The sequence below is a fragment of the Gordionus sp. m RMFG-2023 genome, chromosome 3 (assembly GCF_954871325.1).
Source record: "Gordionus sp. m RMFG-2023 chromosome 3, tfGorSpeb1-WG-v2, whole genome shotgun sequence".
Lineage (NCBI taxonomy): Eukaryota > Metazoa > Nematomorpha > Gordioida > Chordodea > Parachordodidae > Gordionus > Gordionus sp. m RMFG-2023.
Window position 1 is genome coordinate 15,986,825 of NC_088777.1, and position 60,948 is coordinate 16,047,772.

At 25.8% G+C, this 60,948-nt stretch overlaps 5 protein-coding genes across 13 annotated transcripts in view; 3 read left to right on the top strand and 2 right to left on the bottom strand.

Annotated features, from left to right (window-relative positions):
• The window catches only part of LOC135926275 (U6 snRNA-associated Sm-like protein LSm1), a 23,434-nt gene extending 21,913 nt beyond the window's left edge, over positions 1-1,521 (bottom strand). For both annotated transcript variants that reach the window (XR_010571825.1, XM_065462081.1), the window contains exons 1-3: positions 1,386-1,521; positions 1,275-1,343; positions 1,113-1,228 (exon numbers count right to left, since the gene is read on the bottom strand). Coding sequence is in view for 1 of the 2 variants with exons in the window: in XM_065462081.1 (XP_065318153.1) it covers positions 1,113-1,228; positions 1,275-1,343; positions 1,386-1,470 (270 nt within the window). In the remaining variant the exon portion in view is untranslated. The remainder of the gene's footprint in view (positions 1-1,112; positions 1,229-1,274; positions 1,344-1,385) is intronic.
• Positions 1,522-12,124: 10,603 nt separating this feature from the next.
• LOC135926759 (retinal homeobox protein Rx-like) lies at positions 12,125-13,042 on the top strand. Its single transcript, XM_065462691.1, has 2 exons — positions 12,125-12,245; positions 12,351-13,042. Exons 1-2 carry the CDS (start codon positions 12,125-12,127, stop codon positions 13,040-13,042), a joined length of 813 nt encoding a protein of 270 aa, XP_065318763.1.
• Positions 13,043-21,457: 8,415 nt separating this feature from the next.
• On the top strand, positions 21,458-24,311 carry LOC135925786 (uncharacterized). 7 transcript variants are annotated; one of them, XM_065461261.1, is made up of 11 exons: positions 21,459-21,661; positions 21,704-21,751; positions 21,797-21,838; positions 21,893-21,919; positions 21,980-22,012; positions 22,061-22,093; positions 22,142-22,174; positions 22,223-22,255; positions 22,304-22,336; positions 22,438-22,470; positions 22,517-24,311. In XM_065461261.1, the coding sequence occupies exons 1-11, from the start codon at positions 21,532-21,534 to the stop codon at positions 22,951-22,953; spliced, it is 882 nt and encodes a 293-aa protein (XP_065317333.1). In that variant the 5' UTR covers positions 21,459-21,531; the 3' UTR covers positions 22,954-24,311. The 7 variants fall into 7 exon arrangements, with proteins under 7 accessions (XP_065317331.1, XP_065317332.1, XP_065317333.1 ...); XM_065461262.1 differs by having other exon boundaries at positions 21,896-21,919; XM_065461259.1 differs by having other exon boundaries at positions 21,458-21,661; positions 21,896-22,012.
• A 9,201-nt stretch (positions 24,312-33,512) lies between these two features.
• LOC135926760 (uncharacterized) lies at positions 33,513-36,212 on the top strand. Its single transcript, XM_065462692.1, has 7 exons — positions 33,513-33,587; positions 33,631-33,747; positions 33,790-33,936; positions 33,978-34,022; positions 34,065-34,175; positions 34,222-34,365; positions 35,489-36,212. Exons 1-7 carry the CDS (start codon positions 33,556-33,558, stop codon positions 36,210-36,212), a joined length of 1,320 nt encoding a protein of 439 aa, XP_065318764.1. The 5' UTR covers positions 33,513-33,555.
• Positions 36,213-36,318: 106 nt separating this feature from the next.
• LOC135926581 (ubiquinol-cytochrome-c reductase complex assembly factor 2-like) lies at positions 36,319-59,558 on the bottom strand. Of its 2 annotated transcripts, none has more exons than XM_065462509.1 (4): positions 59,479-59,558; positions 59,379-59,426; positions 49,779-50,035; positions 36,319-36,594 (listed from the first exon to the last, which is right to left on the bottom strand). In XM_065462509.1, exons 2-4 carry the CDS (start codon positions 59,402-59,404, stop codon positions 36,419-36,421), a joined length of 459 nt encoding a protein of 152 aa, XP_065318581.1. In that variant the 5' UTR covers positions 59,405-59,426; positions 59,479-59,558; the 3' UTR covers positions 36,319-36,418. The 2 variants fall into 2 exon arrangements, with proteins under 2 accessions (XP_065318581.1, XP_065318582.1); XM_065462510.1 differs by having other exon boundaries at positions 59,376-59,426; positions 59,479-59,543.
• Between the last annotated feature and the right edge of the window lie 1,390 nt (positions 59,559-60,948).

Below are 60,948 nucleotides of genomic sequence, written 5' to 3' on the forward strand. Positions count from 1 at the left end.
ACTTGGTCTAGGGTTTTTTTTAAACTTATATAAGATAAAAAAATCAAAATGAAATGGGCATCAATGGATTTTTTTAATATTTTCCAATATAGAATTTTAAGGGCTATAAAATGACATATAATTTGTGACATAACATATGTATTTTTATTTTAAATGAGATATAATAAAATCATGATTTATGTGATTTTTGACTTTGAAGATTATATATTTGAATTTGATTTAACTAGTGCCCTAAAAAAAATTTTCTCCTAAAATATACAACATAGATAACTATCATGCTAAGTTTTGTTAATATTAAAAATGGTTGTCTGAAAATATAGTTTTTTGGTCAATTTGATATGGAATAACACATATATTTTAAAAAAATTTATTCATATTTTCATACCAATATTTATTATATATAACAAATTAAAAAAATTTAGTCATATTTTCATACTAATATTTATTATATATAACAAATATTTTAAAAAAATTTCTTAAGTACCATAAAAAAGAAGTGAAAGTTATTTTCTAAAAATCAATAGCTACTTTCTCATCCAATAATCATATTACTTTTTTAAATAAGGGAATTAAAACAAAATGGATGAAACAACATGATTATATCTACCCAAATTTAGGCTGAATTGGATATATATCTCCTTAGATTTAAGCATCAAATAAATAAATGTATTGAAAGTATAAATAATCTAATTTCCAAGAAGATTGGTTGTAAGAAGATAATTACTTAAATGAATGCTTTTTTTAAAAAAAGAATGATATGAATATAGAAAAAATTATCAATATATTTATTTTTTTGAATCAAAAAATAATACTATAAACATATATGACTCCCTATTTTATAAATATATTTCTAAATGAACTTCCAACAATCCTCAAGCTAGTGTTGGGAGGTTGTTTAACCACAAAATATTTAAGGCAATTTTGTAAGATAATACACATATTGATTGAAGTATATAAATAATTTATCAGGCATATAAGAAATGTATCCAGTATGAAATTTGAAAATATTATTAATCCTTTTCTAGGCAAACTACTCAAGCACCTAAAATCTATAAAAACTATGCATATTTGGTACATCTCAACAACCCTAAATCTTAGTAAAAATATCATACCATTTCTGCTAAGAGAGTAACATTTTCACCCCTAACAATATATATTCCTTTATGGATTTCCCCATATTGTTTGCCAACATATATTCTCTCTATTGTTTGTTGTAAAACTAGATTTGCTATTTTAATAACAGATATATACTGTATATTTGTGATATCAAGTACCATATTGATCAACACTTCGGAGAAATCCAATTAATATTCTTCCATCTCTCAACCATACCATTAATTTCTCTATAAATATATATTTTATAAAATATATTGAATAATCATTACTATCTATATCATATACAAGATTAACCGTTCCAGGCAAAAAATTCAAAAAACCAGGATCTCGTGGGTTTAGGTCTGTTTGAACCATTTAACTTTTTAATTATATCTAATGCCTATTAAAAATTAAAATTATGTCACAAATGTGAAAGATGTCACAATTATTGAAAATCAATGCTATATTATTTTTATGAGCTAGGCTAAAAATAAGTAAAAAGTATATATATTAGGTTGTGGGGGGGGGGGGGGGTAAACTACGGCTGCCTATTTTCCCCTATTTTTGGCCTCCATTCCAATTTTGAAGAGCCCCATCCATCTACCCGTAAAAATATTTTGATATTTTAATTTAGAAATTTGTTTTTAATAATCTTAATGTTTTTTAACTTTATTTCAGCAAATTCATCCAAAAATCTAAAAAATATACGACTGATCAATAAATTACTTCCAAAAATATAAATATGAGATATAAAATTTCACCAAAAAGTTTCGTACGAAAATTATTTTTTCAATCATTTATTGTGTTTTATGATAAAATATATTTTATTATCCGATATAAAGTCAACAATTTTTTCTTCTTTACATATTTATTATAGCCAGTCGCGCCCTTTTATAGCTAGCCTCTACTTGGGGGGGGGGGCAGTTTGCTTCCAATTTTTTTTAAGGGGATAAGAGTTCGGCCTTTAAGGGGGATAGGTTAGTGATATTATAAGTTTTTGCGGCGTTATCTATTAAATTATCAAGTAAAATATCCTCGATTATATATACTTTTCTATCCTATTCATTTACATCGTCTTTACTCAAATAATATAATAATTCGTTTCGTTTTTCTGTTTAACAGTCGATTTGAATATTACTTCTTTTTTCTCAATTTTATTTCAAAGTAAATTTACATATTACAACACCCTTACACTTAGATTAGACCCCACATTCTGCGAAATACCAATATTCGTGCATGTATCCAATTACTGTTTTATTTCCTTTGCTCACTTACATCACCGATAGATTCTGTTTCTTGTCTTAGTCTGTTATTGATGAGCTCTTAGCACTGACAACTTGATTAACGCATGCTTTTAAACGATACACGATTGCTAGTCAACTATTATCGATACTACGTCGTAAATTCTCCTGATAAATTAATTTGGTCTTTTTCTTGTTTCTAACGTACTCTTGTAACTAATGGTCATTGCTTTATCTCGATCAACGATGTGCGATGTTTGATCTGCCATTTTTCACTTGTTTCTTAGATCATCGATTTTGTATCTTATACTAAAGTTTTGATAAGCAATTGGCGCTAATTTGTCAACGATTAACGATTGCATTCTGGTATTGACCACTTGTTCTACCTAATCGCTTGGCAATATATCAACTTCGTCTTAAGATCTCTTATACGATAAAGATTTCTTTTATTTTTTGATCTGAAATAAAAATTCGATCTTCACATGAGCTCGATTGAGGCATAAAATTTTTAATGACTAATAGCCGTTTCTCTTTATGAAGATTTTTGGTTAATCCACAACCTAATATTATATAAAACGATTACTTGTACCTATAACGATCTCTTGTGACGAATTCTTTTTAGATAAACGACTAATTCTATTCTTTTCCGAATTACGACCATTGATATTGATACCATTGTTTCATTGCTCTCATTATTTATCTTAGTGTAGATAGTCATTTCATACATCCCCTTCCCCCTTTATTTAGAATTTCTTTTCAGAGTTAATTACACTGAATTGTTGTAATTGCCCTGGCACCTCTACTCTCCAACATCATTGTCAAATTATGAAAAGTTTATTATACTGAATATGCCCATAGAACATAATGTTTCGGTAATAAATGTTGTAGTTGAGAATTAAAGAGAATACAAATAATTAGTATAAATTAATTAACTACTAATACTTTATTAATTTATATAATTTGTAATTACATAATCATAACTAAAATAAAATAATATAAGAAAAATTATAAGTTCGCAAAATAATAATATTTATCAAGTAATATATCCTATTCATTTACATCGTCTTTACTCAAATAATATAATAATTCGTTTCGTTTTTCTGTTTAACAGTCGATTTTAATATTACTTCTTTTTCCTCGATTTTATTTCAAAGTAAATTTACATATTACAATAAATTTGTATTATAAACCTAAATAATCTGGTGTAAATTATTTAAAAATCACAATTGGATATCCAAATCGATATAAGTAAGTCAGACACTTATGATATTAATGAAATGGAAGGTACCCTGGAAGAAAATGTTCTTTATAACAATAATACAAATTTTCCATTTCCAAAATTGGAAAATATTTTCAAATTAATGTAAAAACAAAAGGTGGCTACAAATTTATTTATTCAAACTGTAAAAAAATATATCCTTAAATAAATCTAGTAGCTATAACCTCAAAAACATCTAAAGGAAATTGTTTTTTAAATTCTAATAGTATTTTTATTTTGCAAGAACGTTCATGCCAACGGTTTTATAGATATAGAAAATAATCTTAATAATTTTGGATTCAAAAAGACCAATTCAATTCAAGTTAAAAGGATTAATAATATTACACATGACAATATTCCTCAGAAACTGGCTGATAAAGTTATTGTCGATTTTATAATTGATATAGCAGCCAATGTCATTTGCTGATAATTCATCATTTATCAAACAATTTTTTGTCGCCAGACACTAATGATTGAGATAGCAATAAAGGATGCCCTAGTTAGAACCATAAAAACTACACTTCCATTGATAATTTTTTTTGAAATAAAGGATACCAATCTAACAGAAAATCCAATCTAAAAATGCAAATGAGTATTTTTGATAATTTTCCATATATTAAAAATATGTATATAAAATTAAATATTGCCCTGCGCTAAAGTGCTAGTGTTGAGAAATTATTTAGTAAGGCCTTAACTTTCTGATCGTCGCTATAGACTTGGAGATGATAGTATAGAAATGATTTTATTACTAAAATGCAAAAAAATAAATAAAAAATTAATTACCATAAATAGTTATAAATTAGTCTTTTTACATATATTTTTTTATAATCAAAAATAACTATATTTAAATATTTATAAATAATGATTTTATGTATTATATAATATGCAATTACATTATAAACAAAAAATAAAACAAATTTATTTCTAAATTCTTTTTATAAAAAGTAGCATAAAAATAAGCAAAAGCTACCTTTAAAAAATAGCAGCTAATATCACGCTACTTTTTTTAATGGGTAACGATAGCGGTAGATCGCTACTTTTAAAAGTAGGGTTTAACAACTCTGGTGAAAATAAGGGTATTAGAAAGTTTAAAATCTCGTCTGATAACCCTATTAGATAGAGTAGCTCCTATTTAATGATAAATACAATTTATGAGATATTTACATTTTATCCAATTATTTTAAAAATATTTGATTATTAGGAACATGGATGTTATAGAAGATTACATTAAATTTAAAGATTACAACAAAAGAGCCTTCCAAAAAAATAATACACGCTTTGATTTGTATGGGCTCTTGGTTAAAGAATGGAATAGATCTACCGCATCTATCAAGTCCCCCTTAATTCTTTCCAATGCAGTTCTGCAAACTAAGATATTAACATTTATTTAAATTAAATATTTATATTATTTATTAAATTATTCATATTTGATTTTTTATGGTTAACATAATACTCTTATATTTAATAAAATGATTTAGCAAGAATAAATTAGGCAAAACGAAAATATTTTTAAAATAACAAAATATAAAAATATGGGTCCTAGATCGGTCTTTTTATTTAAGACCACGGTATGGATCGATTTCTTAAGGACAGTTGTCCGATCCGGGTATATCGGTCGGTCCGGACCAAAGATCGGTCGGTGATTTTCACTAATCTCAATGTGAGCCACTTTGCCCCCTCCCTATATATTTTTTTTGTATAGTTTTTTATAATTGACTTATTTTAAATGTTTGCATGGTTTTTTTTACATGCTATTTTAATATTGTTTTATATAATATGCTATGTATATTTCTAAAAATTTATAAAAAAATATAAATAAAAAAGAAATATTATAACTAAAATTTTTAACTTTCGATTTTAAAAATATTCCTAAACTTAATTCTAGATAAATTATTTTTCATGTTTTTAAAAAAAATTCCTATCGAAACTTTTGAATCAATGAAGAAATACGTGTAACTCAACCAGCTTCCTTTAAGGTTTTTTTAAATGTATAAGATAAAGATGTACGTTACTTTAATGTATAAACATTCAAGCTAATTATAACCACAAATTTAAAATGCTCACAAATAATCATTTTAAAGTTAATAAATTAAAAAATTTTAATTAATTCCAATAACAAATTCCAAATAATTTATAATTATGAGTTTGTACTTAGATTCGTTTTACATAATTTATAATCATTTTTAAATATAATAAATCAACACGTGTCGAATGCTTAAATATATACACTAATATCCTGAATTACCCCCTGCTGTTGTTAAAATATTGTAATAACTTTCACAAAAAATTTTTATTACTAATATATTTTGTAAAAATCTTGAAACTAAAGATCAATTTAATTTGATTCCAACTGTGATTATTTTTTATAAAGAAAATATTAGACAAAAAACCCCAAATATATGTATTTTAAAAAAAATAATTTATTCAATTTTTTTTTCTATGATCATACACTTATATATATTGCAAATTGCAATATGGTTATATTCCTTTATATAAGTATCCCAGTGTGAAACATACTTTTAAATCTCAAGAACTATCTATAGGTTGACAGATAAATGATTATGTAATTGATTTATGTATGTTACCGACAATGTTCGTAATCACCAGGCATATTGCCTTGATAAATTCAATACTTATAATATCTTAAAAAATTCTGTGAAATATATAGGGTAGGAATCCTTGTAGAGATATGCAAAGCCGGGGCGCGACCTATCCTAAAACCTCCAAATTTTTTAAGATAATTATAACGGGCCGAGCTGGGCAATAAATTAATGGACTGGGTAAATCGTACATAAAATATTTTTAGACCGGGCTGGACAATTTATGTATAAAAATTAGGCAGGGCCATGTTTCTGATTTAACGTAAAATTTTGATAGGCAACCTCGGGGATTGATATTTTAATATATATTTATGAATTTAAAGCTAATATTTTAAGTTTTGTTATAATAAGATTAGAAAACGAATATCACCTATGTCATGATTTTCATAATTTATTCAAGATTGGTAGAATAAACGCTAATACTTCCATATTATTATTTATCTTAAATTATAATTATTTTAATAGTATTTCATATAAAAAAATTTAATCTAACTCTGAAGTATATATAAAATCATTAAAATAATTGATGAACCAATTTCCTTCTGAAAACATCGGCAGATACTATTTTGAAGTTAGGCGTTAATGTTTATCAAGTATCGGCCTAGAAGTCTAACTCTATGCTAATTAGAGATCTGCATTGGGCGGGGTTTCAGTCCGCCCGCCCATGCCCGCCCATCTATGTGAACGGGCGGGTGGGCGGATAAGAAATTTTTAAGAACGAGCAGGCGAGCGGGTTAAATAAATTTTAAACTATGGGCGGGTGGGTAGGCGGGTTAAGAAATTTAAACATTTGGCGGGCAGGTTAAAAAAATTTAAAATCATTTAAGTAAATATCAATAAAAATTGTTCCTATGAACTTTTTTGGATATTAAAAATTAAAATGGCCTTTTTTGGTATCATAAAAACTTTTTTCTTAAAAGAAATAAACTTTTATATATTCAAAACTACTTTGGTGGAAATGACAAAAAATTAGCAAGAAAAATTTGGCAATTCCTGCAACTAGTGCTTCTTCTGAACGAGGATTTAGCATTAAAGGTTTTCAAAACAAAGAAGAACGTATTTGAATCCGGAAAATGTCGATTCATTATTATTTTTGCAATATTAATTACATATAATATCAATTTTATATTTATATTTTCATAAATAATTTATTTAATCAAATAAATTATCCATAATTTAAATTGAATATTTTTTAATGCTTAATATAGTAATTTCCTAAAAACTTTTTGTAGAGGTGTGATGAAATTTTTTTTTAATAGTTGCTTAAAAAATTGAAAGAATAGCCATAATTAAATTTTATAATAGCAGGCTTAGGTTAAAAAAATTTTTTTTTATAAATAATGGGTGGGCGGGTAAATGATTTTAGACTAAAGAGCGGGCGGGCTTATTTTTTTGAAAACTATGGACGAGCTGGGCGGGCGGATTAAATTTTTTTTAAAAATGGGTGGGCGGGCTTATGGTCCAAAACTCCCAATGCAGACCTCTAATGCAAATAGTAATGCGAACTTTGGTATATCGAATGTATCAATGTTATGTACCTACATACACTTCTTGAATAATGTAAGTGAAACCCGAGATACATGGCCATGATTTAAAAAAATGGTTAAGAGAGTATTAAACATGCTTATAAAGCTGAAATTTATAGTTTGGGATGAATCATAACAAACCAGTTAAATTTAAAATCTCATTCATTTATAAATTTGAAAAAACATTCTTTTATTTCAAACTTAAACAAAAATAATTGCCAAATATAAAAAATTCTTAAAATACCTTTCAAATTTATACTTAAACAAATTTTTATCTAAGTGATGGGATCAAGGTTTCGAGTATGATCAGCGAAGAGTGGATGAAAGTGATAACAGGTGACATGAAAAAAATGGGTTTTACAAATGGCGACGCCCAGGACCGTAAAAGTGGAGAAAAGGGGTCAAAATAAAAATTGACTTGCAAAAGGTAAACCTGAAAACCAACATAGAAGAAGAAGAAAGAGCTTAAATAAATTTTTATAACCAGATTTATTTATATATTAATTATCTTAAATTTATAAAATAGGATAAAAGCTCCAATCACTAAGTAAATGATAACCATCTTTTGTTTTAAACATTATTAGTATATTCTATCATAATTCAATATTAGTTATAATTAAAGTATAAATTTAGGTATTTATTTGCCGCATATATAGAAAATAAATAAGTCCTTATCATTATCACACTCATCATCGCCTAATCTTCAAACTTCTTACTCTAAGTCATCGATGGCTTATTTAAGAAACTCATTTGGGGATGAGAAAAGTCCTGAGCAAAAAAATAAATGTTGCAATTTCCAGTTTTAAATTAGCAAAAACTCTTTCATATTCCTTTCATTTTTAAAATCTGTTTAAATATAACTTTGAATTAATTTTTTTTCCCGACACGTAAAACATGTAAAACATTTGTACATGATTTTCTATGGTATATAAAGTGAATACATTTTTATGCTGGATCTAAACGCTTCTACACCACATTAGTCAATGATTGTGTTCACTCTATTAACCAATTGCCATTATAACCCCCCCCCCTCTATAAATCAAAATTAACAAAAAAATAAGAAATTCGAATTCGAGCTAGCAAAAAATGAAGGAAATTCGAATCCAAGTTTGTAAAAAAAATTAAATCAAAATTAATATAAAGAAAATCAAAATTCAAAATTATCAAGAAAAATGTAGAAGAGAATAATCAAAATTTTCTCACCCCCTACTCCCTCTTTTAGATTTAATTCCTCCCCACCCCCCATTTTATTCTAATGACGAAAGAGTCTTCACAATCACAACTCCCTACCCCTCTTCAATTTCAATTTCGTCTTACCCCCCCCCCTCGTAATAGAAGTGCCTTATAGGGTCATTCATTCATTTAAGCGTCTCCATTTAGGATGTTAGCTATATAAGTCCTCGACGAAAGTATTATTAATTTTAAGATTTTGCAATCAGCATTATATTGATCTATTAATTGCTCATTTATAAAATACATAATATATAGGTCGTGGTATTAATATTTTTATTATATGCAATAAAGAATATTAAAAAAATTTTATTTAACTAAGAGCTTAATTAAAACTGATTTTAGAGTAAGTACCTAAAGGGTGATACTGATTCCCATAACGACCTATTATTTACCAAAGGTGGCATCGGACAGTACTTAAGGGATGATCCGAGACCAACCACCCTAGCCAATTTAGTGCAGGTTCCGAATTAAATCATGGAGAAGACACTAATATTTTGAATGCGCTTAATATTTAATGGTCTATTCTTTACAAATATTTGTATAAATAACAGAGTTGATAAATTTTTTAAAATAAGTTTTACACCTTATTATATAAAAGAAGTTATAAAATGTCTCGGTGCCTTCTTTTTTTTTGCTTAAAACTTATACTTAGGGTTAAAATGTTTAAATCAATTAACAGACTTTTAAATTTAAGCGAGAAAATCTCATGAACCTTAAAAACAATTATATTTATTAAATATATTATTTTTACCTATTCAAAAATATATATACTTAGAACATATTTATACTTTATTATATCTAACAAAATATAATTAGTTTTTATCTGGTAAATTAACCCTTAAATATTTTGATCTATTTTTAATTTAAACAATTATTTTTTATACCTAAACCCACCTTTATATTCAATACCAATTTTTTTTATTAAATTTTTTTAAATCTGCCAATTTATTACCGACAAAACAAAAAAAATTTTATTTAATTTTGTCACCAATTACTTTAAATTCTTTGCTATTTAATTTTTTTTTAAATCATTTAGTTATTAATTTTTTTTAAAATTATTTAGTTACTATATTGTTATAAGATTTTAAAATGGTTAAATTCTCAAGTTAACTTCATTTACTCTATTATTAGATTTTTATCGCTAAATATTTCTCTATAAAAGATATAAAATTTAGTTTAAAAGGTTTAAAAGGCTGTAATAATTGCATCATTTAATCTTTTTTTTAAAGAATTATAATATAGTTTACTATATAATGTCTAAAAAAAATAGCTGGGTAATAATATTTTATGACTTCCATTTGCCATAATACGAGGATGGTTGTTAAAAAAAAGTGTCTTGCATAACTTAAATAACTATAAATTTAAAGATAACTGCTCTTAATTAAAGTTAAATTTCCTCCCATTAAGGATGACCATAATCGTGGAAATTATCATTTTTCAAGCTATAAGCTTGGTTTCTCATCAAAATTAGAAAAGTTTCAAAAATAAAATGAAACGTTTTAAAATTATGTTAGTGAAATCACTGCAAAAAACTTTCAATGATTCAGAAAAAAGTTTTAATCATGAAAATAAATAATACTCTATTTTACTTGGATAGAGAATTAGGTTATTTTGTTTATTTTTCATGATTTTTCTCTTTTTCTTTACTTTTAATATGACGTGGCTAAGAGAAGCCCCATCGGTGAGCTCTCATAGATACTTTCGACACTGGCATAAATAAATGTAACAAAAATTATGTAAGGAATATTTTCTGATTTATTTTTATCATATTAATTTTTGGAAGCTTAAAGCAAATATTATTTAAAAATTACTTCGATTGATATTTTCTTATGACTTAAACTTTTCATTTAATGTTAAAAGAAATGATTAATTTTTGGAGGGAAAACTATATATCTACTGTGATAATGATTTTTACCAATAAAACCCGAGTTTTAAATTTTCCGAGCTATATCTAATCTAATAATTATTAAAGAAAAATTCTTAATTGTTATTTTTATTTAATCTTTCCTAGGGTTCCTCTACAACATAGAGTATATTTTAAGCCTACCTAAACCCCTCCCTAATTAACTCTTTATTTAATCGGGTTTAGGCGTTTTATTTCGTGAGGGTTTAAATAGCAAGCTCGTTTTGTTATGCATACAGGTGACTAGAACCTGTCCAAAAAACATGGATGGTCCTTCATAATTATTTCCGTAAATTTTTTATTTCCCAATTTGATGGGTTTTATCTGAAAGAACCAATATATAACTCTATCATTTAAGGCTAGGTGGTTAATATCACCTAATATTTATAAAAATAAGTTAAAATATGATTAAAAATTTTCGAAAATATAAATATAAAACCTGTTTCAAGATAAATATTATGTCTTAATGGATGTGTGTCAAAACATTTATCAATATGCCTTAAAAAAATATATAAAATCTTTTTAAAAAAAAGCACTTATAAGTATCATAAAATTATTTTAAGTATCTTGCTGAGAAGGGATGTGATATAATTTTTAAAGGAGTATAAGATAATATATTAATTCATAAATATATAAAATATATATTTGAGACGCTTTTTTTATAGAAATAATATTAAATTATGCAATCAAAAATTATGAAAAATTGCTATAAATATTAAATGATGCATTTTAATTTGATACAATTATACTCTGTAAAGCCCCCCATAACATTTTAAATTAAATTAGATTTTTTTAAAAATGAGAATTTATATTAATAATTATAGGTAAACATATTGTAATATTTTTTTAAATACAATTTATATCTTTGTAAAGAAGATGAATATTTAATGAAACATGGTTATAATTTATATATGATATATAATATTAAATGATTAATATGTGTTATCATATTATTTCATAAGCTTTATCAAATTAAATAAATTGCTCTCTGCTATATATTTTTTTAGATTGTCGAGAAATAATTGAAAAAAAAATTGTTTGGATATTGAGAAACATACGATTTACACTAAATATGGCTACTATTTGTTCGATGTTAATTCATACTAATATTTTTATTATTATAATTTACTAATTATTGCAATAATATACTTGATCTTTTGAAGGCATTAAATGTCAAATTGGTGGATAGATTTTATTGTTAAAATATAATTATATACATTAAATTTTAAAGTTAAAAAAAACTTTTTTATAATTTACAATCTCAAATCATGTCCTCTTCCTTTTTGATTAAGAACATCCTATTGAATACAAACAGTGAAAAGCTATCTAAAGCAAATTCTTTATGCTCGGATGTGAAACCCTTAGCCAAAAGGAATATCCATAATTATGGTATAATTGATAATTTAAGGCTTTAAAACATATATGTATATACTATAGCTTCTTAAATCTATAGTCTTAAAGCGTATTAAATTTATTGGATATTTAAAATTCTAGATTCATATCAAGACGCCATCCAAAATGATGACTGTTTAAGCACGAACGACGACAATATTATGAGTAAGAATAGAGCATTTTATCTTGAAGCACATCCTTATTGCAATTACTTTAACATATATAAAACGAATCCAATAATTAAAAATGAAAGAGATCATAGTTATAATATAGATGAACACGATTTAGGGAGTTATGTATTAAACCGCAATCTATATAACACAGAAGTTATCCTTGAATCAAAAAACAAATCAAGTCAAAGAAATTTAGAATATGGAAAAACTCCTGATTTATATCACCCACTTTCGCCCAATGTAAATTTTAACAGCAATAAAACTAACAATTATGGTGTATTTTATTCATATTGTTTTCCTAATAACGACAAGAGTATAAACCAAAATTTAAGTGAAGCCATTGATTCAACAAATATTCAACAAAATTACATAGAACCCCATCAAAAAGGGATATCAGATGTTTGGATCGAAAATTTTTTGAAGAGCCGTAAAAGGAGAAAGATGAGAACAGCATTCACTTCTTACCAATTAAAAGAGTTAGAGTTACGCTTTCAAATTCAAAAATATTTATCACCTTTCGATAGAGACGAGCTATCAGGTAAGCTTAATCTACACCCCAATCAGATTATAACATGGTTTCAAAATAGAAGAGCCAAAAGTAAAAAGTATCTTAATCGTTAAATTAATAAGGCCTAAACTATGTTGCATTTTCGATGAAATCATTATGCAATATGATAATGTTTATAATTATTATAATATTAAATTATATGATAATTTTTCGATGATTATATAGATGTAAAATAAAAATATTTAACAATTTTGCAGATATACTAAATTAAAATATTTTAATTTATGCTTAAATATAAATAAGAATTTGAAATGAAAATAGACATGTACCTATAGGGAGGCTAGGATAAAAAAAAAGTTCAATAACAAAATGTTTGAAATATGTTTGGAAACACTGGGAATAAAAGGTTCAAGACAAATTGTTCGGCAACAAAATTGGGTATAAAATGCCTGAACAAAATATAAAATTCATATTATTGACCCATTAATATTTTTAACAAATTTTCTTTGAAAATATTTATAATTCATTCCGCATATAATTTTTTACAAATCGTCGAGCTTCTCTTATATTTAAAGTATAGAATGAGATTCGACATCAGCAAGTAGTGTTGATAAATGGCTCCAATTTTAGAAATTTTTGTGATGGCCCTATAAAGGTTAAACAAGATTTTTATGCGAAAACTGCCATTCCTCGATCGAGGGGTTGTTAGTCAAGCCCGTAACCAAGAATTTTTAATTGGGAGGGGGAACTATTTACAGGGGGAGGGCAACATTTTTTTTGAAACAAATAGTCAGACACTCATATAAAGTTTTTGGTATTTTTAATTGAAATAATTAATTAAAAACAATACAAGAAATTTTTATTTTTAAATTTTGACAAATGAATTAAAACTAAATTTTAGATTATTTTTTTCATAAGTCATTAGAACTAAATTTTGTTTTCGTTTATCTTTCATCTATTTTCTTGTGCATGATAATACCTCCTGAGTTTAGAGTCTAAAATCCAAAGAAGCTGTTGATATCCCAATGAAAATACCTGCTGTATAATTTTTTAAATGTAACATGATACTTTTTTATACATAGTGTTAATAATATTTACAAAATTATGACTTTTTAATACTTCAGCCGTTAACACTTAAATAGATTTTAAAAAAAGGATGTAACCTTTTGCGATTTTCATTTCATGATGTAATGTTTTCGTATAAGGACACATTGTGATTTTTTATACGCAAAAAAACATTAAAACAAGATACAGGGTTATTATTCATCATCATTAATTTTTCTAAAAGTGAACAAAATAATTATATATTTCATAATATTTTTCTTTTACAGAACTCCAATTAGAGTCCTTTATACAGTCAAATTTTAATTTGGTGTCAGTAAAAATTTTATGACGAGCTAGGCGTTTTACAAACATGGGAGGATTTTTATTAAATTTTTATATAAGATTTTTGCCTTGATCTTTATCAAGTCGAATGAATTATCACCTTTTATTTTAAAATGTATTAAATATGGAGTCAACACAATTTTTTGCATTGACTATATTTCATATTTACTGACTGAAGATACTTATTTAATCAGGACCGTAGTCAAGGGTGGGGCATTTGGCCTCCAAATCTGGCTCCCAGAAAAAATCCTTGGCCACCAAAAATGGCCCCCATAAATTTTTCCAGCCCCCCCCCCCCAAATTTAAAAAATATTTTTGTAATATATTGTTTTTATATTTTTAAAATCAATTTAAAATATTTATTCAAAAAACATGTCTAGTTTGTAAATTTCTTTCTATCCTATTTTATTTTATCCAATAATAAATCATCATTCATTCATATTCTATCATTTTCATGTGTGTTTGTGTATGACATTATATAGGAGATTAATCACGTTTAAATTGTACTTATCTCAATGATAATTATTTTATTTATTATGAATCAATCACAATATTATTACTATATTATTATAATAATCAGTTATTTAAAACAGCGGTGAATATTTTAGAATTATGAAGAAAATACTGAGATAAGCCAACAAATTAACTGCAATAAGGTTACGTTCAGGGATGCGAACCCGGCAAAATTTTTGACAGGGTTCGGGGTTGGTTTAAGGTTATAAAACGGTTCCATGTCAATTCAGCGAAACTTTTATCGCGAATCTACATTAGCGAATATTGTTCCGCGAAAACAATATCAAATATCGCGAATTTTTTATAGCGAAACTCTTATCGCGAAACCTTTAAAGCGAATACATTAGAGCGAAATTTTTATCGCGTATCAATAATCGCGAAAATTTTATAGCGAAGTCAATATCGCGAAACATAAATCGCGAAGATAATATATCGAAAACTATTTCGCGAAATATAACGCGGCCTATTATTATTTTATTATTTTTATTAAAATAATTTATATATTTATATTTAATGTTAAAATTTTATTTATCAACAAATAAACATATTATATAATATATATTTTTTATTTATATTATTATATTATGAAATGAAAAATGGATTTCTTTTATTTGATAGTTTTAGATTTTTTTTACGGTAAAATAAGTATTTTTAACATGTTAATTAAAATTTTAATTAAGATGCACCATATAAAAGTGACAATTATCATAATCGTTATTTTTAAAGTTTTTTAAATTTTTTTGACGTAAATCGGTTAAAATAAGTATTGTTAACATGTATTAATAAAACTTCAGTGAAGATGTACCCTAGATAAGTGACAATTGTCATAATCCTTATTTTCAAAGTTTTTTAAATTTTTTTGATGCAAATGGCTAAAAATATATATTGTAAACTTGTTAAATTAAAATTTCATGAAGATCTACAACAGAAAAGTGACAATTGTAATAATCGTTATTTTTAAACTTTTTTGACATAAAACTTAAGTGGAGATGTACCCAAGATAAGTGACAATTGTCATCATTTTTAAAGTTTTTTAAATTTTTTTGACGCAAATGGGCAAAAAAATAAATAGCTAACATGTTTAAATAAAACTTCAGTGAAGATGTACCCTAGATAAGTGACAATTGTCATAGTCGTTATTTTTAAAGTTTTTTGAATTTTTTTGAAGCAAATGGGCAAAAATAAAAAATGCTAACATGTTAAAATAAAATATCAATGAAGATGTACCATAGATAAGTGACAATTGTCATAATCGTTGTTTTTGAAGTTTTTTGAAATTTTTTGATACAAAAGGGTAAAAATATAGATTGTAAAAATGTCAAATTAAAATTTCATGAAGATGTACTATATAAAAGTGACAATTGTCATAATCGTTATTTTTAAAAGTTTTTAAATTTTTTTGAAGCAAATGGACTAAAATATAAATTGCTAACATGTTAAAATAATATTTCAGTGAAGATGTACCCTAGATAAGTGACAATAGTGATAATCGTTATTTTTAAAGTTTTTGAATTGTTTGACGCAATTGGACAAAAAAAGAAATATTCGGTGAGAAGGTTGAGATATTAGATTTATGGATTGTTATCTAAATATAGTAGCTTAATTGGCTTGGGACTGAATCACTTATATTGGTTAATGGTATAGTTTTGAGGGATTTTTATGGTGGGGCCTCAGTCCAAACAAAAAAACAAATCGATATTTTCATTCTCATAATCGTTGCTCCTTTTATCCTGCTTAAAATTTGATTAAAATATGCAAAATGATTATTAAAGATAGTTGAATTCTAAACTTTTAAGATATGGATTAAAAATCTTATTCCTTTAATTAATAAATTTTAATTCTACATTATAAAAATGTATAACCTTGCATTCACAGTTAGCAAATATTTTTGTATACTCGTGGCAAAATAGTGCTGAGTTTGAATTCAGGGTAGGATTTTTATAGAAAGATCTTAAAAACCATATGAATATTATTTAGTAATATGATACAATTAACACCCTATAAATTTAATGTTAAGATTTTATTATGGTTAAAATGAATTACAATCTATATTTTAACCCATTTACATCAAAGAACTTTAAAAATAACGATTATAAAATTGTCACTTTTCAATGGTATATCTTCATGAAATTTTAATTTAGCATGTTTACAATCTATATTTTAACCCATTGGCAACAAAAATATTCAAGAAAACCATATTAACAACGATTATGACAATTGTAACTTATCTATGGTACATCTTCACTTAAATTTTATTTTAACATGTAAGAAATTTATATTTTTGCCCATTTGCGTCTAAAAAATTCAAATAATTTTAAAAATAACGATTATGACAATTGTCACCTTTCTATGGTGCATCCTCATGAAATTTTAATTTAACATGTTTAAAATCTATATTTTTACCCATTTGCGTCAAAAAAATTCAAAAAGGTTTAAAAATAACGATTATGACAATTGTCACTTATATAGGGTACATCTTCACTGAAATTTTATTTAAACATGTTTACAATACTTATTTTAGCCCATTTACGTCAAAAAAATTCAAAAAGTTATAAAATAACGATTATGAATGACAATTGTAACTTTTCTATGGTACATCTTCATGAAATTTTAATTTAACATGTTTACAATCTATATTTTTACCCATTTGCGTCAAAAAAATTCAAAAAACTTTAAAAATAACGATTATGACAATTGTCACTTATCTAAGGTACATTTTTACCGAAATTTTATTTTAACATGTTAGCAATACTTATTTTAGCCCATTTACGTCAAAAAAATTTTAAAAAGTTATAAAATAACGATTATAACAATTGTCACTTTTTTATGGTACATCTTCATAAAATTCTATTTTAACATGTTTACAATCTATATTTTTACCATTTGCGTTAAAAAATACAAAAAACTTTAAAAATAACGATTTTGACAATTATCACTTATCTAAGGTACATTTTCACTGAAATTTTATTTTAACATGTTAGCAATACTTATTTTAGCCCATTTATGTCAAAAAAATTTAAAAAAGTTATAAAATAACGAATATCACAATTGTAACTTTTTTATGGTACATCTTCATGAAATTCTAATTTAACATTTTACAATCTATATTTTACCCATTTGCGTTAAAAAATGCAAAAAACTTTAAAATTAACGATTTTGACAATTATCACTTATCTAAGGTACATTTTCACTGAAATTTTATTTTAACATGTTAGCAATACTTATTTTAGCCCATTTACGTCAAAAAAAATTAAATAAGTTATAAAATAATGATTATGACAATTGTCACTTTTCTATGGTACATCTTCATGAAATTCTAATTTAACATGTTTGCAATCTATATTTTTACCCATTTGCGTTAAAAAAATATAAAAACCTTTAAAAATAACGATTTTGACAATTGTCAATCTAGAGTACATCTTCACTGAAGTTTTATTTAAATATGTTATCAATACTTATTTTGGCCCATTTACGTCAAAAAAAAGTTTAAAAAATAATGATTATGATAATTGTCACTTATCAAGGGTACATCTTCACTGAATTTTTATTAAAACAAGCTAGCAATATTTATTCTAACCCATTTTGGTAAAAAAAAATTCAAAAAACTTTAAAAATAACGATTATGACAATTGTCACTTTTCAATTGTACATCTTCATGAAATTTTAATTTAGCATGTTTAGTACAATCTATACTTTTACCCATTTACAACAAAAGAATTCAAAATAAACAACGATTATGACAATTGTAACTTATCTACATCTTCAGAAATTTTATTTAAACATGTTAGCAATACTTATTTTAGCCCATTTACGTCAAAAAAATTCAAAAAAGTTAACGATTAAGACAATTGTCACTTTTCTATGGTACATCTTAATGAAATTGAAAATTTAACATGTTTACAATCTATATTTTTACCCATTTACGTTAAAAAAAATTTAAAAATAATGATTATGATAATTGTCACTTATCTAGGGTACATCTTTACTGAAGTTTTATTTAAACATACTAGCAATACTTATTTTAACGCATTTTGGTCAAAAAAATTCAAAAAACTTTAAAAATAACGATTATAACAATTGTCACTTTTCAATGGTAGATCTTCATGAAATTTTAATTTAGCATGTTTACAATCTAAATGATATTTTTACCCTTTTGAGTTAAAAAATCTTAAAAATAACGAATATGACAATTGTCACATTAAAATATTATCCTTGAAAAAATCATAAAATAACATAAATAATTTAAATATAAATATTTTTAAAAAAATTATTTAGCCACCTCTTTTAATATACTTAAGAAATAGATAATTTTACAAAAATGATAAAAAAAACTATAAAAGATTTCACCAAAAAATTGTATATTTGTAATAAATTTCACAAAAGAATTCCTTAAAGAAGATATATTTACAAAAAAGATTCAAAAATTTTTTTGAACTTCAAGAAATATTTTTTATTTAAAATCTTGGGCGTGAAAATCACTAATAAATTGTAACAAAAATAATATTACACTAGTAGCATATCATTTTTTATTAAAAAACATCAAATAATAAATAATGTGTTTTTTTCTTTTAAATAAATGCATTCGCAATATATTTATTGTTTCGCGGTAATGCGCTCGCGATAATGACTTCGCGCAAACACATTCGCGATAAAATATTCGCTGTAAAGTGTTCGCGTAAAATGTTTCGCTAAAATGTATTCGCTCTAATAAATTCGCGGTTAAGGTTTCGCGGAAATAAATTCGCGAAATTGTCTTCGCTATAAATGTTTCGCGAAGATAAATTTGCAGAATTGGTTTCACGATTTTACCTTCGCTATAAAAACTTTTCGCGATAAACGCCATTCGCGATAAAAGTTTCGCGAAAAAGTGTTTCACGATAAAAGTTTTGCTGAATTGACCTGATATGTTATAAGACAATAGGGTTCAGGGAAATATTTTTAAACCCGGTGTAACGTGTGAAAGTGATCTGTGAGATTTCGAAATCTCACGCAATCACTTTCACATGGATGGGTTGTGAGATTTTGATGATAATGGCCCCCAATGTTTTTGAAGCGATAAATCTAAAGCAAGAATTTTCATGACATGAATTTAAATGATAATATAATATAGAGACAATAATGGTATAAAACCTAACTATTAAATTATAATCTATGTTTTAGAATAATATTTTAATAATGCTTTGCAAGATATATATATCGTTTCATTTTAAGAACTCATCTTTATTTTTTTAAGATCATTAAGTCGAATAATGAGAGCTGTAAAATCAAGGAACATCATTAAAGTTAAGGATATAAAATATAAAATAGAGACAATAATGGTATCACACCTAAATATTTAATTATAATCTATGTTTTAAAATAATATTTTAGTAATGCTTTGTAAAATATATTGTTCATTTCAAGAGCTCATCATTATTTTAACATCATTAAAGTTAACAATATAATAAAATTTCTCTTTTTGATATATATAAATTTAATTTAAAAGTAGATTATATAAAACAAATAAAATATTACAAGGTGTGGTGGGTAGTCTAGTTAGTAAGACTTACATTACCTATCCTCGTAGCGTACATTTTTTATAAATGTTTTTTTTTATCTATCTTATCTAAATAGTCGCCGCCTCTCTATAGTTTTAAATTTATATTTTTAGTCTGCATATCATACCAAATAGTGTGTGATAAGATATGCAGATTAGAGGTCTGTAATGGGCGGGTTTTTAGCGAAAAGATTTATTTAACCTGCCCTCGCTCTCACTTATAATTTTTTTTATATATATTTTGTTTTAAAATTATTTTATGGCTGGTTTGGCTCTTTATTTATTTTAATGTATTTTTAATTAAACATATAATATGGAATATTATGAAAAACTATTTACTGTTCTGCTCATTTTGCCTGAAAAATATCAAATTCTCCCAAATTTTTTAACCCTCTCGCCCAATGTTGAAAATATTTTTTTTAAAGTACGGGCGAAAAAACCACCCAATCCAGACCTCTAGTTCAAATTATTGATAGGAGGCTCCAATCAATATCATAATTAAAGTTTAGCAATATTTAGGTAGGGAAGAGATCCTTACTAACATGCTAATTTACACAACATGAAATTTATAAAATAACCAAATACTCCGATCCCATGATATTTCTTATACAAACATCTTCTCGATAGACATTAATTTAGACAAAGCTCATATATGACAGAAAATTTACTAGAGGCAAACCGCCTTTTCTACCCAACCCTCTAAAAATCACTGCAAAGAAACAGTAAGATAAATTCTTAGCCTAAATGGCTTAATCGTAATGCTTATTTTGTTTACCTAATATAATGTTTTAAAGATAATCCATCTCTATATTATTTTGTACTGAATTGGGTCACAAATATTAGATAAAACTTTATTTAGTATAAGAAAATAGACGAAGAACTTTATTGATATAAATATTTATACATAATTTTAAATTTAATAAAAACATCATGGAAAAATATAATTATTATCATATATTGCATATCAGAATGTAATTGAATATTATTTATAAACTACAACTTTCATAAAAAATATATACGTATCGTACCGCCTTTACTATTTTTCAGCCATAATTAGGGATTTTTTCGTAAGACTTTTTGCTAAATTTTGCTTAAGCTTAAAATTTGTATGCTCAATTTAACAAGCTGATTGCTCAATATATACTTTTACTTTATAAATATTACCTTATGATTCCGTCACATTTTAGAAAATATGATAGTTATAATACTACTATGTATTACAAATGCACCAGGCCATCATGTGCAGGGAAAGGGGTATTTAAAAATAATACCTTCCAAAAATCTAAACAGTGTACAGGTATATTTTTTGTTAATTTTATATAAAATAATTATATTATAGCTCCTGCCTGCTTAGAAATAACACAAGTTAAATCTATAGCCACACAAAGTAAAATATAATTCTAATTTTATAATATAAAAATTTATTTTATAGCTGATCCCATAAATGTAGATAGTATATCAGTAGCCACTCAAAGTAAAATATAATTCTAACTTTATTTTAAAATTTTATATGAAATATTTTCTCCAGCAGCATTTGAGACCATAACCAACCAAGGTAAATTATATAATATATTACTAATATGCTATCTTGTTAACCTGGAAATTGTATTCTTAGCATCAAATAATATGATCCCTCCAACTAACCAAAGTAAATTTAAAATATGTCATCTTGTTAACTTGGAAATTTTATTCTTAGCATCAAATAATATGATCCCTCCAACTAACCAAGGTAAATTTAAAATATGCCATCTTGTTAACTTGGAAATTTTATTCTTAGCATCAAATAATATGATCCCTCCAACTAACCAAAGTAAATTTAAAATATGCCATCTTGTTAACTTGGAAATTTTATTCTTAGCATCAAATAATATGATCCCTCCAACCAACCAAAGTAAATTTAAAATATGCCATCTTATTAACTTCGAAATTTTATTCTTAGCATCAAATAATATGATCCCTCCAACCAACCAAAGTAAATTTAAAATATCCCATCATCAAATAATATGATCCCTCCAATCAACCAAAGTAAATTTAAAATATGCCATCTTATTAACTTAGAAATTTTATTCTTAGCATCAAATAATATGATCCCTCCAACTAATCAAAGTAAATTTAAAATATGCTGCTAATTTTATCTAGAAATCTTTTATAGGCATTGAAGATTATTCGTATAAATTTATAAAATCTAAATTTAATAATAATTTAATCTATTCAAATAAATATTTATATCATCGCAATAGAGGATTTTTTTATAAATGTCGTTTACAAAGTTGTAAGGGAAGGGGTATATTAGGTACTCATTTTATGATGACTAAGCAACATAATCATGATAATGATGAAGTGTATTATGAACTTTTACTTACATTAAATGAATTAAAAAATCAAACAAAATTAAATAAATATTTAAGCTTACATAAAATATATAAAAAGGTTATGCGCGAAAGGAAATTAGATTCCTTTGCGATGCGACATCCTAAAACCTTACCAACATTTTTGTCGGTAAAAACAATTATGGCACGCGTTATTCAATCGACGCGGCCATTCTTACCTCGCACAAATGCTGATATAGCATTGCTTGAGGAACATTAAGTCACAATAACTAATAATAATTTTTTAATTTGTAATGATAATAATAAATTATTTATTTTTTCTACTCGTATACTTTTATCTCGCCTTTGTTTGGCAGATAAAATATATCTAGATGGCACGTTTAATGCCGCCCCTAAACTATTTAAACAATTTTACATTATAAATATTATTATAAATAATACATTAATTATCTGTGCGTATATTCTTTTACCAGATAAATATAAAAATACATATATTCGAATGTTTTATTTATTAAAAAATTATTGCTCATTAGGTTTAATTTTTTCGCCACCAAGTGCAACAATAGATTTTGAAAATGGCGTATTTTTAGCCCTAAAGGAAATTTTTCCAAGAATTATTGTAAAGGGTTGCTATTTCCATTTCTGTCAATGCATCGTAAGACGCATTCAGGAATATCGCCTGACCCAACTACACAGGCGAAATCCTTATATTCATAAATTTTTTCGTATTATAATGGCCATCCCATTTTTATTAGAAAGGGATGTGCCATCTATAATGATTGAGTTAACTAACCAAGCTCGATCTTTTCAATTAAGTTCTATTTTAGATTTTTTAAATTATTTTGAAAATACTTGGATTAACAGTAATGCCAAGTTCAAATATGAAATGTGGAACACATTTGATGTTAGAGGGGTGAGGACGAATAACCACGTTGAAGGATTTAATCGTGCTTTAAAGGAATACGTTCCTTATCCTCACCCTAATATTTATTTATTTATTGATATCATTAAAAATATAGAACAAGATATGGATCTTATGTTGATGCAATTAGATGATGGGCGAAAAGTTACCGAAAGAAGAAGAAAATATATCTTATTAGATTTTAAAATAAGAGAGATAATGATACTTTATTGTGGAAATTTATATAGTCCCATTGAATATTTGGATAAAATATCCAGATATTTATATTCTAAAAAATTTATTGGTGTTTAGCTCATTTTTTTATACTGGTGACTTTTTGCTTATCATCTAATCAATTTGTTTTATATTTTTTTTGAAATCATTAAAAAAATATCATTACTGTTGATCCAAGTTATTTTATTGTAGTTGGGTTTGGCTGAAATGGTATATGCCAATTTCAAAATCTATTTATGTTCCTCAACTATTGTTATATCATCATTTGTGGAGAGTTTTATATGGTAAAAGTTCATAATACTAATCATAATGTTCTTGAGATTGGAATGCCTGAATGGTACACTAAACCCTTCCTTTGTATATTTTTTTATTAGTTGTATAACTTATATTTATTGTCGTTATATTTTTTTTATAAATTATTTCAATTCAAAATTATCATTTTTATTATTGTTTCGCGCACTTTTATAAAATTATTTTTTTTATTTAACCTGATATATGTAATTAAATTCTTATAAAATAAATTTTTAATATTGTCTAAGCAAATTTTTAGAAAAATTTTATAATGAATAATAATTTAATGTTTTGTATTGTCAAATTATACAGTTGAAATAAAAAGAAATTAATATGTATCCATAAGTTAATCAGATATTTAAAGGAATAATAAGTATAAATACCTACTATAAAAATTTTATCAAAGGAGTTCTTAGTAAGAAAAAATAATCAACGATCTCATTAAACTTTAGAAATAACAAAAAAAAATTAGTTAATCAGGTATTTAAAGGAATAATAGTAATAACCTACTGTAAAAATTTTATCAAAGGAGTTCTTAGTAAGAAAAAATAATCAACGATCCCATTAATCTTTCGAAATAACAAAAAAAAATTAGTTAATCAGATATATAAAGGAATAATAGTAATAACCTACTGTAAAAATTTTATCAAAGGAGTTCTTAGTAAGAAAAAATAATCAACGATCCCATTAATCTTTAGAAATAACAAAAAAAATTAGTTAATCAGATATTTAAAGGAATAATAAGTATAAATACCTACTATAAAAATTTTATCAAAGAAGTTCTTAGTAAGAAAAAATAATCAACGATCTCATTAATCTTTAGAAATAACAAAAAAAAATTAGTTAATCAGGTATTTAAAGGAATAATAGTAATAACCTACTGTAAAAATTTTATCAAAGGAGTTCTTAGTAAGAAAAAATAATCAACGATCCCATTAATCTTTCGAAATAACAAAAAAAAATTAGTTAATCAGATATATAAAGGAATAATAGTAATAACCTACTGTGAAAATTTTATCAAAGGAGTTCTTAGTAAGAAAAAATAATCAACGATCCCATTAATCTTTAGAAATAACAAAAAAAATTAGTTAATCAGATATTTAAAGGAATAATAAGTATAAATACCTACTATAAAAATTTTATCAAAGGAGTTCTTAGTAAGAAAAAATAATCAACGATTCCATTAATCTTTAGAAATAACCAAAAAAATGAGTTAATCAGATATTTAAAGGAATAATAAGTATATATACCTACTGTAAAAATTTTATTTATATAGTTCCTAGTAAAAAAAATTAACGATTTCATTAATCATTAGAAATAACTACCCTCAAATTTATTTTCTACCCAGCTACAAAATTATATACAGAAAACGAGGTAAATAAATGACTCCTAGTTTACCATTCTAGGTTATTTTTTTAGAATAAATATTTCAAAAAAATTGATTTATATTTTGATTATTAAACAGATAAGTTATCTAATGCAGAAGAAAAATTTGTTATGAATTATTATAAAAAATATATATATATCTTAATAATATTAAAATATGCAATTTATATTATAAATATATTAAATAAATTATATTAATTATTATATTTTAATAAAATCTTATAATCTTACAATTTAATATATTTACATCATAATTTACATATTTTTCTTTATATCTAATTTAAATAAATATGTATTTTCAATATTATATTTTATTATATTATTAATTTATATAAATATTTAATACTAAAATTATATATTTTCTAATATTTATATTAATAAACTTTTCTTTATATCAAATTAATTAAATATAAATAATTTACTTTAAATAGTAAAATCTGTCTAATCTGTAAAGTTTAAATTTTTAATATTTTTATATCTCTCGCTTCAAACTTATAGGGGCCATTTTGTCAGCCATTTTAGCTTATTTGCTTTTTTAACATTTTTTAATAATAGTAATTGCGGACTGTAACCAAATATATATATAAGGCGATAAATTATAATATGAATGAAATATATTTATATAATTTTATATTTTTTATTTATTTTATAAACAGACAAAGTTAGATCATGTTTTTTTTTCAAATAATATTTTATTTTTTGTTTATAAATTTTTTTATGTACATGATTTAATATTATTATATTATAACGTACAATAAAAATATTATAATAATATTACATTATGATTTCTTTAGTTAATAACTATCTCAAAGAAATATAGTACATACTCGGAAAAAAAAATATATATATATATTAAAACATAACTGTTTAATTATAACGAAATAAAAAATTTTTTTTAATAAAAATAGTGAATAGATGGAAGATAAATCGCAATCTAAAACATTTTCAAAATGACTCCCCCCATTTTTTATAAAATTATTATTAAATATTTTAATATTGTCGCGAATATAAAATGGGTCATATCGGGCCCATACAAAATTATCATTATATTTTATATAAGTAAAAATAGCCGTATTTAACATTGTGGCCATCGCCCTGACTTCTGTGTCAGAAGCCCATATCTGCTGTGTCATTACATTATTTGAGACATAAGTTTTTATGTCTATTTTTTTGTTCGTCTTGTAAAGATAATTTTCAATTACCTTTCCCATCTCAGATGTTAGCATAAATTGTGCCAACCATTGCCTGAGAATAACATGGGAATTTTGAGCTCCAGTAAGCTCTACACTAATCGCCCTAAATTATATAAATTAGAATAAAATAAAATTTTATATTAATATGTTTTACCTATAAAAACAATTCCCATCACCTTTAATTTGCACCAGGATGGTGGGTTCACCAAGTTGTTTCCCATAGTCTACATCCCGACAACGTTTGGGAGGCTTTAGACCATATATTTTAGCATGATATTTTTCCCATACCTTTGTTGTAGGAAGAAAATATCTAGGGATATTTTCTAATTTATTTATCATCAAAATATCATCATCCAATTCTGTATACGTAATAAATTAAAAAATAAAGGTTTGATTCCGGGTCCAGCTCGGGTTTAAGAATTTTTGAATTTATGAAAAAAATTATATATAGATCATAATTAAAAAACTAGTCATAGATTTGGTATAAAAAATTAATTTTTTATTTTATTTATAGGCAAAATATAGTTTACAATATAAAGCTTAGTCATTTATCAATTTTAAAAATTTTATTTAGACGTATTTCTTTAAATTAATAATATCCAATATAATAATTTTTACTTTGACTTGTTCACTTTCATTTTCCTTTAATTAATAATCTTTGAGAATAAGTTAAAAATTAAAAATAAATGGCGTAAATGAATTTATGTTTAAAATTTATAAACACTGCAATAGGAATCTTTGGGAATAAATTTTGAAATATTTAAAAATGGCGTAAATAAATTAAGTTGTTTAAAATTTATTAACACTTCATTTGGAAATCTGAAAATATTATAAAATCTCAATTAAATTATTAATATTTTTTAAAAATATACAAATATCTTATATGATTTTAAACAATACACTGAACCCGGTTGAACTCGGGTTCAAATAAAATTCCCGGGTTTGGTTCGGGGTAAATTTTTTAAACGGGGTTCAGGTCCGGGTCGAGTTCAGATTAACCCGGTTTTTCATTTTCGGGTTCGGATTCGGTCCGAATCCCTGGTTACGTTTAACCACAGGTGATCCTAAAGTAGGCTTTTACCTTTGACAAAGAATATCAATTGAAATTTGTGTGCAACTTATATCCATACATGGGTCATTAAGCCCCGCCGACAGTACCTAAATATATTATTTTAAATTATTTTTTTAATTTCTCTTCTTAATTATATATTTTATTATAGAATATAGATGTAGTGTGTCAATTATAATTTTAATATTCTTTTAAATAGTATTTTCATCATTGTTTTGTTTTATTTTTATAACTGTGTATTTAGTTTAAAAAATAAAAGTTCTGAATTAAATAAAATTATATAATTTATACCCAAAAATGCCCAACATACATCACCCTAGAATCAAAACGAATTAATATCTATTATGGCAGATATGGTGCATGAATATATTTCAGATAAATATAACAAATATGAGATGCTTTTATTTGTCTTAGGGCTGATGAGTCAAAAGGTGCATAAGGTTGTGAAAACGTGAGCATAATTATTCGCTATATTTTTTCTGGAGAAGTCCAAGAAAATTTAATAGGAATTATTAATTTACAGTGTCTTTCTGCTGAAACATTACTGATTGCATTTTAAAGCAACTTAATGAGTTAAATATTAATTCAACGAATATAATAAGCCAGGCAAATGATGGGGCAAACGTTATTTCTGTCCAAAATGAAGGAGTGCAAACCCTACTTCAAAAAAAATTAATAAAAAAGTTCCTTTTTTTACATTGCTACAACCACAATACAACCACATGTTGCATCTTGTGGTTCAAAATTGGTATAGTAATATTGTTATCATTTCTAATTTTCTTAATTAGGCGCTTTAACGTATATCCTGTAAATATGCAGGCTATACTCTTAAGAGACTTTTAGACCAGAGGTGGCTGGTCATCTAGAAGCATCTCGCATCATTTATGAGAATTTTGAGGCTATTAATGAAGTTATTTTCTTATAGAACTCTTAATTCAGAGGTTTCTACTCATGATTCAGTCGAAGCCTCTGGTCTTTATCTCAATGCCTTAATATAAATTACGTTATTAGCCATTATAATTTATGAGATATAATAACAATAGATCCACTAAATTAGTATATACAGTCAGTAAGTAATAATCTAGTGGATGCTAAAAATTGTATTGATTCCACTATCACTATATTAAAAAGAATGCCTATAAATTTTCAAGATTTTTTAGGCTAGACCAAAACAATTTGATTGTAAAAAAGTCTCCAATTGGAGTTCTTTAAAAAGGGATTATTTTGAAATTATTGATTACTTTGTGTTGATCGTTTTTTAGATAATTTACACAAGATGACTATAATCTTCTATCATGTTTTAATATATTGTCCCTCTTTGATCCTGATTATTTTATATCGGATAAAATGGTCCGATTATAATCATTATTAACCTTAAATATGAAAACTTTACATCATGAAATGAAAATAGCTAAAGGATTATTAGCTGCAGAAGTTAAAGAAACACATTATTTTGAAAATATCCTAAATATTAAGTATAAAAAAGATATCATCATGCATTTAATGAATTGTATAAATGCTACTCAGTAGCCATCATCATTAGGTTACCAACAGTTTCTTGTGTGGTCTCTTTCTCTACAATAAAGAGAGTCCTATCGAGCACCAGAGAGTCGATGAAAGATCAAATTAAGCAAAATTTAGTATTGATGGCTTATGAAAAAAAAATAATACAAGATTTATCCTTTAGTATTGATGGCTTATGAAAAAAAAATAATACAAGATTTATCCTTTATCATTTATGTTAAAATTTATAAATTAAAATCGTAGTATTAATTTTTAATAAAAATAGCGAAAATCTTTTATGAATGCTTAATTATTTGTTTTAATTTTTTTAAAATACTGGCCCCCTCAAGTAAGCAGCTGGCCCCCTTAGCTGGTAATTCCTGGCTACGGCCCTGTATTTAATAGGCCAATTCTTAAATATTTCATAAATACAATATAATATAATTGTTTTTTTTTACTACTCTCCTCCGATAGCCAAAACTTTCCAGGTTCGGGGATATATATATTAAACAAATTTTTATTGCAAGAAGAAAATATTAAAAATGAATATTAGAAGTCTATGTGGCCAAAAATATTAACAAATCGCGTTTCGTATATTTAGCTCCTTCTTTAGGAATTTTTTAAAAATATCTCCATTTAAATATAAGTGTTTGTACCCCTATTAATATTATTTTCAACATTACTTTTGAAATTTTGTAGAACATATAGCAAATTTTTAATGTTTTTGGTCATTTTTCTAGCGATTTAGAATGGGAACCATAGATATTACATTACTTTAAATTGGAGATGATGTGCATTAGGACTTTTTTGATATTAGTTTTATATTTTTAAAATTTTTTATCTTTTTGGCAGATGTATGTAAAACACTACAATAAAAAGTCCTGGAGAATAAATTATATTTTTATCAGCATCCTATATTGTTGTGGAACCAGACGCATCAAAGGGGGGCTCTTTTATACTGAGAAATTGTATCAATTCTGTTGTATTCAAATATATGAGCTATTATTAATTTTGTTGTATTCTAATATATATAGATGAACTATTATTAATTTTGTTGTATTCAAATATATAGATATAACTATGATTAATTTAAATATGTAAAAAAAAAAGAAAAAGAAAACGATGTCTATGAATATTGATAATTTTTGATTATTGTTGAAAAAGATACTTGTAATTTCATTACTTATTTTTTGATGAATTTTTATAATATTTATAATTTTGGTATATTAAAAAGATGAATAAAAATGAAAAGATTTTAAAATAAAGAAAATAATTCTTAAAGTTAAAAAAAAAAGGAAATTAGAATTAAACTGATTACGGTCTCCGACAAGTGATTATAATTGAGTGTAACATTCGTAAGATTATTAACCGAATTTAGTAAATTTTATATATTAATTTATTTATCAATAGATTCCTTCATTGTATTCAGTCTCTCCCACTAGCCTCAGCAAAGAAATATCAATCCCATATTAAGGACTGGTACAAATTCAAATATTGATTTCAAATAATATCGATTACTTTTAACTTGGATGGTTCATCAAAATTGCTGATCTGTATCCTCTACCTGGTTGGCTATTTTTTATTATTTAAATCGGATCGAATAAGCAATACATAGTATGCGATTTTTATTATTTAGATAAAATTATATACCTCTAATGATCCTACTTTTTTTAAAACGTGACATTTTGTTGCACCGAACAATATTCCCTTTTATTCCTGCTGATTATTTTGAACTTCTTAAAAAATGATATATGGTACGCTATTTTATTACTTAAATAAGTTTTATATCTATCTATTCTTATGGATAGCACTTTTTTGAAGCCTACCAATTGGTATTCCCATACAATCATTCTCTCTATTTTATTTCGCACAATTGACTAAAAACGATATATGTTATGCTATATTTAATATTTAAATAATATTCCATCCTTATTCTAGATATACTTAAGTATTTTGCATAAAGTTAAGTTAATAAATATTTATATAATTTTTATTTTCCATTGTTCCCACATAATAAAATACAATCATTTAAATTATGGCGATACATGAATTAATAATACCTACGCCATGGCCTAGGCTTCGACCAAGGGGAGTTTATCCGGAATCACAAATGGCGCGGAATTCGTCGCCATTTGTACTCACTACTATTTGTAATTCATGGTCATTTCTGATTCTGTGTTATTTGTGATTCTCAGGCTACATCCGGCTTAAGGCCGAGCTAGAGCAATACCCTAGTTATATTTAAATGTAGAGGTTTCGTGATATAAGAACCATAATTTTCTAAGAATTTTCTTGTTTTTTAATTTAGATTTAAATATCAATTGGAATAAAAATTATGTAACATTAAAAAAAATTTAAATTTGGAGGTCTTAAATATTTTGGGGGGCTATTTCTGGGGTCAAAAAAATTTAGAGGCAAGTTAGCATTTGAAAATGAGTAAAGGGGGGGAGGCCCTCATTGGCTGAGGCACTGTTGTTGGTTATTATGAACAATCAACTTTAGAAAAAATAATATATTTAAGTATTTTTTTTATTAAGTTATCAAGTTCTACTATGTCCTTTTGCAGGCAAATCATTTTTATTGATTGTTCTTAAAAAATTAAATAATCAGAACATGTTGATATTAATCTTTAGTTTAGATTAATATTTGCAGATGTAATTTTATTTAGATATTGAATCTACTACTAAAATAATTTGACTAATAAGATTAAAAATAGACCAATTTATATCTCTAAAAAGTATCATGCAGTCCCGTATAATGGATAGCTTTAGGAGGGTAAAATGATTTAAATAAATTCTAATAAAAATATTTTTTAATAAAGAAATTCGTTCTGGTATATTCTTTATTCAAAAATATATTTGGCCTAAGGACCTAGACGAGGCATTTTGAACAAGTATATATTAAGAATTTGCTAATGATTCAAAAAAAAAGTGCAACGATGGCCTGGCCATTGGATTCGAGATTCATATTTTAAAATATAGAAAAGGAATCATTGATGGGTGAAAGATATCTTTTCAAAAAATACAGACCAAAGAAAACGAAAAAATGAAAGATTTACGCATTAAATTTATATTTATTTGTATTTTAACTTGTAAAGTCCTTTGCAGATGATATTGTGATACTTGCCGAATCCAAGGATGAAATGAAAGAAAGGTTAGTGAATTGGATAAATATCCTAGAAACGCACGGATTAAAAGTAAATAGAGAAAAGACGGAGTATATGGTGATAGGAGGAGATGAAAGGGAGAGTATTGATATAAATGATTGGCAGATATCCGCAATTAAAAGCTGCAAATATTTGGGCTCCACTATACAAACAAACGGCACAATAGAAAAAGAGATAAAGAATAAGATTAATCAAGGGTGGTTAAAGTGGAGATCTTTATCTGGAGTGCTATTTGACAAAAGAATCCCACACAAATTAAAGGGAAAAATCTACAGTTCCATAGTACAACCAACTATTCTATATAGTTCGGAAACATGGCCAACCAAAGAATCAGACGAGAGAAGTCTACAAACTATGGAGATGAGAATGCTGAGGATGATTGCTGGGGTAACAAGAAAGGATAAGGTGCGCAGTACAAGAATACTAAATAGTTTAAAGGTAGTGCCCATTAAGACTAAGTTAATGGTAAACAGACTTAGGTGGTATGGGCACACAATGAGAAGGCCTATGAAGTTTGGAAGTGATGGGCAAACGTAAAAGAGGAAGGCCAAAACTTCAATGGGGCCATAAAGTTAGAGCCAATATAAAGAAGTATAAAATAGATAAAAGAGATTGTATGAATAACATAAAGTGGAGATAGATGTTGAAGGAGCTTACCACCAGAAAAGGTGAAAGCTAAAGAGAAAAAAAAAAAAATTTTAACTTGTAAAGATATAGGTAGTATCAATCCTCCCTACCAAATATTTAGCAAAAACTATTAGTCATATTAAAATGACCATATTTTTAATCCAAAGCATAGCCTGCCCGGGGTAGGGCGAAGCCCCTAACTTAAACAATTAAACAATACATTTTAGCCGCTTAATAGAAAAATCTAATTAGGAGGACTTTTATTGCTTAATAAAAGCATAATATATATATTTCGCATTTAATTTCACTTAATAAGGAGTTGTTGTTAGCATTTTATAATAATTGTGATTTATGGACAGGACATATATATTAAAAATATATGGTATGTGTAATATTACCTCACACCTTGTGGTATAAATCTTTTTAAAATACCAGAGAAATTTGGCGCCTTATTATTTCGAAAAATATCAATTGTCATCTTGTCGTAGATTATGACCGAGTTTTTAATTAATAAAATTCCTAGGTTTATAATGTTTATTTATAATTTTTATTATATTTTACTTTAGCCGGTCTATTACAAGTTTATCTTACCAAAAGGCTGATGAAGAAACATCTTTAATGAATATTAAATCAAAAAAGCGCGCTTTATCACGATCAATTTCTTCACTTAATAAGTCTTACAAGTATGAATGTTTTGTTGAATATTAAAGATAGAATTTTGGTAGGCGAAGAGATAAAGGAGATGAAGATATAAATAAAAAATGTAATAATTCAAGATCATATACCTTAACCTTAATTGATTCTCCAAAATGGGCTGATCAAATGGAAACACGATTTAAGGCAGAAAATATAATCAATGAGCAACTTGACAAGTCATTTTGAAATATTTAAATGATATAATTGTGTTGTTTAGGTATAAACAAAATGTGCTCTCATATTGTGAAGGTGATAAAGAAAAGTATAATATAATTGCTATATTATAATATCTACATTAGAGTAGTGCTTTATCTAAAATTGAATGTGATATTGATGTACTATTAATTAGACAAAAGCAAATTGATTATGGTTATGGAACTTCTATCTACAAAATATATAGAAGCAAAGTTTCAAAGTATTTTCTTATTCTATAATTAGTTAATTTACACTAAAATTTACAGAAAAAAAAGATTACAACACCATCCAACTACCCCAAATAAATTTAAAAAGCATAGCAGAAGATCATGGGATGCACAAATAAAGCTATGGAAGAAGCACATACATAATTGGGATGATCCTAATTATGAAGGCTGGAATGATACCAGGTTATTTTATATATTTAATTTAAATTATTTATTAGATTTTACAAAAAATTCCCTCAGTTTAATTTTGAACATATAATTTTTTTTAAATTTATATTTAAAAGTATTTCTATAATATTTTAAATGATATGTGATCTACAAGAATAAATATTAATTACAAAGTTTGGAACCTGTATTAAAAAAATTTTGATTTTAAATATTGTTTAAAGGAAGTGGTTTCAGTTTCTAATAAATTTTAAAAGAGGAATCTAGCTAAAAAGAATCAAGCTACAATTTGTAAAATATATTAATTATGGTGTATGTTAAATTCATTGTGTCAAATCAGTAGATGTTAAGTTCTATTCCAGTTTTTTGTTTATAATATATTAAACAATTTTGTTTTATTTTGAAATAAAATTGGCTCTTGGTTTATATAGATTTGGGAATATTTGATAAATAATTGCATATTCTATATCTCTAATCTGTTTTCAAAAAAAATCATTGTATTATAGCATTTGCTTATTAACCTCTATTCACAGCTGCCAGGACCCTCTTACATTGTGAGCATGATGCAATTGTATCACTGAAATATTATTGGAAGGGGGGGGGGTACCTCACCATCATTGAATTGGGGAAACTAAATTGTATCAACTACTTTTGACTCTCTTCCCTAGATTTTTAATCCAAACCCATTCAGGGACCTAAATCATTATTTATAAAGGTTTGGTTATGGTTCATAAAAAACTAAACACTTTCACTTATTTAATTATTTTCTATAACAATAATTTTTAATAGTTATATTATACCCTAACCTAATTCTTTTTTTTCCTAGATATAGTCATTATCGGTGTTGCTAAGTAGCACACACTTTTAAAAATAAATAATGATAGCAGTAGCACTCTAGAGAATAGCTAAGTATTACATGTTGTGATCTACATCATGCCTAATTTTTCAAGCCTGAATCCAGTTTTTTTCCATTGTATTTAAAATTTGAAAAACTGCATCGTTTGTATAAACCAAAACATGTTTTCAATTTAGAACCATCTTTTTCAAAAATAATTACAAACATTACCTTTTTTAAATCCAAAATTCATTGTCTAAAAAAATTACATGATCTTTATACCTTTTTTATAAAAAAAAACTGTAGCAGCAATAGTTGCAATGCTAGTGATATTTCTTTGACTACCACTTCTTCCCCTTCTTCTGAAAGTTCATTCGCTTCTAGTAGCAGAAATCAAATAACTCCCCTGAGGAGTAAAAAAGTAACCCAAATTACATTCGATTCCACAAGCTCATCAATATCAAGTAAAAACAGCAATGATGATATAATTTCCCCCAAAAAGAATATTGGCAAAAATCCTCACATGAGGAGGATCACGCCAACCATGGTTCATGTTAACAAATTCTTATCTCGAAAAATCATACCCACTTGTGAAGAAGATGAATTTGAACTGAATGATGATTTAAAGGAATGGCCAGTCTTGAATAAAGAAGTCGCTTGTTCAGATTGGATTCAATCTGTCATTACAAGTATAAACACAAATGGTGACGCAGAAAATAATGGCAATGATAAGATGCAAAACCTCGACAATACACTTACTATTTCACCTTATATTTACGAGGAAGAATTATGTAGAGATGGTTTTGGTCTGACCAATAGTTTTAGTGATATGCAACCACGAGGAAAAACAAAATTGCCAACATATGATGATGACTCAAATAATACAACATCCACTCTTTTGATTATCAGAGAAATGTCGGACAATAGAATTATTAGAATAGAAGATAGCAATGATACTAACCAAACTCTTATACTTTCTTCTAAAGACACTGGTATTGGATTTTTAAACTTTCAGCTAAATGGTCAATAATTAGACAATCCGTGAATTATAAAAATATGTAATCCTTTATATTAAAACGTAGTTAGAAAATTCCTTTAATATTAATTACGGTATTAAATGTCAAGACTAATTAATTTATTATCTCAATTTTATTCAAACTAATATAATATTAGAATAAAAAAAATATATACAGCATCATATGTTTTAAATTATATAAAATAAGTTATGGTTTATCATTACAATTTATTAGTGAGTTTAATTAATTCATTATTCCGTTTTTCGACGTTAAGTTTAAGTCCTAAAACTGTAGATAATTTTATTTTTATTCTCCTGTAGAGCGAGAGGCGTCTGTATTGCATTATATTTAACATATTGTCAGACATTATTTTGTCGCATAATTCTTTGGATAAACCTAAAATAATAAGATATATTAATATATAAATCGTGAGCAAAAATTTATCAATAAATATATATTACTATAAAATAATGGCTATCCCATATAATGTAATATCATTTCAAGCTTGGCGAAAATAAATTTGATGGGGAAAGTGTTATATGAGTTATTTATGAATATCTAGGGTGTGAAAATAAAAATCGATTTCATTAAAATAGCCAATTAAACCAAGCGATTCAGGAAAAACAAAGGACGTTATAGGCGGGTTTCCAAATCTCCCGCTTTTGGCTAATTTCCCGATTTTCTACTTTCATTTACGCCCGAGCACGCGGTCTATTAATTTACGTTTTATCCCGATTATTTACAAATAATTTTAAATGTTTTATATAGCCTAATAATTATTTTTGATTAATTAAATAAAGTTTTCTCCCTCCATTAATCTAAATTATATATAAATTACAGTTTAAAGACAAAGGTTAATATCCAAAAAAAAATCACAATATCAAAATACCTGGAATTCGATTTATTCATGGGTCAGAGAAAATAAAGAAAGTTAAATAATTTGTATAATATGTAGTACAAAATTTAATGTCAGCCATAGAGAAGTACATGATGTAAAAAAATAAGGAATCGTCAGATAACATCCAACCATGCTTCAAAAACAATAATTTATGTGAAGATAATACTGCAATAGCCGAAGCGAAATTCATCTATCAGACATAAAACATTCGCTTAGTTAATTATGTATAGGTTTCTCTATACTATACTTCCTAGTTCAAAAATAGCCAAAAGCATAAAATATAGAAGAACAAAAGCCTACACATCTTAGTGGCTTTGAAGGAAAATCATCCATTTTCTCTACTAACTGATGCATCAAATAATGGAAATACTAAAACATTCCCAATAATGCTGCGCTATAGGTTTGGCAAAATTTGTGAATTTTATTGGCCAGCCCTACGCTATTTTAAAAAAAAATCATCGGACTCAGATTAATCGAAGGTGCGTCTATGCTTGTGCACCTTGAAAAATTATAACATTTCGCTATGAAATGTAACAGCCTTTTGTGCCGAAAACGCAAGTATGATTTAGGAAAAAGGCGAAGTGTAATAACGGAATTATTAGTTGAATGAAATTATAATCATTGCTTGCCTGTTCCTTACAATTCACAATGCAGTAAGAAAGGGGCATGCTTCATTATCAATAGAAATAATTTCTATGAAATGTTATGCCGAATTCAGTAGATCCACAAACAGAACATCTGTTTTAAAAAAAAATATGGATTTTCAAGATATTGAATAGTTTGTAATTATGTGAATTAACAAGATGGCTCTCGAAAGACTTTATAAAAATTATTTATCTCTTAATTTTTTATCCCCAAAAATTTTAAATTATTTTTTGAAAATGTATAGGACTAGACTAATATATAGAGGACCTTAAACAACGTGGGTAACAAATTACAATTCGAAAATTGAATTGAATAAATTAGTTACAACTCTTAAAGCCCAAATTATCAATAACTTTTATGACTTAGTAAGACAAAATATTATAAAAAGTGTTGATCATGATAAATCGCATTTAAAATGAAGCTAATAAATACATAGAAACAATCAATTCATATTTAGAAAAAAATATTAAATGGAAAAATCTAGGTATTATGAAGCTCGATAATAATTTCAAATTCGGGGAAGTTGAATTAATAATGATCAATTTTAATATAAAGATATCGAAAATGAATTATTTTAAGAATTGATGATTGCATTAATACATTTATACAATAAGATGAAAACATATGAGTACTTTTTTCAAAAAACATTGCGCCAAATTTTTAAAAAAAATATAGAGCGGTTTATTAAAAAAATTTTATCGTAAAGAATAGTAATTTTTTATCTTTAGAGAAGCGGAATTGATAATCAAACATTTTAAGGAACATATAACAAAATCTGTAAAATATGTATTATTTTTTAAATAATATCTTAATTTTATATTTAAAAAAAATGTGATCTTACTTTATTTTGCTTTTGCCTATACGGCGTTTTTTTAAGTAAATAAATGCTATTCGTTACCTTATTCTAGAGGTAACGAGTAACGCTTTTTTTGAGTAAAACGTTACTTCTTACAAATTTTTTCTTGAAAAATATGGAAAAATTATTTTTTATTATAAAATTGTTTTTATATTTTCGTATCTAATTAATATTGAATCAATCAAGATATGTTAATTTATATTCTTATTCTCTAATATTATAATTTATTTTATAAAAAATATTATGTCAATTATACATATTTCTTCAGATGAAGATGATTTAACCTTACCTGGTCCCAATATAAAACATTTTTTACCAATAAAGAAAATTAAGGATATAAAGTCCTTTGTAAAATTGTTTTCCAACTCAAATATTTCCTCAATTGTAGGATAGACATTGGCAGTCTCAAAACTGTGCAGCCGTTTTTAAGAAAGAAATAGGAAAATACCTGATAAAACCGGTTATAAAAGGTGGAGCTCTTTTTATAACACCGTGAAATTAATAGCCTTATAAAGGAGAATGGCCAATTTGACGAAAATAAATCATAATTACAGCGATTTTCATAATTATATTGAATCTTTAGTTTAATTAAAAATATGATATGTATATATGATTTTATACGTTATGGAACCTGTTGCTACGGCTTCGATTTTTTCGAAGATATGGGATATCTCACGATAACTATTATAATATTAAAAATTAAAAAAATTGCTTTAAATAATTTCAGGTTTTGTAAGCCACTTATTAATGCAATCCTGCAAGTCATAGATAAAAGTTGAAATATTGTTTACAATTTATATTTATTTTCAATAGATTCGAACATAATCATCAATAATTCACCCATTATTTAAATTGGATTGGCTCTGAATAAAATATAGGTAAAATAAGGTGCTTAAACTTATTATTCCTTTAAAAACAAGACATACCAGATTATTTCCTGATATAGATTTTAAAAAAAATTATGAGGAACTGAATGAAGATTCTTTTAAAGATGGTCTATCAAGCTTTTTTTCAAAATATGGATTATTCTTTAATTTTTATTAAATTCCCCCAATTAAAATCTTTTATTTATTAAATATAATACAATCTTCATCCTCTGCCCCAGTTGAAATGTGTTTAGCACTGCCCCTTGTCTATCTGATCAAATTTTGAAAATTAATTGTTAAAAAGAAATAAAAATATCGTATCTTATAATATATTATTTTTGTATAATTTTATTTGTAATATATATATATAAGTAAATTTTTATATATAATATTTAATTTTTCAAGTAACGCGTTACTTTCTCAATAGCCTGTAGTGCACATTACTTTTTACACACAGTAATGAGTAATGCGTTTCTGTTTTTTGATCTAACGAGTAACGCATTTCTTTTTTGAAGTAACGTTTACAGCACTAGTATTAGATATATTCATTTAAATAAAGAAATAATCACGGAAAAAATTAATATATTTATTTTTGAATTATGGTTAATTCCTCTTTTTGTTTGATTGAATCTGGTAACCTTGGTTGTAGGCACATCGTAACTATTTAATTTTATTTTTATTCCACCCCGAATTGTAACAATATAACATCTACTTAATTTCGTAAAGATTTTCAAAACCCCCCAAAAAACCTTTAATATCAAACGAACCGTTACCTTTATGAGTGTTAGCTTTAATCTATAATTCTATTAAAAGTCCCCTAAATTATGTTTTAATGATGAAATCCATTTCCTCTATATTTCAAATTATTGAAAATAACTTGATCTTAACAGATATCTTATGAGTTTGATATAAATTTGAGATTCCCCAAAAGATTAACCCTGCTAACAATTCTACATGTAATCTCAATTAAATATTCCCATCATTATTTTGTTTTGGAAATTGTTTCAGTATTTTAAATAACAAAATTTGGATCCTAAATCAACTAATGGATATGATTATGGGAAATGTGAAAGATTTGGTAATCTATTTAATAAATAATTTTTTATATTATTCTTTTCATATTTTTCCAAGTTCTTCTACAACATAAGATAATACTAAATAAATTTACCTAGTTAAATCTCTCCTAAATCGATTCTTATATTTAATCGGTTATAAGTAGGAATGAGAACTCGAACCCTCGATATTTCGCTGAACCCTTTTTTTAAATTTAGGGTTCGGTCCAAGCTTTTTTTTAAAAAAAAATTTATTTGTTTTATAAACTTTCATTTTATTTATTTTAAATTATATGTTAAAAATAATATATAAAAAACATGTAATTTACATTTATAAAAGAGTTTCTATTCAAAACAATTATTTTTTATTCAAAAAAATATATTAATTTTAAGAAAACATTTTGATCATTTTTTCATGGAATCATTTTTGCTATATTTAAGAGTCGGCCATTTTTCGTAAAATTTTGAAATTTTACCCAGCAAAGCAGTTTTTAAAAGTTGATGATAATATGTAATAATATCTATTTTAGGATATTGTTGTTTGTGGATTATTAAATTGTAGCGTTGTTAAAATTACTAGTTACCGGTACATTTCAAAAGTAACTAGTTACATAATATTGTCAAATTCAATAGAATGAAAAATATTTTAAAACATTTACCTGCTCATCGGCTTTTTATTTATTTAAATATTTTTTATTCATTCCTAAAATTTTACATGCCTTTCGTTCATCAATAATTTACATGTATCTTGAAATATTATTAGACCTTGAGGTTCATTATAAAAATACTCTCGAATCTATTTTAAATATCAAATTCTCTTCAGTATGCAAACTGCCCTTCCACCAAAGCTAGGTGGTATAGGTATCCATTCCCCCATATCCTTAAGCATTTCAGCCTTTTTATCCTCAGTTGCTAAATTTCCATACACACTTGGATACTATCTAATCCACATCATATGGCAGCATTAGCCTCTGGAGCAAAGATTCTCAAAGCCGCTCATATGCAAATTTAAAACAAAGAGACTGGAATTTACCATTGATACAGCATTGCGTTGAATACTATCACTTCAAAGCTGTTTTCTCCCCTTAACCCCAACCCTGAGTACACAGAATGACAACTATACGACTCTTTAGCTGGATCAAATAATTCTAGCCTCAGCCATATGCCATCTTGGTTACGAATGTTTAGAAACTATACCTACTTCTAATTTAGGCTTGTTTATTAACCAACGACCTTGTGAAAAGCATATCGATAGTCTTAGACACCCCCCCCCCATACTGTCGTTTTTCAAAAGGCAAATTATCCAGGCACTATGCCATCCCGCAAATATTCCTTCTAAATTGGAACCCTCTAGCTTCAGCCCTGCTGGAATGACGCTAATACCTTGAAACCAAGGTATACCCCTCACTTAGGATTATACATGTGTAGATCGTTTTGCCAGATCTTTTTATTTCAACTCTATCAAAGCAGAAAATATAAAAACAAATAAATATAGCCACCCTAATAATCTTTTGTTTGTTCCGGTAGTCTTAGACACCTGTGGATCATTTGGACTCCTAAAATTATTCAAAACAATAGGGCAAAGGTTACGTTTAATCACAGGTTATCCAAAAAAGGCTTCTACCTACGACAAAGAATATCAATCAAAATTTGTCGATCCAAATGTATATCTATACATGGGTCATTAAGCCCCGCCGACCAAGCCTAAATACATTATTTTATTTATCTTTTTTTAATTATATATTTTTACATAGAATATAGTTATAGTAATTAAAAATAAAATTAATTACTGGAATATATTATTTAGATTTATACATATATATTTTTAAAAGTAACTAGTTTTGACAGTTACATTTCAAAAAATACAACGTTAAAGTTACTAGTTACAATTTTTAAAATATAACTAGTTAGTTATTCTTTAGCAAAAATGTAACTATTTACTTGTAACTAGTTACTTTAACGACACTATTATATTGACAGTAAGACAAAGAGAAGTACAATCATGAATATATTATAATTATGATGATAAATTATTCTTATGGCAATACTAATTAAAATAAATTTTAAAAAAAATAATGTTTCTGTTATTTAACTAATTTTAATAAGTTATTATTTTTCTGGTCTCCGAACCCTGTACATGAACCGGGTTCAGAGATTTTTCACTGAACCCGAACCCATTTTTTTAGGAGGGATTGCAACCCTGGTTATAAGCCCTATTGTCTTTCTTCCAGTAAATGTTTAAATAAGTCGTCTTATTAGGGGAGACTGGGGCTAGTCGAACATCGTTTTTTATAGATATAATAAAGAAGAATATATGAATCTATAACTATACTCTATAAAGGTATCTTATAAATACTTTTAAGAATATAATATTATTTTTAAAATTTTATTTTTTGTAAAAGTTGAAATTTTGCTCAAAAAACCGCCCTAATAGCGGAGTTAGGTAAACAACTGCAAGAGGCTTCCAATTAGTATTTTTAAGCTATAATTAATTTATATTTATTAATAATGATAGGTTAGATAATTTTATTGTTCAAAATATAATACTTCTAAATTGAATTTATATATATAATTAATTTTGGTTAATTTAATAAGCATATTGAACATAAAAGATCTATAGGAGAGATAATGATTTTTTAGCATATATCCTAAATATCAATCATAAACAGCCATGAAATTTTCTATCCAAGATTTTGGATATTTTTTTCACATTAACTGCCATAAATGACATTAAGGCTTAACAAGATCCGCTAGCTCTAAATTGGCTAATCATGAGTGAAATAATATCTAGAGAAAATAAATACTTATCTTTTTCAAATTATAAAAGAGTGTTAAATTTGAATATAATTTATATATAAATATAAATAATTATATAACTTTAATAAAAATTAAAATTCTGTCATGGAAAATCTTTTGAATTTAAAATCAAAATTTTATTTCTTATATAAAATTTTTAATAATTAATTATTTCACAAGATTTTTTGCCTATCAACTTAAACCTTCTAGTCCATTTAATTTTAAAATGAGATTAAGTGATTTGCCAATCCACTGGGTTTACCCTAGTCTTTCATACATGCTAAGTGTTGTTAAAAAGTCGAGTTCACCCGACTACGACTCAGAGTCATTAGTCGAATAAGTCGACCAACTCAAGTCTATAAACTTGAGTCGACTAGAGGACGAATAGTTCTATGAGCTTATTCGACTAGAGGACGAATAGTTCTATGAACTTGAGTCGACTTAAGGATGGAGATTTTAAATTAGTTATTATTAATTTATAAAACATTTTTTTATTTTTAACTTTAGACTTCCAACTTGAGTCGTTATACGAGTTATATACTTAAGTCGACTAGAAGACGAATAGTTGTGTCGTTTTTTCGATTCAGACTCAAACATCGGGTCGTTTTTTACGACTTCAACCCAAAGTTGTGGTTGTTTTATTCTATCCGACCCAAAATATGGGTTTTTAAAGGACGATCTAAGGTTGGGTTGCTTTTTTCACCTGACCCATTATCTAAATCATTTTTTTCGACCAAGACTTCTAGGGTTGACTCCATGAAATATAATAATAACATTAAGTAGATATTAAAATTATGGGAGGGTAGGTTATTTATAGCTTCTTTTAATTATAATCTGACTTACTATTATTAATGCACTGGCATTTGTCATCGTTATTTTTTTTAAACAGTGATTATGTACCATAAAAAGTGACAATTGTCATAATCGTTATTTTTGAATTTTTAAGGCAAATGGGTAAAAATATACATAGTAAACATGTTAAATTAAAATTTCAGTGAAGGTGTACCATAGAGAAATGACAATTGTCAAAATTATATTTGAATTTTTTTAAAGCAAATGGGTAAAAATAGATATTGTAAACATGTTAAATTAAAATTTCAGCGAATATGTATCATAGAAAGGTGACAATTGATTTTAAAAAGTGCGAGTGGACCGGTTAAAAAATTTAAATGAGGCATTTTGATGAAATAAATAGTAAAGGTTTCTGAAAATGCCTTGGAAAAACTGGCACAATTCGCAAATATATTGAGCGTTAAATTACATAATGAATTGTGTTCATTTATCACTATATTCAAAGATTTAATAGCAGAATTAAATGAAATGGACGATGATATCATATGTACAAGTGAGGAGTTAAATGAAGAAGATGAAATATTACAATATGATTTGATAATAAATGTAATAGGTGTTTAATAGGCGTGTATGAAATCATTAAAAGTTACAATATGCAACAAAAATGCATACATTAATTTATTTTTAAAATATGAATACATTTTAATTTTGTCATTTGCGGAGGTTAATTGCAAGAGAACATTTAGTAAATTAAAAAATAGGCAGAGCTAATATAGACCAAGAAATTAGACGCGTTTTCAATTATGTCAGTTGAACGAGAAGTATTAACGCAGACTAGAAGATATTCTTGTATGATGATATTAAAAATGCGGCAAGTAAAATGCAGATAAAATGTGGAATGTATAAAAACTATCTGAGCATATTCCGCAATTATGTATCTGCCATGTTAGATCCGAAAACTAAGATGAAATATATGCCTCATTTTGTAGCAAGGCAGGATTATAATGAAAAATTCAATTTATTATATAAAACCTACGGGTGGCCACACAAAGCAAATGTGTATGACTTCTCTCTAGATGATTTGGAAACACAGCCTTATTCGGTCTGTATGCATCACGAATTGAGAAAGTAATTATAAATATTTAGTTATTAATTTATAATTTTAGAGAAGTTTGTGAATTTCCAGATCTCACAAGAGATGAAATTATAGAATATGTCAAAGAACCGGTTGCACCAGCGTCAACTAATATACTTGATTGGTGGGCGAAAACAGCGATTTTTACCCAACCTGATAGCTATTACCTTGCTCAACAAACGTCCAGCGTTCCAAGCGAAAGAGCATTCAGCAAAGCCGTTGATTTTTTGACCAAAAAGCGAAACAGGATGTCACCGACAACACTTAAACATTGTATGTGTTTAAATAATTGGGATGTTTCAATATGAAATCATTATATATATACATTTGTATCTTATTGATTCTATTATAAATCTTGTTATTTGTATTATATATCAATAAATATTTAAAATATAAATAAATATTGTGTAATTTATATATTATTTTGAAGATATTTAGTAATAATTTATTTAATATAAGATTATAAGCCTCTTTTTATTAGATTTTATCTAAGGTTTCACAAATTTAAAATCAAAGATCAAAAACATTTTAATTTATGTTAATAAATAATTTTTATGTAAAGTTAAAATGAAGTTTAACAGTGAATGTATTTTAAAATTACCTCAGCTTAAAAAATTCTCAAATATCAAAAATTATGTCTCGCGTAATTTTTACGAGAATATTAAATATAGAATTATCAATCACATAAATAAGACATTTGAATAACTAAAAAATCTACGCGAATGAATTTTTTATTAATAATTAAATTTTTATAAATAAAACAATAAAATATGTTACTTTTTTTTATTATAACTAAATAAAAATATCAAATAAAAAGTACAAATCTTATTTATTTTAAAAGTACCATAAAAACAAATAATATATTATTAAAAAGTAGTGCTGTGAAGTAACGTCAAAAAAGTAACGTCGTTACTAACGACGTTACTTTTTGAAGAATAGGAACGCCATTCGTTACCTTCATCTAAAGGTAACGAGTAACGGTAACGCGTTTCTTTTTTTGAGTAACGGTAATGCAAAACGTTACTTTTATTTATTTTTTAAATCTTAATATTAATAATTTAAGCCGACTTATAATTCATATCAACTACTTCACATTTTTTTTTAAATTCTCGTTGTTAAATTATCAGTCGAAATTAATATTCAATCAAAATTCAAAGTAAATATAATGATATTATTAATTAATTTATAATTTATTTTAAAAGAATATTATGTCCATAATACTTACTTCTCAGATGAAGAAGATTTAACCCTTCCCTGGCCTCAATTTGAATTATATTTTAAACCAATTAAGAAAATTAATGGCACCAAGTCTACACTTTGTAAATATAAATTATGTCCTAACGCAAATATTTTAACGTCAATGTCAAGTACAAACTTAAAAAAACATTTGCAGGTATAGAATGAAATATATAATTATTTTAAACATATAAAAACTTAATCATGAAATGATTTTAAAAAAATTTATTTAAATTTCATTATAGATTTTATTATTAAAATACTATATATATAGCATCTTATTATTTAACCATGTATTTATTTTAATGATAGTACACAATAAAACAAATTTGAAATGTATAAATTTTATACAGATTATTATATTAAAAATTTATTATACATAAATATTTTTTAAAAAATAAGATTACAATAAAATTTAAGTATTCTTGTTACTCTTAATGGTATTTAAAAAAATATATATAATTTAACAATTATATTTATAACTAATATAAATGAGTATATTATCAAAATATAAATAACTTTTTTTGCAAATGCAATACCTTTATAAAAAACATATAAATATTATGACTAAGAATTTATTATAATTAAGTTTTGCATATAAAAATTTTAATACTAAAAGAACATATTATAATCATATTGTAATTTTATTATAATGCTAGAAATTATTTAAAAGCCCTCAAGTAAAAAAAATTATATAATATATTTATTAAAAATTTATTAGAGTATATGAACAAGGAGAGGAATCGGATGATGAAATAGTTCTACTGCCTTTATTTGATCTATTTGAAGATCAAAATATTATTGATAGTATTGTATACTTACCTAAGCATCCTTCCTGTTCAGCACACACTTTAAATCTTATGTATTGACACTGAAAAGGCACTCAACGATGTCCATGCTTTTGTGGAATAAACATGAGCAATCTTCTAACTGTGCAGCCATTTTTAAGGAGAATATGGGAAGATATTTGATTAAACCTGTTATAACTAGGTGGAATTCTTTTTATAACTCTGTAAATTTAATAAATAGTCTTATTAAGGTGAATTATCAAAAATTTGATGAATCTTGCGACAAATCTGGATTACAGAGATTTTTAGATAACAACAAGTCGTTCATAGATAAATATTGTATAGTTAGTGTTAACTAAAATATGATATGTATATATATGATTTTATAGGTCATGGACCCGATAGCTACGGCTCTTTCAATTTTAGAGAGCGAAGAAAATAAGCATTTGGGATATCTCACTCCCATTATAACCATTATAATATCAAAACTTAAAAAATTGGCTTAATTTTAAGTTTTGTAAGCCGCTTATTGATTCAATCCTGGAAGCCATAGATATTGCTTATAATTTATATTTTGACTATCATATTTTCAATAGATTCAAACATATCTATGATGATGATTATATACTATCGGGAATAATTCACTCACTATTTAAATTGGATTGGCCCTGGATAAAATTAGAGGTCAATAAAGGAAGAATGCTGGAACTTATTTCCTATTTGAGAAAAGATATTGATAAAGAAAGAACAGGATTGATTTCTTTATACAACAACACACTAGAATATTTTCAGATAATGATAAAAAAAAATTTTGATGAGGAAATGAATGAAGATCTCTGTGAAGATGATCTTTCAAGCTTTTTTCAAATTAAAGATATTTCCTTAAATATTTTTAATAAATTCCCCGAATTGAAATTTTTGTTTATTAAATATAACACCATACTCCCATCCTCTGCGCCAATTGAACGTGTGTTTAGCACGGCGAAAGTTGTGTTGAGTACTAAGAGCTCATGTTTATCTGAACAAAATTTTGAAAATCAATTGTTGTTAAAAATAAATAAAAAATTGTTACATAAAAATGTTATCTTATAATATATTATTTTTATATAATTTTATTCATATTATAATTATATATGAAAATTTTATTATAAAAAGATCTTATCTTATATGTTCTTTTTGTATAGTTTTATTTTATTATATATTGTAGGAAAAAAATAAATATTTTTTTGCATTATATATAACATTTAATTTTTTTAAGTAAAGAGCAGCCCGTTACTTTTTTGAAAAGTCGGTAACGCGCGTTCCTTTTGTAAAATAGTAACGAGTAACGGTAACGCTTTCCATTTTTCAGATGTAACGAGTAACGGTAACGCGTTTCTTTTTTGTAGTAACGTTTACAACACTATTAAAAAGAGGAAAAAGGGAGTGTTTCGAAGAAACAAAAAATAAATTCAAATTATATTAATTATTGAAAAATAATTTTCAGGCCTGGATAGGAATATAAAATTAGTGAGTCAGCTAAATTATTTTCGTGGGATAAAAAATTATCCCGATAAAAAAAGGTCTAAAATAAAACCAATGTTTGTCTTGACATAATAGAGCTATGGTTCTTCTAAAAAAAAGTCGGCAATATACATTACAGTATGAATAGGTTTTAAGTAGTAACACTCCTCCCCCCCTTCGCGATTTTTATAATAAACATCTTGTTGGTATAAAGTGTATCGCTATATTATATTAAATTGTTATAATGTTTGTTCACAATTCTGATAAAAGCTTTAAAAAAATATATTTCAAATTCTAGACTAAATTTTAATCACGATCTTCCCCATTCCCAATAATTTATTCGTTCTCTAGTCGACATAAGTATATAACTCGTGTTCACGACTCAAGTTGGAAGTCTAAAGTAAAAAATAAAAAAAACAACAAATGTTTTATTAATTAATAATAAAATTTCAAATCTTCGTCCTCTAGTCGACTCATGTATATTATATTTCGTATAACGACTCAAGTTGGAAGTCTAAAGTTAAAAATAAAAAAACAAATGTTTTATTAATAATAACTAATTTAAAATCTTCGTCCTTTAATATTCAAGTTCATAGAACTATTCGTCCTCTAGTCGACTCCAGTTTTCGGCTATCGGCTATACTTCGTGGATTAACAACACTACATGCTATTAAGACATACAAAAAAAGTAGATGGTACTTTCCATAATTTTTTCCTAGCGTGATGGGTTTTTTGAGAGAACCAAGCTTAGCTCTGTTGAAATCGCAACTTATATAACCATTTAACATCATAACAAAATTTTTAACGCAATTTTTTATGGGCTGACCCTAAGACGCGATAAAATAACAAATAAAGATGGGCTGACCCTAAGACGCAATAAAATGACAAATATCTCACATGACAGTTTCCATTGAAGATTTTAAAAACGTGAATTTTTTTACTTTACCTCTCATCTTCTCTCAAAACAAATTTAATTTAAAAAAATATTATATAAAAGAAAGAAAATAGAATACCTGTTGATCCAATCAAGCTTTTATTTCGGGGATACAATTTTAAATATTTGTCGTCAGCAATATCTGACAAATTTTTGAAAATGTTATCACATAATTTTTGATTCGAAATGTGGTTGTATTGCCCTTGTTTGTAAGCTTCTTTAATTTTCTGTCTTATGTAAGCACCCAAATCTCGATTAGTTTCTGATTTAGAGATATCTAAGGGCCATTTTTGCATCAACTTACTAAAATCTCGATATCTGTAAGACATATAGTTCCTATAAAAGAATTAAAATTAATTCACTTTTAAATCTAAATTTATCCAAAAAAAAAATTATAGAATATATTATTTTCTATTTTTATAAAAATCAGAGCTATTAAAAAAATCTTTAATGATTTTGGCTTTGAGCAAAAAAATATTTTAAGATCACAAAATTGAAGATTTATTTAAAGATCAAAATGTTTTTAAAATCACGAATTAGGTAAAATATCAAAAATTGTTGATGAATTTTTAAAATTTTTTCATTTTGAATAGCATTTCAAATTCTGGGTAAAATTAATAAATTTTAATAATCTTGATTTATGAATTTGATTTTATGGACATTAATATAATTTTCTTTTATAAATAAATTTAGTGGTGATGAGGCTCGGAATAAAAATTTTGATTATTTATTATATAAATTAGAATTTTATGTATTAACATATAGAAAATAAACGTAACTGAGTTTTGTACCAGTTTTAAGGATAATTGACAAAAGTTAGGATGTAATTCTAGTTAAATTTGAGACTTTTATAGTAATTTTCAGGCGCGTACGCAGCTGGGGAGGGGGACAAATCCCCCCCCCCAACCAAAAAATGCAGATGCCGGATTATATTTTTCAAAAATATTATTGTTAATATTAATTTATATATTTGTTAATATTTATTCCTATCTCATATATATATATTAAATTACATTTATTTTTCACATTCATCTACTTTATTTTACCAATTAATTTCGATTTTAAGATTTCCTTGGCGTAATATTATCTATTATTTTCAAATTTTAGTGGCGTAATTTTTATCTAAATTTCTAGTCAAATAATAATTATCCCTGAAACTCTTTGTCCAACAGGGAGAAAGAAATTGCAAGCTTGTCCAACGAGATCTAGTCTCCGCCATCAAGCAGTAACAGCTTTTATGGAGTTAGAAGAGCCGATTATTAATGCTATTACTAAAATATCACAATGTCTTGAAAGAAATATTTCCTCAGAAGCAAGAAAATTATTGGATTCAATATTTATTCCAAATTTTTTTTCTCATTAGAATGCAGTGGCGTAGTTACGGGGGTGGTTTTAGGGTTTGGACCCCTCCCAGAGCAAATTTTTTTTAGATTATAGGTTCAAAAGACTTAAAAGTGACTTTGTATCAAATAAATACCATTAATATTTATATTTTTCTGGTTTTGATGTTTGTGAAAGGATATTATATTACTATTGAATTTATTCTGGGTAGTATTATTATAAAGTCATTGAGAATAATCTACTAAATTATAATAACATTATTCATGCATTTAAAAATATTTTTATATATTGTCGAAGATGTGGTTATGATTTTTAAGTCTGTTTTATTATTTGTCAAATCATAGGATTAAAAATAAATTTGTAATTTTGATGAATCATCGCTATATAAATTAATATTGTATTTGGATGAGTCATCATTGTTTTAGAAATTAATTTATTTTATTTTATTATTAATAAATATATATTTATTTTTGTGAATCTATAAAAGACAAAAAAAAGGGAAAATTATCATAATTGGAATTTATTTTTATATATTTTTGGAATTTTATATTTGGAATTTTGGATTGTAAATTATATTTTTTTTTGACGCGTCTTTAAAAGTGGAAATAAATTAAATATATTTTAATTGAAGAATAATAAAGAGTTACCGCATTAAAGAATCTAATTTATTGGGATATAAAATATTTGGGTGTATAAACATAAAAATAAATTTGTAATTTGATGAATCATCGCTATATAAATTAATATTGTATTTGGATGAGTCATCATTGTTTTAGAAATTATTTTATTTTATTATTAATAAATATATATTTATTTTTGTGAATCTATAAAAGACAAAAAAAAAGGGAAAATTATCATAATTGGAATTTATTTTTATATTTTTTTTGGAATTTTATATTTGGAATTTTGGATTGTAAATTATATTTTTTTTTAACGCGTCTTTAAAAGTGGAAATAAGCGGTAACTCTTTATTATTCTTCAATTAAAATATATTTAATTTATTTCCACTTTTAAAGACGCGTCAAAAAAAAATATAATTTACAATCCAAGATTCCAAATATAAAATTCCAAAAAAAATATAAAAATAAATTCCAATTATGATAATTTTCCCTTTTTTTTTTGTCTTTTATAGATTCACAAAAATAAATATATATTTAAATAAAATAAAATAAATTAATTTCTAAAACAATGATGACTCATCCAAATACAATATTAATTTATATAGCGATGATTCATCAAAATTACAAATTTATTTTTAATCCTATGATTTGACAAATAATAAAACAGAATAATTTGATCATTATTAAAAATCTTACCCTTCTTGACACGCCCCCTTTTATAATGAGCCCAAGTCCCTCTCATCGCTCTCTCCTAGAATCCCCTCCAGTTCCTTATCCGTTATGAGGAAATTCAATATATCACCCACCTCTCTGCTGAATATTCCATCCAGGTCCCGGTCTACTCCCTGCGCCTCTTCCGTCCTTGAGTTTATAGGATAGGCATCCACCAACTGATTTCCCCCCGAGGTTTCTTCCGAAATGTCCACACGGGCCATTGCATCTCGCCCAGAGATAGCGGAATTGGGTCTGCTAGCTCTCCCTCCGTTTGTCGTAGGATATCTGCCCTCTGGCCCACAATCTCGGCTACCGGTCGCATCTCCGCCGCGGCTACCAATCTGATAGGAGATGATACCCGGTACTCCGTTTCTTCATTTCCGTTTCGACTATCCAGTGGGCACCTACTCCGTACATGGCCCCTTTGTTGACATCTGAAGCATCTCCGTGGATCCTCCAATGGCTGTACCCGGGAAGATGTTCTTCTTGCCGTCCTGGGTTCAAAATTAGTTCGAGGCCGAATTATTAGCTGGATCACTGTATCCCCAATATACCATATTTTATTTATCGCCATTTTTAAGAATTCGGATATTTGTATCAGTTTTTCTCCACCAATAAAATTTCCAGTAATTACGAGATAAATTACGAAAATAAAAAGAAATATTATTTTATTTTCTTTCAAACTAATTCTAAAGTGAATACTCGCAAACAAATATTTTTTTAATTACTTCTCCCATATATACCCACGATTATTAAGTCATTCCCCCTTTTTTTAAACTTGGCACTGACATTCCCGAATTTCGAACATTTTTCCCAAATCTTTGACACATTCTAAATAAATTTATGATCTTGGCCTTCACCATCATTCTTTTTTTTCTTTACTTGGCAATGACATTTTCAAATCTCAAACATTTTCCTCCAATCTTTAACACATTACCGATAATTTAATAATTTATGATCTCGGCCTATAATTACTTCATAACAAAAATTCTTTTTAATTGATCGATTTTGCCAACTATTCCGTTGTCTTTAATTTTTAAATCTTTCATTCCTTTCTAAAAGGGGGCGTGTCAAGAAGGGTAAGATTTTTATTAATGATCATTCTGTTTTATTATTTGTCAAATCATAGGATTAAAAATAAATTTGTAATTTTGATGAATCATCGCTATATAAATTAATATTGTATTTGGATGAGTCATCATTGTTTTAGAAATAAATTTATTTTATTTTATTATTAATAAATATATATTTATTTTTGTGAATCTATAAAAGATAAAAAATAAAGGGAAAATTATCATAATTGGAATTTATTTTTATATTTTTTTTGGAATTTTGGATTGTAAATTATATTTTTTTTTGACGCGTCTTTAAAAGTGGAAATAAATTAAATATATTTTAATTGAAGAATAATAAAGAGTTACCGCATTAAAGAATCTAATTTATTGGGATATAAAATATTTGGGTGTATAAACATAAAAGTTCCTAGCTACGCCACTGTTAGAATGTATTATTTAATTATACAACTATTTTATATAATACTTTTCAAAAACATGATATTGACTTAATTAAGAAGATGAGAATAGCGCAGAGCTTTTTATTAGAACTCAAGGAAATTAGAGCTAATGTTGATTCATATTTTATATGTTATTGTTGAGTCAAGAGCAGAGCTATACGTGTTTAATATTTGTCCCCTCGACTTGCAGCAAGCAAGCTCATCGTCAAAACATTAATATAGGATCAGTAGAAGAGTATTATAAAACAAATGTCCCCTCTCTTAGATACATTTATAACCCAAATAAATGAATGGTTTTTAATTCATCATGCAGCACTTACCAATATGCAAATATTACTTCCTCAAAAGCCTTCCCAACCTTTTCCCATGGTGATAGAAAAAAAAAATATTTGTTAAATTATCATGAAGATGATAAAGTATCTTATGATGCCTTATTAGCTGAATAACTATGGTTGATACAGTCCCAAAAAATGCTTTGCATTATTTCAAACACATTTTAGATAATATTCCCAATATATTAAAATGGTTATATATATATTAACAAGAATAACAAAGCCCTGTAGAGGTACCAGTTGCAGGGCACGGCCCAGATATTTTTTTCACATTTTTTTGGCCCGGCTAGGTTTTTTTTTTTAAATTTCAGGCCCGGTCCGGCTTTTTTGAAAATAAAATTTTCAGGCCAGCCCGAATTTTTTAAAAATAAATTTTATTTATTTTTGATTTTTATAGCTAATAATGGCGATTTCAAATATTTGGTTTTAAAATATACAGCCCGGCCCGGATATTTTTTTCAAAAAAATTTTCAGGCCCAGCCCGGGTGTTTTTTTTTAAAAAAATATTCGGGTCCGGCCCGGATATATTTTTAAAAATTAACGGTCCGGCCTGGGGGCTGAGCCTGCAAGTCTTTGAAAAACATACCTATGAAGTACAACTTCTGAAAGTAGATTGTATGGTTTGGATCTTTTGAATATTCATAGGCATTTAACGCCAAGCATGGGTGAGATAATTGAAAAATTAGCTCAAAACATACAAAATACAATTATTCCTAAGAAACATTTTGCGTGTTAATTTATATTTCCAACATTTAAATTTTTTATACTTTATATATAAATTTTAAAGGCTAAAAATATTCAAATTTCAATTTTAGGTCATTTAAGTGATTCATAAGGTCCTTATATTTTATAATTCACATTTATTTTATAGCTTTTAATGCCGGTTTATATATATAATTTTTTTATAATTCACATTAATTTAAAATTGAGTACTAGAAAAGTTATTAGTCCTAATAAATTTAGGCTTAATATTTTTAAATAACTATAATATTTCATAAAAAATTTTATTATCCCCCCCCATACCAAATTCCTGGTAGGCGCCTGGTAATTTTTTTTTAATATATTAACCGTCAGTATTAAGTCTACATCTATATACATAGTCAGTATGGAACGTCATATTTACTAAAAGAGAAGCAATTTGATTTTTTTTATTAGTCAAATCATTTAATTTTTAAAAATAACTTATTTTTAAATTAAAAATAGGACCTAATATTCTGACTTGTTCTATTTCTATGGAAAGATTTATAATAAGAAGATTCCCATTATGCATTTGCAGTTTTCGAAGTTAATTTCTCATCTCTTGAGTACAACTTTTAATAATGTTTTTAATTTCGTAAAAAATTTAAAATGTGTTTCATTTAATCCAAAAAAATATTTGAAATTTTGAGTTAAAATTCATATTATGCTGACCTTAAGATATAATGGTGGCTCCAATTTTTATGTACAAAAAAAAATATTTCTAGCTTTTTTATAACCAATGATCAATTTATCACTTGTACTATATGGTACTTTAACCATTACTACACATTAGAGGTTTGCAATAGGAGGTTTAGCCTGTTCTTCCATTTTCTGGGTGGGCTTTTTACAAGTTTTTAAACATTAGGCGGGTAACAGGCAGGCTAAAAAATATTTTTAAAATAATGGAAAGGTTAGTTAATATTTTCAGGTGAAGCATAACAGACCACTATTTATTAAAAATTATTATTTTTATTATACAATATTGCATTTCTATAAGTTGAATTTAAAATAAAGCAGCCATTAAAATTTTTTTTATAAACATTGGGATGATTAAACAAAATTTTTTGATAAATGGGTGTACGGGTGTATAAATTAAAAAAAACCATAGGTGAATGGGTGAGTGGATTAAATCTTTTTTAAAATATTGGCTTAATATTTTTCTGGATAAAATACTGAATTCGTTTTTAAAAATCCAAATGGAGCGATTTTGCATCATTAAATGAATTTATTAAATAAACCGTTTTTCAGGTCACAAATTATCTTTAACTTTATGGAGTCTCAGCAGAAGATCCAAACTAAAGTTACTTTGTTTCATGATTTAAATTTTGTATGAGATAATGAATAAGAATGAATAAGTTTATATTATTTCAAGAGAATATTTGCTCATGTGGAAGATCATACCTGCTATAAATTCCTATAATTTTTTAGCATTGGACTAATAAACTACCAATTTTTTTCATTTAATTTGCAAATGCAATTAAAAAAAATAATTATGAAGGAATTTTATCTACAGATGAGTGATGAATAAAATCTGCTAAATTGAGGCATGAGCAGGGTCATCATGTCTCCCCCTATCAGCGGGAGGCTTTAGTTTACAAGCAGACCACAAATTTTAAATGTCTCCCGCACAAATTTTTTTCTTCCCAATTTAACGTTTTTCATATATAAATAATAATTATGAGAAACAGTAGTTGATTATTTTTATATTTTTAAAATAAATTTTAAATATTTATTCAATACACTTGTCTAGTTTTTTAATTTTCTTTCTATCCTTATCTTAATCATATGTTTTATTTTGATCCAATAATAACATCATTCATTCATATTTTATCATTTTCATAATGTGTATAATATTATAGGACCAGACACTTAATTATCACGTATCCCAGTTAAATATAAAATTAAGGTAATATTGTACTTATTTCATTGATAATTATTTTATTTATTATAGTTCGATCACATTATTATTATAATCAGTGCAGGGGAGTGTATATGCACATATTGCAATACAAAATTATGCTCTAAAAATAAAAAATAATACAGATGCAACTACAGTTGTGTAAATGGTATTCACTTATCATGATGTTCAACATTCACAGAGTTACTTATCATCTCAATATGAGTCGAATCTGTTCCCCGTAATATTTAACGACTCCAAGATAAATGAAAACTTTACTTGTGGTAAAACAAAAACGAACAAGGCTATCACCAATGTAGGACCTGAATCCAGGAGGTCAATTTTTGACGATTTGAAAGGTGGACATCCATATGCAATTCTAACAGATGCATCTAATATGGGAAATATTAAAACATTTCCCTTGATCCTCTGTTATTTTAACAAAAATAAGGACGTTTTGATAAAACTATATTTTTTCACTCAAATAGAGAAAAATCCAAAGACATAGCTAACCTTATAATGGTAAATATAGCAGATTTGCAGTTATCAATGAGTTGCAAGCCAGCTTTCTGTGGAATTTTGACAAAACCCAGAGTATATTTACAGTATTGAGGTGGAACAATGTTGATTTAACACTAATTGGCTGTATATTCCATATACTATATAATTTTTGCAACAAGACAATAAATGTATTATCTGTGGATGTCGAAATAATTGTAATGAAATTTTTTAACAAATTTAGCTCTTCAACTAAAAGAGTTAATGAATTAAAAGAGTTGGTGGAGTGATCTGACTTGGAATGGTGTGAGTTGTTGCAACATGTCCCTATCAAGTGTATAACATTAATACCCTACCCGCTATCAATAAAATTTTAAAAATTTACAAACCTTTTAAAAAAAATTTCTTAAATAAAGATAATAAAAGCTGTCCTAATATTTAAAAAAAAAAATCAAGAATGAAATGGCAGAGGCATATTTAGGAATGATTTCACATGTAGGAAATCTACTACATACTCTTAATATGCAGTTGTGATCAGAAGAATCTTATTTAATAAAGATTGATAAAATTATGCTACAGCTGTCATCTTTACAGTTAAAAATTGACAATAAATTTTATAGCGATACTGGTAAAAATATCATTAAAATGTTCAAATATTACTCTAATTAATATATTTTTAAATGGAGAAAATATTTATATTAAGATAATTTTAGAATATTTGCAATCAAAATTTGATTTCAATAACTCGATTTACAAATGTATAGATATTATGACCTTGGAACAGAGACCATAAATATGGTTTTTGTAATATAATAAATATATTAATTCAAATTATTTCTTTTATATATAATATAAATAGAGTAACTCCACTACAAAGAAGTTATTTTGAAAAATATTACCTATTTTGAAATTATAAAACGATACTGACTTTGTTAATATTTATATAAAGTAATTATAAGAATTAATAGGAGGATAACTAAGCTAATTCATAATCCTGGCCAAAAGTTCATAAAAAATTTTTTTATATCAATTTTTATATTTCTACAGCAATTTCATATTTATACTGCAATTTCATATTTCACCTACAAAATACCAAATTTCTCTTGCGATTTGAAAATTTTGACCTAGAAACCCTCTAAGCATGAGTATATTAATTCATACTAATTTTACTAACTTATAAATATGTGTTCTAAAGCATTTTTCAATTTAAATTTTAAAAAATTCCCTACTTAAATTAAATTTGATTCAAATAAACTATTATTATCAGTCCTTTATTTTTATCAAAATTAGACTTTTATCAATTTACATAGTTTTATATTATAAGTCCATACCATACGTTCAATATTTAATAAATTTCCTAACTCATTAATTGATTGTATTTAAACAATCATAATTATTAACTATTAATTCAATTTTATCCCTTAATTCTTTAGAAATTATTACATGTCTATATATGGAATTTTTTTATTACTCCTTCACCCAGCAAATCCCATCAACTTTAATGATTCTGCATCCCATATTAAAAATAATATTCTTATTTTTGTTTATGAGAATTATTTAGCCTAACAGATGCATCTAATCAACGTGGATAAAACTTATCTGGCTTTTCCAATTGTAAAATATTTTGATGCATATTCCATATCCTCAAATTTGAACTTTTTTTTGTAATTTTAGTAAATTTTAATAATTCATTAAGTCAAACTTTTTGTCAGCACATAAAAATAATTTAAATGAAGGGGTGTATCAGAGTCAGGCCCTTTATCCTACCTAGTTTAGATGGTTAAATAAAATAAAAACATTTATACTGAATATAAATCTAACTATCCATCTTATATAGACTAATTTTGCCCACATAAGTTTATAAAAATTTATTTTTATAGAACTACTACAAAAATTTAGAAGATTGTAAACTGTAAGAATAAAATATTATATATTAACTTTCAAAAAGTATATAATTTAATTAAATAAAATTATCATAATTTTTATTTGAGCAGCTTGATTAAATGATAATATAATAATTTACTACTTGTTTAGAATTTGTTTAATTGGCATAAGAGTAGCCTAATATACATATCTAAGTATAAAAATCATATAGACAAACACTAAATAAATTTATAAATATAAACTTTTTAGAGCAATATATAAGATTATTTTTTATAAAATTCCAAACACATGTTTACGGATAAGTGCACGCTCCTATATTATTATTCTTAATATTTATATATAGTAGCGTCACCCGGGGGGGGGGGGGGCTAGTGTACTGGTTCGGTTAAATTATATAAAAAAGTTACGATAATATAAAGGGCATATAAGATAAAAGAAAAAAAGAGGTCATTTTAAAAATGTTAATTAAAAAAGGCATTTTAAAAATCTGATAAGTAATTTTTTAAAAAAAATATTTATTTGAAGAACATAACATACACTTATAATTAAAATGAATATTTACAATAATTAATAAGACATTTAATGAGTTAATTATAATAATCAGGTATTTTAATATTAGTATTAGCTCATTCTTAGCATAGAATGAGAAGGGAGATTAGTATTTTTAATGGGAGTTGAAATACTAATTTAATAAAGTGTATTTAAAATACATTCATTATAAGATAATCAAATTTTATAAATAATTTATCACTAGACCTTTGCCGTTTCGGCGTACTTAACATTGTACCAAAACTAAATAATCTTTCCTATGGCGCTGATGAAGGTATTGCAGTATTAATATATGTATAAAAAACTTCCTTAGTGAAAGGATTATAATTAAGCACTTTATTATATATTTCAACTTTCTTTAATATAATTTAAAACCTCCATCTTATTGTTATTTGTATCAATGAACTCAGCACCATTTGTTTCACCACACCAAAAGAAAAATAATCATTATTTTCTTTATTGGATGTTAATCTATTGGTTTTTTGTTTGAACTTAATTATATACCCTAGCACTACATTTATGCAGGGTGTCGCTAGCCTTTACAATCTCAGGGGGCTCAACTAAAAAAAAATTTATTCATTCAGCCCGCTTTTGCACTGCCTTCGGCTGGTTTTATATTAATATATATACTTATTTAATAATTTGTAACTCTAGACAATTATTCTGAATTTCATATTTTGTCTTTTATAATATTTTGCATATAAAATAAACTAGCATATAAATAATCAAATCAGTACTAGATATTTCTATAATAATATTTATTACAAAATCTATTTATTACAGTATAAAATATTTTCGGTTGCTGATATAAAAAATTTTTGCGTCTTAAGAATTACAAGTGATAAAAAAGGTTAATTAATTCATACATATGCCTCAATTGGTAATGGAAAAACCCCATAAGGCTATATAATTCTTAGCAAGTTATATTGACAAAAGATCATGAAACTAATATAACTCTCTGTTAACATTTTAGACTATATTTTATTGAATGGACTAAAAAGTAAAAATTTATAGGCCTTACCAAATCAACAATTCTTGAAGAAGAGAATATAAACGACCAATCCAAATCATAAACCTATATGGTGGTTAGAGATTCCTCTTAGATGACATGATGGAATCTAAATAAGTAATCGAGAAAATTATTGTGAGATATTAAATTTCTA

Excerpts from the sequence above, each read along its gene's own strand:
- LOC135926759 (XM_065462691.1), top strand. The coding sequence starts at position 12,125 with ATGTCCTCTTCCTTTTTGATTAAGAACATCCTATTGAATACAAACAGT. Across the intron at positions 12,246-12,350 it reads AAGGAATATCCATAATTATG|ATTCATATCAAGACGCCATC; the intron begins GTATAATTGATA and ends TTAAAATTCTAG.
- LOC135925786 (XM_065461259.1), top strand. The coding sequence starts at position 21,532 with ATGATTCCGTCACATTTTAGAAAATATGATAGTTATAATACTACTATG. Across the intron at positions 21,839-21,895 it reads TATATCAGTAGCCACTCAAA|CATTTGAGACCATAACCAAC; the intron begins GTAAAATATAAT and ends TTTCTCCAGCAG. Across the intron at positions 22,256-22,303 it reads GATCCCTCCAACCAACCAAA|CATCAAATAATATGATCCCT; the intron begins GTAAATTTAAAA and ends TTTTATTCTTAG.
- LOC135926760 (XM_065462692.1), top strand. The coding sequence starts at position 33,556 with ATGACCGAGTTTTTAATTAATAAAATTCCTAG. Across the intron at positions 33,937-33,977 it reads ATCAATGAGCAACTTGACAA|GTATAAACAAAATGTGCTCT; the intron begins GTCATTTTGAAA and ends TGTGTTGTTTAG. Across the intron at positions 34,176-34,221 it reads TATAGAAGCAAAGTTTCAAA|AAAAAAAAGATTACAACACC; the intron begins GTATTTTCTTAT and ends TAAAATTTACAG.
- LOC135926581 (XM_065462509.1), bottom strand. The coding sequence starts at position 59,404 with ATGCCAATTAAACAAATTCTAAACAA. Across the intron at positions 50,036-59,378 it reads ATTAAACAAATTCTAAACAA|GAACTATATGTCTTACAGAT; the intron begins GTAGTAAATTAT and ends ATTCTTTTATAG. Across the intron at positions 36,595-49,778 it reads AAGCTTGATTGGATCAACAG|GTTTATCCAAAGAATTATGC; the intron begins GTATTCTATTTT and ends TTATTATTTTAG.